This window comes from Aedes albopictus, chromosome 3 (genome assembly GCF_035046485.1).
Source record: "Aedes albopictus strain Foshan chromosome 3, AalbF5, whole genome shotgun sequence".
Lineage (NCBI taxonomy): Eukaryota > Metazoa > Arthropoda > Insecta > Diptera > Culicidae > Aedes > Aedes albopictus.
The window spans coordinates 390,461,933-390,514,876 of NC_085138.1; the positions used below are offsets into that span (position 1 = coordinate 390,461,933).

The window sequence follows — 52,944 nt, forward strand, 5'->3', positions numbered from 1 at the left end:
AAAATTAAGGTGATTCATATGTATATGGTTTTCAATTTCAAGTGGGTTCCCGGAGATGAACCAGCCATCGGCTGAAAGTCTCGATAATAAAGATAATAATAATAATTTCAAGTGGGTTTTACTGCAGTCGAAAGTACAATGCAAAATCGAATCATGTAGTTGTCATCCATCACTAACGATCCATGCATGAATGTGATGATGGCAATATGTTCTGTGCATTCAGTTGTTTCCTCATTTTCAAAGAAACTACTTGGTGGCAGTGTTGCCACATTTAAATCTGTATTTTGCCTTTCAAAAATCTTTATAATCTGTATCACAATTTTTTGTCAAAAATCTGTAAGAAATCTGTAATATTTCGCGAAAAATCTGTTTAAAATTCTGTAATTTTTTGGGTGGTCACCGATGGCACGGAGACTAACCGCATTTTCAATTCTCGCGTTTAGTATCATTCAGGCGTATCTACAATGATCATTTCTCTTCATCGATTTTCTCTTCGGATTATCCCGGGAAATACGACCAATATTCTGATGATCTCTTGGTGTGTTTCGGTGAAGGAGAACTAAGACTAGCATCCAAAACAAAAACAACCGAACATGATTTGCCGGTCAAGTTATTATTCAAGAGAAAATCGATAAAGAGATACTGAGCGCGAGAATTTCACCTTTTCGAGTATAGGCCAAATTATACCATAATAGCAAATACTAGCTCAATTATACTGAATAAATATTTCAAATTCATAAGCCTTCAGTACACGCTTTACCAAGTGTGCAAATATTTCCGCACGCATAACCCAGCAGGCCAACAGCGGTCGCAACATTGACAAAACATCGGAAATGTCAAGCGTTTGCTTTGATGTTGGTTGATGCGTGCGGAAAAGTTTGTGCACTTGGCAAAGCGTGTACTGAAGGCTATATGATTTGGAAGCGAAAAATTACTTAAATTCTACTGGAAATCTTGTGTACATTTTTCCATCCAATTTCGCATTTGAAACGTCAACTTCGCGTGTGTAATGATCAAGGAACTGGTTACGCTATCGATGGCTGTATTTGACGAAACTGTGTTACCTTCGCTTTGAAACCAATGTTCATTCACACAGCGTGCGTCGACTCACACACGAATGAGATGATCGTGATTCGATTTTAGGACGATTGCCGTACTGATTCATCATTCCAAAACACGATTTTGACAATTTGGGCTGGATGATCGGACAAATCAGTCGATTTCGGGATGGAGCTTCCGTTCAATGCACCTAACCGCCGTCTAGCACGTTAGCGCCGTTCTTTCGTCGTCGTCGTTTGCTCTCACATTCTCTCCTACTCTCGTTCTCTTGGTGTGCAGTGTGCTGCGGCGGCCGTCGTCGCGGTCGTCACCTGCTAACCAAATTACACCTGTGGCTCGGGTGAAAAATGCTGGCCCGGATCACTAAATCGGCCATAACTCCGGAACGCCTTGACCGATCCGAACCATTTTCAATAGCAAACAATGCGGTAAAATTCCGGTTCGTTTCGAGCTATAATCCAAAAAATCGGCCAATGGGAAGTGCCTTAAAAGTGAGTGAACTTATTTTGTTCACAGACACACATACATACACACATACAGACATCATCTCAATTCGTCGAACTGGGTTGATTGGTATATGTGACTTGACCCTCCGAGCCTTCTAACGAAAATTTTTTTTTTTGAGTGAACAGATAGCCTTTCAGTTCACTTAGGTGAACGAGAAAGGCAAAAATAGTGGAAACAAAGTTATTTTTTTATTAAAACATAAATTGTAACTAAAAATTAGTCAAAAAAAATGAAAATTTCAAAATGATATATTTTCTCATTTGGCACTTTTTGGCACCCGTTATTTTGCGATTCACAAATGATATGTATATGTATAGATAACATATCCTTTGTGAATCGCAAAATAATATAATAATATTAGATATGTATATTTTGTTGTTATTTTGTCCAGATCGCGGAATGCTACAGAATCTAAAAACTTTTTGAATGCTGAAAAAGGTTAAAAATTGATAAAAAAAACATGATTTTCTAAACTCTTCTGTAAGAGAGCAAAATAAATGAAACCAGGTGCAGTTTTTTGCTTAAATGATACACCCTAATTTGGAGAAATGGTTTCCATACTCAATTATTTTTTCAATCTGTCGATATTTCGATAATTGAAGTACTTCCGATGAATTATGATACAAATAAAAAAACAGTAGAGAAACTCATCAAATCCAGACATTTGTGCATAAAAAAATATGCATCCCAAAGTGTTTTATTGGTTGCCACATGATGAAGCATTACTTCATTCATCTTCAAAAAATATTAGGCTTTGGAAAATCCCAAAAAAAGTTTTGACTTTTGGCCAGGAATTTGGTCCATTTACGCCTATGTGCGCTCCTGCGTGAGCAAACTCGCGCGCTATTCTGAATCATTTTCAAACGCACGTGATTTTTATCCAAAATGTTACTCTCACGATTAAAGCACCGAAATCTCGTTCGCTTGCAAAACGAATTCAAATCCGAATCCAATTTTAATAACATTATCTCTTGTTGCATACACGATTTGGTCTCGTTCGTGGTCTCGTTCTATCATATATATCATATATATCATATATATCATATATATCATATATATCATATATATCATATATATCATATATATCATATATATCATATATATCATATATATCATATATAATCGCCAAAACTTCGTTGTAACTAATGAGGATACCAAGAAATAAAGCAATGAGTAAAATCACGAGTCATTTCATACATGCGGTGAGTTTGACGAGTCAAGAATCGCGCGTGAAACAACTCAACAAGGAGATTGAAGAATTTGAGTTTTTATCAACACTGGCCCCTTGTGAAACCATACCACTGGCTATGACTATTAGAATGGGACCCGCTAGTATGGAAAAAATTAATCTTCGCTCCAGTCGACTTTTTAAATCCCATTTAGGACTTGTTCACAAATGTCATAACGCTGGAGGAGGTGGGTGGGTGTACTTCATGGTGTTACAGCTCGAACAAAAAAATTTTCTTCCCATATAAACAATGTTACGAAGGGGTGGGTGGGTGTCAAAAAGGCCAATTTTTGCGTTATGACATTTGTGAATGAACCCTTAGGTTCCATATGAACTGTACAAAATTTCAGCGCAATCGGTGAAACTATAATTTAGCGCAAGCGGTTGAAAGTTTGCATAGGATTTACTATGGGAAAAGTTACACTTTCAAACAAAAAATCCCAGAGGTCGCCCTTTGTCTCCTTAATTCAAATCGATCAATGCTTCTCGTAGAAAAATCATTTATGAAACTTTCCTTCGAAGACCGCAAAACGATTGGATGCTTGTGAAAAAAGTTATTAATTTATTACCGATTAGTGATCCAACGAATGGCTTTTTGTTTTGTTTTATAAGCAGCACTGCTGCTGCCGTTGTTGCATAGGGTGGCGGGAGGCATCACCACCCCCAGAAACAGTAACAGTCAAGGCAGCAGCTACAGTGCTGCTAATAAAACAAAACAAAAAGCCGTTCGTTGGATCACTAATCGGTAATAAATTAATAACTTTTTTCACAAGCATCCAATCGTTTTGCGGTCTTCGAAGGAAAGTTTCATAAATGATTTTTCTACAAGAAGCGTTGAGTGATTTGAATGAAGGAGACAAGGGGCGACCTCTGGGATTTTTTATCTGCAAGTGTAACTTTTCCCATAGTAAATCCTATGAAAACTTTGAACCACTTGCGCTAAATTATAGTTTCATCGATTACGCTGAAATTTTGCACAGTTCATATGGGACCTAAATAGAATCAAAAAAGTCGACTGGAGCGAGAATTTGATGTTTGTCCCATACTAATGACTATGTGTGATATTTTCTCAATAAGGCAAGACTCTAAGCTTGTGCGAGAAAACTTATTTTCGCCGGGGCCCGTATCGTTAAAGTTACACGTTAACTTCCTGACGGTGACAACATGACTACCAGTGGACGGTCATGAGTTTGATCCCAGCCCCGGCACTTGCAATTTTTTGTCAGTAGTCATTTCCCCCGAGAGTGGCTGTCACCTGACCCTCTTCCTGAGCCTATGCTCTAACGGACTCGGGAAACTTTGATATCGGCTAACGGCAACTCATAATGGACCCCCAAACGGATTGGAGCCACACATCAACATTCTCGTGCTCATCATTCTACCATGAATAAGGTAGAAAAGTGACAGCAGCGCAAAGACAACCAGTTCGATATAGAAGAATTAGAATAGACTTAAGGCACTGTACAAAGTGTAAGTGCAGCTGCCAATTGGAATCGCTCACGCAGTGCCCAAAAGAGCTGTAAATTAGGTTAAGTATTAAAAAAACATGATTTTTTGTTAAACTATGGTAAAGCTAGGATATCTTCAATTTTTGTTTTGTTTTTATTTACGTGTTTTTTAACGTTCTGCTAATTCCACACTTTAGATTTCTTCAATGAAATTTTCAAAGAATCGCCCGTCATTACTGTTTTTCTTAAAACTCTTCCCCCTACTCTGGATTTGCCTTTTTTTTTAAGTAAGGTACAGTGATTTCGGGTGAAATTGATCACTTTTCGCAGTTTTTGGCGAATATTTTTTGTACGCTTATCGATATGGTTATTGAATTTAAAACATTTACGATCATGGTTTTCATTAGTTAACGAGGTTGAAAATTCTACTGCACATCATTTTATTACAAATTGGGTGAAATTGATCAGTCAGTGAAATGTTGTCGTAAGTGCTGAAAATATTTTTCCTCCTGAATTAATTACCCCGAAGTCTTGCAAAACTTTTACAAGTTTACTAAATTAATTATTATTTAAGTTTGAAGTTTAATAAATCTTGAGAAAACGCCTGAAAGTAGGCAGTTCCCATACTAAACATGTTTTAACTTCCGGAAAAGTACAATTTTATGCATAAATCTCAATATTTATACTTTTGATGACGAAATCGGGTTTAGCGAATACTTGGCAGCTAGAAACATTCATTCGAATATTCATTGCATGTGCGATACAGCAGCGGTAACACAGGTTTTAATGTGTCTTTGAAGTTCACCTAACAAGCAGTTTCTAAAAATATTGATTTTTATACAGAAATATGTGGCTAATTGGATGTAAAACATGTAAACTTATCATTCAATTACCCTTGAGCCAGATGATGGACATTTTTTACAAATTGTTTTAAGTTTAAAGCGTTTTTTTTTTTAACAAATAAAAATGACTCTCATATTGATCAATTTCACTCCACTGATCAATTACACCCGAAATCACGGTACCGTAAACCGGGGTCAAATTGATCAGCGGGGTGAAATTGATCTTTCCGGTACTACATTGTAATTCCATACTAGGAACTCTTAAGCGTCGTAATGATCTTGAACTTTTTACGTCATCTGGTTCGTAGATGTCTAGAGATGAGTGCAGACTTTTATTTTTTTTAGAAAAAAGTTATTTTTGCCTTATTTTTTTACGAATTTGCAATGTATTTCTCATTAGGCTAAAATCATTGCTACTAAACAATCGATTTCTAATAGGACTTCCCGTAAATTCTCTGTTTTATCATTTTATTGGAGCCTTGGTGGGGAAGTTATGTAGCTATTTTGAACATGAAATAGTTTAGAAAAGGTAATTTTATGATGAAATAGTCATTTATTGTTGTCACTTATTTCAAGTCATTTATTATTGTCACTTATTTCAAATGAAATGGCCTACCTTTAGGCGTTTAAGGGGAAATTTTAAAATTTAATTTTGCATTTTAATTATTGAATTCACTAGTTATAAGATTTTAAATGCTTTATTCGGTTTTAGAAGAGCAAAATTAAGCGGAGAAGGAAATTTTCCCTTTCAACTGATGTTTAAATGTATACACTGAAGTTTTTTTTTACGACGGTAATGGTCCCGCGTAAAAAAAAACCGCGTAAAAAAAAACCGCGTTATTTCAAGACCCGTCGTAAAAAAAAACCGCGTTATTTCAAGACCCGTCGTAAAAAAAACCGCGTTATTTCAAAAAACGTCGTAAAAAAAGTCAAGTCACGTTAGATGTGGTGCTGACTATTTTACGCGTGTTTTGAAAAAACGCGGATTTTTTTTACGACGGTTTTTGAAATAACGCGGTTTTTTTTTACGACGGGTCTTGAAATAACGCGGTTTTTTTTTAGGACGGACCGCGTAAAAAAAACCGCGTAAAAAAAAACCGCGTAAAAAAAAACCGCGTAAAAAAAAACTTCAGTGTATTATAAACAAATCTAAAGGCTTTTCATCATATTCAACTTAATCTAACACGACGTATATTCTTCTTCCGAATCAGATGACGAAGAGATTGATGACCGTGAATATCTATGATTTAATTGGATATGTTGTCCGGTCGCTACTGTCCAGTCAGTGGGAGTGATAAAGTAGCCTCGAGGGATTCGTCCTGAAACCACCCATCCAAGCTCAGAATTCACTAACGTTGGTAGACCATGTCCTATAGGAATCCGTCCGCGAGGATTGAATAAATCAAAAAACACTTCTGCTCCTAAAACCATATCAACATGCCTGGGTTTCCAGAATCCTGGATCAGCCAACTGGACATCAGCAGGGATCTTCAGATTTCGAACGTCGATCGGCTCTGATGGAAGTTTCATCGAAATTTTTGACATTACAAAGAAATCCAACAGAGCGTAGTAGCTGTTCACTCTTGACTTGATAACTGCGTTAACCCTTTTTTTAACTGTGGTTGTCCCCCCTGCTATTCCTAGAATCTGTTGATGGACCGATTCGTGCTTCAACTTCATGCTTTGCCATAATTTCTCGCTAATGAAACATGCTTGTGAACATGAATCAAGCAGTGCGCGAGCTTGATGATTGTTGCCTTCGTTGTCTACAATATTAACCCTCAAAGGGATACCTTAAAAAAGGTTCGTTTTGGGACACTGGGGTCCATTGGACCCCAACATATATTCTCGCGTATCTCGTGATCCTTACTTTTTAAAAGGTTGATGTTTTCGGCAAAGATGTTAGGTAAGTCAAGGCCTATCTATTGATGAACAATTTAGTTTGGGAAACTTCCGATAGTTAGCGCTAGAGAGCACTTCAAAACGCCCCTAATCAACAGAATGTAACGTACCAAAGCAAGCGGACAAGACGCACATAACAAAAGGATAAATCGCACTTCTGTAAATGGGTGACATACATGTCTACTCAGGGTGACATATATGTCTACTCAGGGTGACATATATGTCTGCGACAGCTCAAAAGGGTTCGTTCAAATATTACGAAACGCTAGGGGTAGCGAGGAAGTCTAGCGCTGTGTTACGTTTTAAACAAAATTTCAAAATTTACCATACAAAAGTTGTTACGTGGAGTAGGAAGGAGTTTCAAAATTGTCAAATTGTGTGCTACGTATTATTTGAATGAACCCAAAGAGACATCACGACAAATATACATAATATTTATGAAGTTAACATCTCATATATCGCATGATCCTGATTACTTATAGAGTTGGTGTCTTCGATTGTTGTTTGATTGGTGAAGGACTTATAGATGATGGACCGTTTGATTTGATATTCCACCACTAGGCGGCGCTAGTGAGCATACAACATTTATATCTCTTATATCTCAGGATCCTGATTACTTAGAAAGATAAATTGTTCGGTAGGATAGAAATCTATTTGGTTCTGAACTCTGCCATAAGGTGGCGCTAATTAGCATTTTTTTACATTTTATATCTGTGGTACATCGGGATACTTACTATTCATAGAGATGGTGTCTACGGCAAAGTTTTTGGTAGGACATGAGACTAAAAAATATAGACACTATCGACAGTAATGTAATTGGAAAGCACAGTTTATATTTTAGAGGCATCCTGAGAGGAATTCTTTGAGGAATTCCGGGAGGAATACTTTGAGGAATCCTGGAAATTCCTAGAGAAACCCGGAATAAATTCCTGTGGAGTAATTTCGGGATAAATTTCTAGAGAAATTCCGTGAGGAATTCCTAGAGCAATCCCAGAAGGAGTTTCTGTAAAAATTCCTGGGTGAATGTCAGGAGAAAATCATAGAGGAAGCCCAGGATGAATCGCTACAGTAATCGCAGAAGGAATTCCTGTAAGAATTTCTGAGGGAATCCCAGGACAAATTCCTAGATGAATCCCAGGAGCAATTCCGAGTGGAATCCTAGGAGGGATTCTGGACGAACTTCTAAAGGAATCCCAAGAGGAATACTTAGATAAATCCCGGGAAGAATTTCTGGAAACAATGCGGATGAGTTCCAAGTGTATTTCTTAGAAGCCCTGGAGGAACGGTGAGAGGAATAATTGAAAGAATCCCTGTATAAATCAGAAATTATTGAATTATTATTATTGACTTTTTATTATGGGGAAATTCAGCCCGAGGCTGGTTCATCCCCGGACAGAAATTATTGAAATTGGAAACTTACATTCATATGAATAATTCCGCCGAAGACATTAACTTCTCGATCTCTCTATTTTCTCTCGATCGAGATATCAACGTAACAAATATGTACATATTACATTTTTGAAATATGGTTTCAAAGTCTTATCTATATGCGATCTGTGCAGCTACATTTGCGCCACCTGATGAAGCAATCTGAAGTAAATTATTCACCAAATAGGAAGCATTGTTAGTGTTTACAGTATGTAAATATATTGTGTCAAGACATATTGAACTAAGACATTCACTTCAAAAGAAATTTCAATTTTGCTGACATTTGTCGCTTGGGGTGTCTAGGATGCTGGGCGGATGTGTATTTATTAGCACCAGCTTGCAGAAAAACTGTTTTTATCGAACAGTTCTTGATGCATTTAAACACTTTTGTCGAAGACACGAATATTCTATACATTGAGAAAATAAAAATGTTTGAGCTAAATATGACTTTAAATCCGTATTTTCAAGACACACAAGCGTCATCTACTGAGCTAATTTCGATTCAATTTATTTATCATAAGATTGCCCTTGGTCTATTGAACAATTTTGTCGAAGAGCATGAGCATGAGCATGAGCATAGATGACCGCACAATTCGTAGTTGCTACTCCGTGATTGACCAGAGCAATCGAAATTGCACAAGGAACCAATGAATAGGGCTTGGGACTAGCTTACTATCTCAATGTACACAGTTCGAGAGCTCTCAACTTTAATAAGGTCAATAACGGCGCCGGCCACGTCCTTACGGTCATCGAGGATGGGAGGGAATGTTAGTAAGACAAACGTAGTTAAAAAGACCGCGAATCGCTGCATCTCCACGTTTGGGGCTGTCCATAAACCACGTGGTAATTTTTTTGGGATTTTTCAAACCCCCCCCCCCCCCGTGGTCATCAGTCCATACAAATTTTTTTTTTCGTCCATACAAAATGGTCATTGGCCGAAACCCCCCCCCCCTCATGACCACGTGGTTTATGGACAGCCCCTTTGTCTCAGGAAGGAATTTTTTGTTAGTAGGGTAAGGTACATTGTCAGTCCGGGAGTCACCTATGGTTGGTGATATGATTTGACAATGGATCAATATACACAAACCGCCGTTAACAACCGACCACTTTTCGACGCAAAAACTAGCCAAAAGGAAAATTATATCGCGCGTCTCCACTCCACTAGGGAGCAGAGACCTTTAGTCTATTCCACACAGAAATACACTGAACGCGACTCACTAGTCGGCGCCCGTATTTTTTCTCGACCGGCGAGCCCGAACTAACATTTTTCACTCTTTTGTGTTAATGCAAAAAAAAATATTTATTATCCACTAAAAGTGTATTGGGAACTAGCGCCGACGGGAAGCGAAAAATTCGGAACCGACTCGAGCCACGACGCGTCCACCGCACACTTCGTCCCGTCGTCGGAGCCCCACCGAGAGAAGAGAAAAAATCGCAAAAATCTAGCAAAGCCAGCGCGCGAAGCTTTGCTGCTGCCGAACTACCGCACACTACTCTGTTGAACAATTTTGTCGAAGACAGCATTATTCTAGGAAGTCACGATCAAAAGATATAATCATTCGTGCAGTGGGGTCCAATGGACCCCAGGGGTACAAAATCGCCCCGTTTAACTTTGAAATCCAAAATAACCCATAGTATGCCATGAAACTATCGATATTTTTGCACAAATAACTCATCGCGGTGTAGTTTGAAGGTACTGTAAAAAGGGGGCCGATATGTCAATCCAAACTTTTTTGCGACCACTTCAAACTAGCTCTGGGGTCCAATGGACCCCAGGTATCCATTAGAGGGTTAACCATAGCAGTTACCAACAACACTCATCTTTCTCTGTGGGGCGAAGCTGTGCGAATACAGAACACCACCGCAGTATGTGATCACCACGACACAAAAAACATTTTGGTTCGGACACACGCAGCGCTGACATGCTCACCAATCTGGACCCATCACTTCTCCTAGACATACTGTTCTGCTCTACAGACATAGATTCCAATACTCGAACGCGACGTCTCAAAAATTCGAGCAGTTCTGCAATGGTGTCTGTGTCCTGTTTTGATGACTCTTCTTCCCAACTGCGACGCGTAGATGTATCCAGTTTTGTTGACAATAGATGCACAAGTAATAGGTGTTTATAGTCTGCATCCTGCGAAACTTGATCCAAAGCCTTCATTACCCCTTCAAAACCATCAGTGAGATCAAGAAGCTCTCTCGCATTCTCTCGCTTCAGTTCGGGAAGCTGGAAAAGTGTTTGTACTTGTTTGCGTATCAACAGCTTCTTGTTGGAATATCGTTTCGTGAGAAGATCCCATGCCACAACGTAGTTATCTTGTGTGAGCGGTAGTGAACTAATCACAAACAAAGCCTCGCCGTCAAGTTGTGAACAAAGATTGTGGAATTTCTCGATGGTGGGCAACTCAGCCGAACTGTGGATGAGGGCGACATACAGATCCCGGAAGGTAGACCAATCCTCTATGTTTCCAGAAAACCTGGGCAAAGTGATTCTTGGCATTTGTAGTTTCGGAACCGTTTGCTGTACTACGATGGACTCATTCAGGCGAACTGACCGTTCTGCGATTTGTGGATCCTGCTCTAGCTTGCTAAACCATATAGTACTTCTTCTCAAACGCAATTTTCTCCATCAGGTAGGTCGCAACATTTTCAGGATCTTCGTCGTTGAGCTGCAAATCCATGTACACAGTCATCAGTTGCTCGCGAAGCTTCTCTAATTTCTCGAGACGGATTTTTATTGCTGAGGTGGTTGTTTGCTCGTTGTATTCACCCATGAAGTTGAACAAAAGTTCAAACGAAGCCAGTTCATTCTCCTTTTCTATTTGTAGTCCTTTAACTTTCCTTGCGGCAGACATTGTAGTGTTGATCGGGAGATTTTCAATCTAAAATATCCGTAATAAACCGTATCCTGCTCGCAGGACCAATGTTCGATAGTCAGAGAGGGTCTTACTGGTTCTTTCTAACTTTGCACTCCTTCCAGTTTATCGCGAATAATTTACACATCCAGTTACTTGGAATACAATCTTTATTCGCGCCCGGTCTGTATCATGGACGATCAAATACTGAATACAGCTAAATATACAAAGAATCTTTATCTCTAACTTTACAATGGGTTTCTCGTATGTAGGAATATTATAAACAAATCTGGCGTGAACAGTAGTTGTCTGCAAAACCATCAGTTAGAAAACCGCTATTGTGTTTCTTTTTGTCTCAAGTAATGTCACATCAAGATGTCGGCTGGTGAGCATCTCACGAATTGAGTAAATCGGTTTTTGGAGATACACCCAGGACTCCATGCAGCTAAGTATTTGCTGCCGAATCAAACATTTTCTGTAGAATCCACAAAAAGGGAATGTCCATAAGCTTTGTGAATTCTTAGGAAGAGAGAGGGATTCTGGCCAAAGCCTGCAGTCCATACAAATTTATAAATTTTGATTTTTTTAAGTAAATCTGGAAATACTGGAAATCTACTAGGGTAAATGTACCAATAGTGGTGCTATAAGTAGCCACTTGTAGTAAAATGAGTGTATAAAATTGATAAAATCACAAAACAAAAAGTCCGAAAACGTTAATCGGTCGTTTTTCACTAATATTTAATAGGAAAAATGTAAAAACCATTGTTTATTTCATATTTTGCTATTCACTACTATTGGTACACGATTCCTATTCTGGAGGTAAAATTTAACATTGATTCCTATAGTGGCGCATCCCATTGAATTCTTATGGGACCCACCACTATAGGTGCAAAGGAGCAAAAAAATAAGGAAAATAATTGTTTAAAATAGGTTTTTCGGCAAATCCTGAACACAAAACTGAATTAATGTTATTAATTAGGTATGATTCATCTATTTAAAATGTCATTTGCAAGCTTTTTGGTCGAAATAGTACCACGACGTCAAGATCATCATAGGAGATTTTATCGCTCAGGTAGGAGGAGGAATTCAGACCGAGGATTGGTAAGTTTAGCGCCTACAAGTAGACGAACGAAAATGGCCTACGACTCATTGATTTCGCCGCCTCCAAATATATGGCCATACGTGGCTCCTTTTTCCAACACAGCCTCCCTTATCGCTACACCTGGAGATCACCACAGCAGACGGAATCTCAAATCGACTACGTTCTGATTGACGAACGGCACTTCTCTGACATAATCGATGTCAGGACCTATCGTGGCGCCAACATCGACTCCGACCACTATCTGGTGATGGTTAAACTGCGCCCAAAAGTCTCCGTCATCAACAATGTACGGTACCGGTGGCCGCCGCGGTATAACTTAGAGCGACTGAAGCAACCGGATGTCGCCTCAGCATACGCGCAGAATCTCGAGGCCGCGTTGCTGAATGACGGCGAGCTCAATGAGGCCCCTCTAGAAGACTGCTGGAGTACAGTGAAAGCAGCCATCAACAACGCAGCCGAGAGCACTATCGGGTACGTGGAACGGAATCGACGGAAACGAATGGTTCGACGAAGAGTGTAGAACTGTTTTGGATGAGAAGGACGCAGCGAGGGCGGTAATGCTGCAGCAAGGGACTCGACAGAACGTGGAACGTTACAAACAGAAGCGGAAACAGCAGACCAGCAGAAGAAGCGGAGTGTGAAGAAATGGAACTGCTGTGCCGTTCCCAAGAAACACGGAAGTTCTATCAGAAGCTCAACGCATCCCACAACGGCTTCGTGCCGCGAGCCGATATATGCAGGGATAAAGACGTAGTCCTCCGTGAATACCAGATCCCAACGCATCACCTGTTCATCAACTTCAAAGCGGCACACGACAGTATCGACTGCGCAGAGTTGGTACAAAGTAGGAGTTGACTACTGATTCGGTTGGCAGAAGAAGGCGTGGAACGCAGAAAGCTCTATGGGTGGACCAGGTGGAGCGTGATTTAGCGAGCATTACGTGTGACCGAGGATGAACAGCGGCAGCCACAAATCGAGTATTGTGGCGTACTACTGTTGATTATGTCTTATCTCAAATGTGATGTTGAACAAATAAATATCTGAATGTATTTCTATAACTTCCATCAACAACGTGGAGCCCATTCTCCGTGCATGAGCGTGACATGTTCGCAAATCATCTGTCGCTAATATGATGGCGGTATTCATGCTCCGAGCTTCGGTTACAGAATGTTTTGCAATATTTTCCGGATCAATTCATCAATTTACAGCTAGCTGAGGAGCGTATCAACATGCACTTCTCGCCTTCTTCACCCTGCTGCTGCAATGGAGCCGTGAACTATAAACTCATAAAATTAATAACAAGTTCCATCGCATATCGCTCTCACATGTCACTGACGGCGACACATTCGATCAAAACTCCACTCGCTGCTGCTGCTTATCGTATACCTACCTATTACTGCTTCACGGCTGCTGGCAAGTATGTGGGTAATGCTCCGAAGCTATCGGCGTTTTCCCATCAACTTCAAACTTCAATCGACGTAATCGTTCAGGACTCATAACCAGGCTCATCCCTTCTTCTGTGTGCGAGAAGGAGGCGATATGGAGATGTAAACCTATTTCTGGTTATGATCTATTCGCATCACATCACATCTCAGGATGGAAAGAATGGTATCAGCCTTTGGCACTGTACGCTGTCAGTGTCAGGAGGATTGAAGGTTGTGAAATTTTATCTCTGAAGTTTTCCAGAATAAGAAAGTTTAAAGGTCTATTCGTAGCTAACAGCGTAGCATTTTGACAACATTATATAATTATTTTCTTGGAAATTTATTTAGCATATTGCAAAATATTTCTGAAAAGATAAATCTCTTTTATACATTGATTCAAAATTTCATTTCTCCCAAACATATCAGGTCACTCGAAAATATAATTCATTATTTCCCTGGGTGGCTTGCTGCTCAGGGTTAAGGCCATGCCCGGCGTACGGGGCCTCTCCATCTGCCAAAATGTTGGCACACAATGAAAGCGAAACAATAAAATCGAATAAGGTAATAAATAAAAATTTCGAAAGAATAAATCTCTGCTCAGATTATCATAAATATTGCGTTTGCTCTGTTCGGTTCCCCTCCCCCTTGGGCGGCGGTTGGTTGGTCTATACTCTCGAAGGAGCAAGCCAGCTGATGTATGTGTGTTTTACTCACCAGTAAGCAGTCGTGGCTTGACCCAAGGTGACAGTGCTGCGCTACTATTTGCGATACCCGAGTGCCTTCTTCTGCATGAGCCAACTCAAAATGAATACGATATTGGTAAATACAGCAACAGTATAGGCAAATCGAGTAAATGGTATATTGCTTCAATTTGAGCTTTAGAAATATACACCTCGTTCTTTTTTTACGTCCATGCTTGACTAAGCGACAAAAAATTCTACCGTCAAGACAATAAGCATACTCAGCATTTTTATATTTTTTAAAACATCTCCGTGATTAGGAGAAGTGGACAAAAATATAGAAATGTCTATTTTGATCATTATTTTGGCTGTAGAATTTTATTTCGCTAAGCCAATAGTGGACGTAAAACAAGGTTTAGGTGTACATATATCTGAGCATCGGACACATTCATTAATCGTAAATCATGCATACGGTTATGGATGGGATCGTTTTTCTTCGGATTCAATCCCGATAAATACTTGCTCAACTGAACAGCTTCTACTAACACTTAAAGCAACGTGCAAAACAATTTTCAATAAATCAGTTTGTCTTTTTGGAAAACTCCAATGCTTTATTTGTTTTCTTTTTCAGACATTATTAACATGCGTAGCAACAAATAAAAAATGTACCTCATAACCCACCGTAATAACAATTAATAATCAACACCATCCAGGTACGACCCACGAGTACCCAGCATTTGAAGGTTAAATTATTAAACGTGTTGGATAATATTTACTCAAAATCCATCCACTTGTAATACTTCCCCCATCACTAACAACTGGCAGTTTGACTCTGTTGATGAAACATTGATTATGACGAGTTGGACAAACTCGGCACACCACGTGTATACTATACTTGTGCATTAAAAATGAGTTCGCTAGGGAAGGCTGGAATTTGAGGGAATAAGGATAACGGCAGCTCAGTAGCTCATATAACCTTTGCTGGTGAATCGACTTATTCAACTTGAATGACAAATAGAAGTGGCGCATGAAGCTGTATCAAGCATTCATGGAAGCGAAACGCGTAAAACGAGGCATTTTGTGGGCTGGTGACGTAGAAAAATGGCAAAGACGATTGGTTGAAGAAGACCTGGAAACCGTAAATATTCGGGGAATTCAAACAAACAACACGTACGACCAACGAAAGGGGGAACTCTGCGATAAGCTATACTGTAGCCATCAAGGTATAACAATGGTATAGCAATTCGACACCAATCAACATTGTCGGACGTGTAATCATCAGACTCTGTCAATTCACCCCTATTGAAAATCTTCATTACAAAAATCTGCGAAACTGCGGCACTGTTTCGACTCAACTGTCCAAAAGGGCAAGGGCCACAATCGAAAACTTTGACGAGGGAAATTTTTACAATACCGCAAACATGAAACAACGAGTTCTGGTCTTTTTTTATTTCAGGCATGTCAAGTTTCAGCTTACTGACGTCCATTATTCACTGCACTTATTAGACTGGTGCACCAAAAGATTATATCTCATAACATAGTTAATGCAAATCAGATTTTGTATGTTTTCAATTACTGTCTAGAATCAATGCATTAGCCAGCTATTCTAGAAATCAATACAAATACATAAAATGCAAAGTATGCTTTTGAACGAGCAATGACAACCATGCCCCGAGTTTAAAAACGGGGCAAAATGGGTCATCTTTTTGGATGAATAACATGTTATCAACGGATATTTCAACCTCGTGTTACATGATGGAGATTAACCTTCACGTACCCGATCCACGACAACTCATGTTCAAAATGCTAGTATTTCGTCAATTTTCATCCGATTTTTTTAAGTCGCCCTCAATCGATCATAAATTGGTGCTAGTTTCTTATACTCAAGTGGCCATGCAATATCCGGAACCATTTCGGAGATATTCCGGATTGTGCTGGGGTCAGGGGGTTGCCAAAATGACTAAAAGTGATTATTTCGTGTGTTATTGTGCTCAAACCATCGGTGTTCAGCATTTTTTTTTTTTGTTGCAGGCAGTGAAACACAACTGAGATAACCAGATTTGAATAAGTTGGCTTATCCGGATACCCGTGACAGGTTCCCCGGGCCTCATTAGGGACACTTCGGGTTTTCAACCTTAACAAGCCGTGCAACATATCAATCTTCATGACTTCGAATGACTGAGTCAGAAACGATAGACTGAAGTATGTATCAACTATTATGGCCACCCCGGAACATATAGCACAGATTCCACGGGGGTATCATCGGGGACATATCTGGTTTGCAACAAAAACATGCCGAGCGTCGCATCAATCTTAATGGTTTCGAAAGAATGGGACAGAAAAAATTGACTTAGCCATTTGGCAAAACATACCCCTCTTACACCCCTGACCACAGTACTATCCGGAATATCTCCGGAATGGTTCCGGATACTACATGGCCACACAGCAAAAATTGATGAAATTTCAACTGCATGTAAAGCTAGAAACATTGAAAAATAAATGGATTGAATCCCTAATTTAATTGAAAATTACATTGAAATAAATGCACATATTTGGAACACAAAAAAACATGTAATAATAAATTATATTTCACGTAATATTTCTATGCAGTGTACTTTTCAATACCCAATTCAATAATACATATAAAGTCATTGATTTTTCAATTGATAAAAATTGAATTTTCAATTGACGTGTAAATATAAAGCAACATCCATTGAAAAAGCAAATATGGCGCACACGCAGAGCTTTGCATCAGTTTTTTCCTCCTCGCTGAACTGATCGCGTCGTCCGCGGATAAAATGTCGTCGAATATTTTGTGTAAGTTCTGTGGTGCCGTTTTTTGTGAGTTGGAAAGGTTTATCTATCATTCGCGAGTGCACAAACTACAAAAATCTTTCGAATGTGCGATTCCGGAATGCGGATTACGGTGCAAATCATTCGAATCGTACAAAAAGCACCTCCGCCAGCGGCATCATTCATTGAACGGCCGCCGAGTTTTCCGCTGTTCCGTTTCAGCTTGTGATGATGTAGTGCCAAGCGTGAAAAAAATGGCCAAGCATATGGCCAAACACTTGAATGACGGACAGCCGGTGTTCTGTCCATTTGGGTGCATGACCAGGAAACCATTCCTTACCGCGAACAGCATGCGTATACACAATATGTATTTTCACCGCAACGAAAATGTCCGGGTGACACTCAGTGGGAATGTATCTGAGGATAGCGCTCCTACGCTGGCAGAACCGCTCGAAATGGAAGAATCGTGTCGATCTAGTGGCCAAACGGCAGTGTCAACTCAGAACGAAAACTTGGAATCCCTAATGAACATATTTGGAAGCTTGTTCCTCAAGCTTTTATCACAAAATCACGTAACGGAATCTGCAATCCAGGAAGTAGTTTTGGCATTGGGGGAAGCCGCCGCGGCACAAAACAGTTACTTGAAAAATTGTTACGCTAGACTAGAATGTGCTATTCAGGACACGGTGGACCATGAGATTACCTTGGAAGAATTAGGCCAACAGTTTTGTAATTTGAATGTTTTTGACGCTATGTTCGGATGCAGTGGAATATTTAGGACTCCGTACATGCGAAAGAAATACTATCGTCAAAACTACAGCTTTGTTCCTCCAATCGAAATTTCCCTCCAAAAAGATAACGAACACAAGGACGGTTTCTATTACTATGTTCCGATACTAGAAACATTGACGTCCATGCTCAATGATCCCAAAATCTACAATGCAGTGTTTCGACACAAACTCAAGATGACCGGTTATCTAACTGATTTTGACGATGGAAATAAGTACAAATCTAGTGCATTCTTTACCGACAAGACAATTAGCATTTTCCTCTATCAAGACGCCGCTGAAGTAGTGGTTAACGCGATTGGTAACGCCACTTCTCGATATAAACTCTTGTGTATGTACATGGTCGTAGGAAACCTCGATCCTTATCTCAGATGTAAAACTGAAAATGTCCAACTTGTTCTTCTTTGCAAAAATAAGGACTTCGCGTATTTCGGAGGAAATTGTATTTTTCGTAGACTCGTGGAAGATATCAAGACCTTGGAAGATGATGGGATAACTGTTCATGGAGGTGGATTTCCAGAAATAATACGGGGATCGATTTTCACTACAATGAATGATAATCTAGGCGCCCACCAAATTGGGGGTCTAGTAGAGAATTTTTCAACGAGCTCTCACTTTTGTCGCACATGCTATATCGATCACAAATCATTTCAAAATGATTGTCTTTATTCAGCGGAACTAAGGACCCCAGAAAACCACGAAAATGATCTCAGGGAAATTGCAAATAACCCAACTAAAATTCCTTTTCGAGGTGTAAAAGCTGGATGTATTTTCGATGAATTGAAACATTTTCGGATGTTCAATTTTGGGGCTGCTCCATGTGTAGCACATGACTTATTTGAAGGATGGATCAATAACGATCTCTTTCTCATATTGAAACGTCTCTCTAAAGAGCAACGATTATCTGCGTTGTACATTCAGGGAAGAATCAATGAAGTTTTCCATAAGTTGAAAATAAATACGAAAATTGTAATCGATTTCACGAGAAAATCGAAAAATATAAAAGCGAAAGCTTGTGACATCTGGCATATTGTCCAAATTCTTCCATTGATACTACTCAACAAACCCGTGAACTACAACGACCCATTAGTTAAAATGCTAATGTTAATGAAAAACATTACGGATATAGTTACATCAACTGTAGTCTCACAAACACAAATCCACCTTTTGCGATCGCTGATAACAGAATACTTGGAATCCAGGAAAACCCATTTCGACACCCCACTTAGGCCGAAACACCACTTAACTAACCACTATCCTAGACTTATAACGGAACTAGGACCTCTCATGTCATTTTGTACATTGCACTGCGAGAGAAAACACTGTTTTTTCAAGCGAGCTCTACGAAGCACTTTAAATTTCAAAAATGTGGTGAAATTCTGTGCTGAGCAACACCAGTTTTACCAGGCATTGTTGGGGCAGCAGAATAGTCGCTTTGACAGAGAGCTCGTACTTACTACATTCGTAGACAACTATGAAGATCTGCCTGTAGAAATTCAGACGGATGTCAACAAGCATGGTCTCCTCAGCTATGAAGCCATATATGCTGAAGAAGCCTCATATTGTGGGTACGAATACAAGTTAGACAACTTCTTGTTCCTCGAACACGACGAATTTGGGGAGCAATTTTATGTGGTCCAAATTCAGCTTTTGATTTTCAACAAAACCAGCGAACAAATAATAATCTTTGGTCAAAAGCGATCCGTTATACATGCTCATGAAAAAGGCCTTATGGAAATCACTTCGGATTTACATGGAACTGTGGCTAAAAACATAACGGAATTTGTTGATCGAGCGCCTTTGAGAGTATTTTGCGAAAAGAATAAGCAATACTTGTTTATCCAACATGCAATCCCGTTAATTTAAACCAGCGTAAAATCCAAAACAATACAACAATAATTAAAAATGGGAGATAAGGTGAAAATCTACAAAGTATGCGATGTATCCCGAATCAATCGTTTGGCCCTGCCAGCTCATCCCACCATTGCCAGTTTATTAGAACAAGGTAAGATTATTATTTGCTTCAATTCTTCTTTAGAACTCATTACACGTGATAAATATTTGGCCAAACAAAACGAACCTCGGATTGATGTCGACCTGCTTAGGCAAATGTTTATACATAAGTAATGGGGTCTTAAGTAATGTATTGGGCGAGAAAATATAATCAAATAATCAAAATCTTCATTCTTATCAAATTTAAAGGTTCAGGAGCATTCTGTAAGAATCTTCAAGCTGTATACACCGAAGCTGATGGATGCAGAATAGTGACCGACCTTGCACTTTCCGCATTCGAAAACCAACTTCTAATGCTGTCAGCAGAAAATGAAACATGGACACCATCCTCGTCACAGTACGCGAATCAGAGTTCCGCCTTAGAAGGTTCAGGTAAGTTAAACCTTAGAAAAAGATAAGATACATCCATGAAATATTTTGAATTTGCTTGTTTTCTGTTCAAGGGTTAATAGTACTCAAACATGTATTTTTTTATCCCCGTCGTAACATATTTTTTACTGTTTTACTCGTTTTCTATCCTATAATAGAAAATAACTAAATATTTCTAATAAATGCACGATTTGTCACTGTTACCCTGTTACCACAGCTGTTACTATTGATTGTAAATGCACAACTGTATCACAATTCGGCAGTTGTCTGCTCCTTTTTCCCCTAGCTCGATTCGAATGCTATCAAAACGGCTCCTTCTGCACGTTAGATCACTCGGCGTTAGGCACGACCTTGACCACTCCGTCCATGGCTGCCTTGAGGCCGCGTTCCTTGTTCATGGCAATCAGCCCGGCCAGCGGAGTATCGAATTTGACGGAATATCCCGGCTTAATAAACAACTTATCGAACACTCTCGGTATGGGAAAGATAACGGTACCGACATTGGCTTCCTCCATGGCACTTTCGACAGGTACAAATTTGAGCTGGATTACTTCGCGGGAGTGAGGCCACTACTTGGGCCACTATCATCATACAAAGCGATGGAACCGCTTTCAATCGCCGTGTTGAACCGGTTCTCGTGCGGTTTTCTAGTGGCATTTACGTTCAAGTAGGTGCCTCCATCGACACGAACTTCAATGCCTGCTCCATTGGATTTTACCTCCATCTAGTGCGCTTTCTCATCCACCTACAGATGGAAGTTTTGGTTCGGAATATAACAGGGTCGGAAGTTCAGCTCCCGATCGAACGGGTTCAACCGAGACAGCGACTTCCGGGTGCTGAAATTTTCATTTAGGACGAAGCCAGTGCCATCTAGGTTTCGTTGGAAACTGTTAACACCTGGAACAAGGTGGTCATATGCTGATCGATGAAGCCGGTGTGAACATCCGCCGCTTGGAAATGCCCATGGCAAGCGAAATCGACCAGGAAGTCCACGTTTGAAGTCCAGCGATTTGACAGTTTCGCAACAGTCCGATCAGCAGCTGGAAGGCACTCGGGCGGTTCTCGACCCACAAGACCAAATCATTTGATTGTAATGCATGGACACTTCATCTCCTTGCCGTACACCGGTTTCCACTTTGGCAGTGATCTGGCGCCGAGAGGCGGACCAGCTCCTGGTAGGAATCCGCTCGCTAGATCTTCGAACGCATGGCCGGTCTTGCGGATTTGCTCCTGCGTCACCGAAAGGGCTTCTCCGGAAGCAACCATAATCTGCCACTCAACCAGATTCATTCCGGTGATCATTTGCGTAATCGGATGTTTCACCTGATGACGTCTATTCATCTCCATGAAGTGGAACAACAAATTCTCCTTGTCTAGTTCTGAATTTTACGGTTCCGGCACCGATGTAATTCACGGCCTTGGTCGCTTAATCCGCAGCCGAACCCGCAGCTCTTCCGACAATTCCGGAGAAGGCGCTTTTTTGATGATCATCTGATGGCGTTTCTGAACTGAGCAATCCTGCTCATAAAGATAAACCGCATTTCAATGGTGATCGGCAAATACCTGCACTTCCACATGCCTTGGCGAACGAACATTCTCCAGCAGCCAGCACCAACATCAGTTCTCGCCGACTGCAGCGCCGTGAAGAAATCCACTTCCATCTCGGCAATCTGCATACCCTTTCCACCGCCACCGCAAACTACCTTGATCATCAGCACTCATGATAATATGCTTCGAAGGACTCTTGATTCCAATATCCCGGAACGCACTAGGTGGCGGGCCAATAAATATAATGCCCTCTTGGCACAGGTCCGTAAACTCCACGTGTTACGTTTGTAAATTGTTGGGAACATTTTGTCTGTTTATTTTGTATGTTTTACTAAGGTTTGTACATTTGTCCCTAAATTTTAATATGCATTTGTAGCGCTCCAAACATTTCAGGAGCGAACCAGCACAAAACACGCAAGCCGTCCCCTAACACGGACATCAAATTGTAGACGGTCTTGTGTTGTTGCCCAAATCGGGATGCCCCCTTAGGATTAGAAATTCCTAGATCAAAACAAGCTATGAATGCCGCAACAGATTCTGCGAACTAAAAGGCGAACTGCCAGAAAAAAAAATACGATTACAGGATTGACTGATGGACCAAGAACAAAAATGAAACCTCGTCATCCTGGGATTGGACTACGTTATCTATTTGGATAACTGGGCACAATTTATGTTATGTGTTGCATGTTTGTGTTTTGTGCATTTGTAATGTTCCATTTTATTTTGCGTATCTAAGTTCCCAGACGTGGGGCCCGATACGGAAAATAAATTGTGCATTTGTAAGGTTCCAATGTATTCGTTATATTTTACTTTTCGTATCCCACTAGCTTCAAAATGTGGGGCTCGATGCGGAAAATAAAATGCGCATTTGTAGGGTTCTTTTAGCAGTTGTCTACATTGTGGTACCCATCGGGAGCACAATGCATTTGTAGTGTTTCGCAAAACATTTTTTTCGTTATATTGGCGCCCAACGTGGGGCATTGGACATTTATAAGGTTTCAATGTACTATCCGTTACATTTGGCGCCCAACTAAAAAACCCACGTTCAGTTTAAAGTTTAGTGTTTCTTTGTTGATCTATCTGGTTTAGTTTAGGTAAACTTAGAGTAGATCAAATATGAGTGTCCGCAACAGTAAAGATAGAGAAAGGCTAAGTACTTGGTTGATGGCAGTTCTTTGGCCGTTGTTTAATGGCGTTAGATCATACCCTTTGCTAGGATTCGCTGGCGTAATTAGTTTTAAGTTAGCCTGGTGGCAATTAGTTTAAAGTTAGCCTGGTGGCAATCAGTTTTAAGTTAGCCTGGTGGCAATTAGTTTAAGGTTAGCCTGGTGACAATTTAACTCGCGGAGTTATCTGGTAAGCGTTTGGCTTACGTAATATGGTTAGTCTGGTGACAATTTCACGCTGAGGTCTGCTCAGCACCAAAAAAAAAAATGATCATCGCTGCCATCAACCGACCACTTGGAAGGATGATAAATAGGAGTTTTTTAGAATTTTTCATGAATCGCGATTTCGATTCTTGAAAATTTCTTCCGCTGTTGCTGGTGTTGTGTTACGTTTGTAATATAGTTAATGCGTTGTAAAGAAGTTTTAAGAATTTTCCATGGATTGCATTCTCCAATTCATGGAAAATTCTTCGATTGTTGCATGGAGTGTGTTACGTTTGTAAATTGTTGGGAACATTTTGTCTGTTTATTTTGTATGTTTTACTAAGGTTTGTACATTTGTCCCTAAATTTTAATATGCATTTGTAGCGCTCCAAACATTTCAGGAGCGAACCAGCACAAAACACGCAAGCCGTCCCCTAACACGGACATCAAATTGTAGACGGTCTTGTGTTGTTGCCCAAATCGGGATGCCCCCTTAGGATTAGAAATTCCTAGATCAAAACAAGCTATGAATGCCGCAACAGATTCTGCGAACTAAAAGGCGAACTGCCAGAAAAAAAAATACGATTACAGGATTGACTGATGGACCAAGAACAAAAATGAAACCTCGTCATCCTGGGATTGGACTACGTTATCTATTTGGATAACTGGGCACAATTTATGTTATGTGTTGCATGTTTGTGTTTTGTGCATTTGTAATGTTCCATTTTATTTTGCGTATCTAAGTTCCCAGACGTGGGGCCCGATACGGAAAATAAATTGTGCATTTGTAAGGTTCCAATGTATTCGTTATATTTTACTTTTCGTATCCCACTAGCTTCAAAATGTGGGGCTCGATGCGGAAAATAAAATGCGCATTTGTAGGGTTCTTTTAGCAGTTGTCTACATTGTGGTACCCATCGGGAGCACAATGCATTTGTAGTGTTTCGCAAAACATTTTTTTCGTTATATTGGCGCCCAACGTGGGGCATTGGACATTTATAAGGTTTCAATGTACTATCCGTTACACACGTTCTTCGACAAAAATTCGTATCTCGGATGAATGGCCTGACGGCCAGGAAAAGCTGCCTTGTGCATGTACCCCTGTGGACAACCAAAAAGCATTTACAAATTATTGCTCCTGTACAAGTCTGTGCACTGGCAATTAAGCTTATTTTACTTACCTTATTTCAAGCCGCTGTTGCTGCAAGCTATCGGAAAATAATCCTCCGTCTACTCATTTCATTTTCTGCGCCCGTGGAACAGATAACGGTAATCAAACAACTTGCGGTATCCGGTATCGGAAATCGTTCAAAAATTGCGCATTACGTAAACAGACCAAGAATGATTATAATCATTAGCCTCTGCACGAATCTGGCCTACTGCTCACTCCCTCCCACAGAAAATTTGAAAAAAGCTCGCACAGTGCTCGCGCGCTGTTTTCAAAATATTCTGTGTGAGTGAGCAGGACAGGGCAAATTCGTACCAGAGGCTCATTCAAAAGATCAAAACAAACTCAAACGTCAAAGCCAGCTGATTGAAAATTCTCCACATCTCGCGTTACATTTGAAAAGGGCCTATCCCCTGAACGTAAACATTGAGAAAAATCGATGCAAATTTTCCATCACACTTCCTATTCGTATTCGTATTCGTATTCGTATTTCACGGTTTCGAAATTTTCAACATGCATTTCGTTTCAATGACACAAGAATAGATGTAGGGGTTGTGTGCTAGTAGTGGACCCTGCGCCTATAGTGGACCCCCTTCAGAAAAACTCAAATATAAATGCCCAAATCAACTGTTTCCAGGCAACATCCACCGGGGGAACATTTCTGGCGTTCAATTTGAATAGGTCGAATGTTTGCTGTGATTCCTATGTTCATACGACCTATTCAAATCGAACGCCAGATTTATTACATTGCTACACAGCAGTTCCTGGCAAACAAATGACCCAGTGGCCGCAACAATCGGTTATTTTAACTATTTAATAAATGTATTATGTTTCCAGTTCAAAACCGAATTAGCGACATTTTTTCATTGACTTCCGCTGCTTTTGCCTTGCGTTAAACACAATGTCGGAAGTGGGGCGCTGTATAGTGGTAATCACGTTCAAATGTGTGCGTGTCTCTTTTGTAGATGTAGTTATGAAACTTGGAGGAAAATATGTGCACTCTCACCGCGGTTGTTAGTTTTATCATTATTTAGCCGTTTTACCATAGACTAATTTCAAGACCTCGATGTACCAAAGAAAACGATCAAATTTTCGGTGACCAGTCCGGTACCCAATAAATATTCATAACCGTGTATTTTTTTCCGTGTAAATTGCCTTTTGTGTAAATTTTATTTAGCGTGTTACGCTGATCTGACAGCTCTGACAGTAAGGGACTAAACATAAATTACGTAAAGTGAGTACCGAGGATTGTTCACAATCTGCGAACTTGACTGCGGAAAAAATTGCGACCATGACGCCGCTGGTTTTACCCAAATCAATTGGGTAATATTTTCATATGCAATCTGAATAGCCTTTTATTCGGCGTGTATTTTTGTGTATGGAAAAATTCACGCTAGTGTTCGTCAGAGAAAATAGGTAGAGAAGCGAAGAGTGAACAGCCGCCAGAACGGCAACACTTTTTCTGTTTTGATTTCATCGCTCGGATGCTGGCAACTGCAGCAAAGCAGATTAATCCACCCATCGAAGGTAGTGCCTATCTCGCATACCGCATTTGAAAACTATTTATACTGTTGTTTTATTAACTAGGCATTATCAAACTGATGTTCCAAAATGGAACAATTTTCATTAATTCAAGGAATCAATGTTATTTATACTGTTATCCATGGTATTTAAAAACTTTGGTAAAAATATGTTTCAAATGATTGCAATACTTATCTTCACTTATGCGGTAATCGTCAAGGTTTGTTGATTTTGCTCGATAGGATACCAGTTTGACGGTTCGATAAGGTATTTTTGGCTTCACACTCTTCGCTTCTCTACCTATTTTCTCTGGTGTTCGTGTGTTGAAATGTCACTTATCTCTATAGAGCACCAGGTGTACAATACAGCGCCCCACTTCCGACATTGTTTTTAACGCATGGCAAAAGCAGCAGAAGTCAAAGAAAAAATGTCGCTAATTCGGTTTTGAACTGGAAACATAATAAACACTCAAAAGGGTCCACTATAGGCACCGTCGGCGGCGTGACAGCTAACATGGAATTCAAATGGGGGGTCCACTATAGGCGCCAAGATATTTGTAAATAATCCTATAATGGACCCCGGTGGTGTCCATAATAGGCAACATCGATGCGTATTTTCAAATGCGCATTTCACTGGAATAATTTATTAATGTTGTACACTCAGAAATAAAAGTATACACGGAATTACTATTATTTATGCATTTTGTATCCGCATCTCTCTCACTCTCTTTCTGTTTTCATGCTATCTGGTGCTTCACCTGGGTTGACGAAACACTTCTCTTCAACCCAGGCTAAACGGCAGATAGCATGAAAACAAAAAGAGAGTGAGAGAGATGCGGATACAAAATGCATAAATAATAGTAATTCCGTGTATACTTTTATTTCTGAGTGTATGTTTGACGGTCTTAACATAAAGAGGGGACGTCAAACTTGTTAAAAAAATCAACTTTGGAACAATCCACTGCCTTAACATCAGGCCCCTGACACGGCCTATAGCAATGCATTGGAATCATGGTAGACAGGATGTCCTGGGCGCTAGTAAATGTGCGTGGGTGGATGCAGATAGGCCCTACAGAAACAAAAACATGTTTGTTTACGCAAAGCAGATAGGCCCTTTTCAAATGTTCTTCTAGAATTGTTTTTTCAACATCATTTAAGTAAATTTGGATACTTTAGTTTTTCAGTGTTGGTGGTTTTAAATAGTGAACTAGGTGCTTCGCACATGTTGCACTAGAATGTGACAGCTTCTGTGTTGTGCAAGAAAGTCTTGTGAGAAACTTTTGTTTTTTTTATTTAGTACCTTTAGTACCGAATATTATTATTTTTAATAGTTGAAGCAGTTATTTTAGAAAAACTTAACTGAAATTATAAAAGGCTTTTGAATCAGGTCAGTAATACACACAATTCACCAATTATATGCAAATTAAAAAATGCTATCAACACCAACAGATGGCGGATTATGTTCTAACAGATGGTCCATGAATCGATGTACCTGTTACTGTGGGTAAAATTCCTAGTCCAAAGTGAAAAGGCGAAGTAGATAACATTAGGAGAAAAATGAACCCTTTGTCATTGGACAGCACAGCAGTACCACCGACAAAGTAGTACGTCGAACATTGAGTAAGTAAGTCCAACACTCCACGTACGCCATAGCTGGTAGATTTTATAGTCAGCATTTCTTATGAATTGTCAGAAATTTGGAAATGTACCTAGGGACAATTTACAAGAGGACTGAAATGGTCTACTTGTTTTCTTATACCGCGTTGAAACTTATGCTACTGTGTTGGGCGCAATTTCCTCAAGTGTCCAAGTCCAGTCAAAGCGATAAACGCGCAGGTGTTCAGACAAACCATACTAAGGGTAACAGCACAGACAAACAGACGTAACATTTGCGAAATTTCCATCGACCACGCATTTAACGATCACTTCAAATTTTTATTGTTTTGGCTTTCACAACCAGAGGCGCGCGCATCGTTTTTCTAAGCGTTTGACGTTTCACACTAGCGCCTTCTGTTGGCGATATTGCACAACACAGTGATTCGTGCAACTTTTACACCAGGTGATGATAGTGCGAACTGGGCGATGGATTCCCATGAAAATCGTTCAAGGTGTTACGTCTGTTTGTCTGTGCTAACAGGTTCGACTACCTGTTCCCGTACTAGCCCCACTCTCTCTCTTCTTGGCGTAACGTCCTCATTGGGACAATGCCTGCTTCTCATCTTAGTGTTCTATGAGCACTTCCACAGTTATTAACTGAGAGCTTCCTCTGCCAATGACCATTTTGCATGCGTATATCGTGTGGCAGGCACGAAGATACTCTATGCCCAAGGAAGTCAAGGAAATTTCCTTTACGAAAAGATCCTGGACCGAACGGGAATCGAACCCGTCGCCCTCAGCATGGTCATGCTGAATACCCGTGCGTTTACCGCCTCGGCTATATGGGCCCTACATTATGACGGATAGCGGTGCGATAACTGCAAAATTGTTGCACTTACCGAACTTGCAGTTAAAAACATTGCAGCCCCATTTAGCCATAAATAAAGATACTGCTCCTTCGACCCCGAGGTTTAGAGAGGCACACGAAATTGATGGTGGCAACATAGTTACCACTTACCACTGGCTTGTAAGACTCAAAGTAGAGATTAGTGGCCTTGCGCCTCCGCTTCGACATCCGCTTCTGCTTTAACTACGATACAAAACCTCTCCACAGCCTTTCCTTCCTTCCTTCTTTTATTGGATGTAGGGTAATCGCTCCGTGGTATTAGCAATTGTAGTGGTAATTGCAGTTTACCAAAAAGTTGTTGTATCTTTTGCATCGTATTCGACCCCCTGCAAAAAAAAAAATTGTCCCTCCACAATATGTTCCCACCAGTTTAAGCATACACTACCCGCCATAAAATGGAATCGCATATTACAACACTCATACTGAATATTGCAGCACCCAAAAAAGTTTGGCGTTTCAACCATGGTTGTTAACGTTAATCAACGATTAACGCCGTTATGTTAGGTCGTTAACGTTAACTGTAACGATCAACAAATTTCACGTTGATTGTTCAGGCGCGTTGATCAATGTGACCGTTAACGCATAGCGTTGATTTAACGTCAACGATCTCGTTAAAAAAAATAAAAAAAAAAACTTTAAATGGAAGCAATTACATTTTTGGCCAAAGTTCGACATGTTATTCAATCTATATTTAGCCAAGTATTGAGGTTTTTTTTTGGCATCAGCTCAGCCCAGTTCATAGAGTTCCTTCAGGGATTCTTCCAGGAGGTCCTCTAGGGATTCTTCCAGGAGTTCCGTCATGGATGCCTCCAGGAGTTCCTTCAGTGATTCATCCAGGAGTTCCTTCAGTGATTCCTCCAGGAGTTCATTCAGGGATTCCTCCAGGACATCCTTCAGGGATTCTTCCAGGAGTACCTTCAGGAATTCTTCCGGGAGTTCCTTCAGGGATTCCTCCAGGAGTTCCTTCAGGGATTCCTCCAGGGATTCCTCCAGGGATTCCTCCAGGAGTTCCTTCAGGGATTCCTCCAGGAGTTCCTTCAGTGATTCTTCCAGAAGCTCCTTCAGGGATTTCTCCAGGAGTTCCTTCAGATATTCTTCCAGGAGTTCTTTCAGGGATTCCTCCAGGAGTTTTTTCAGGGATTCCTCCAAGAGTTCCTTTAGGGATTCCTCCAGGAGTTCCTTCAGGGATTCCTCCAGGAGATCCTTCAGGGATTCCTCCAGGAGTTCCTTCAGGGATTTCTCAAGGAATTTCTTCAGAGTTCCTTCAGGGATTCCTCCAGGAGTTCCTTCAGGGATTCCTCCAAGAGTTCCTTCAGGAATTCCTCCAGGAGTTTCTTAAGGGATTCCTCCAGGAGTTATTTCAGGAATTCCTCCAGCAATTCCTTCAGGGATACCTCCAGGAGTTCCTTCTGGAATTCCTTGAGGAGTTCCTTCAGGGATTTCTCAAGGAATTTCTTCAGAGTTCCTTCAGGGACTCCTCCAGGAGTTCCTTCAGGGATTCCTCCAGGAGTTCCTTCAGATATTCCTCCAGAGTTCCTTCAGGGATTCCTCCAAGAGTTCCTTCAGGGATTCCTCCAAGAGTTTCTTCAGGGATTCCTCCAGGAGTTCCTTCAGGGATTCCTCCAGGAGATCCTTCAGGGATTCCTCCAGGAGTTCCTTCAGGGATTCCTCCAGGGATTCCTCCAGGAGTTCCTTCAGGGATTCCTCCAGGAGAACCTTCAGTGATTCTTCCAGAAGCTCCTTCAGGGATTCCTCCAGGAGTTCCTTCAGGAGTTCCTTCAGAGATTCCTCCAGGAGTTCCTTCAGGGATTCCTCCAGGAGTTCCTTCAGGGATTCCTCCAGGAGTTCGTTCAGGGATTCCTGTAGGAGTTTTTTCAGGGATTCCTCCAAGAGTTCCTTCAGGGATTCCTCCGGTAGTTCCTTCAGGGATGCCTCCAGGAGTTCCTTCAGGGATTCCTCCAGGAGTTCCTTCAGGGATTTCTCAAGGAATTTCTTCAGAGTTCCTTCAGGGATTCCTCCAGTAGTTCCTTCAGGGATTCCTCCAAGAGTTCCTTCAGGAATTCCTCCAGCATTTCCTTCAGGGATTCCTCCAGGAGTTCCTTCTGGAATTCCTCCAGGAGTTCCTTCAGGGATTTCTCAAGGAATTTCTTCAGAGTTCCTTCAGGGATTCCCCCAGGAGTTCCTTCAGGGATTCCTCCAGGAGTTCCTTCAGGGATTGCTCCAGGAGTTCCTTTAGGGATTCCTCCAAGAGTTTCTTCAGGGATTCCTCCGGGAGTTCATTCAGGGATTCCTCCAGGAGTTCCTTCGGCGATTCCTCCAGAAGTTCCTTCAGGGATTCCTCCAGGAGTTCCTTCAGGGATTCCCTGTTTATCTAAAAAAATAAGTTAGCAGCAATTAGCGACGGTTAGGAACGGATAAATACATTTTTTCCGGTTAGAAATGGGTATGCAATTGCCAATAAACTAAACAAGAAATTTTAAAATTTTAAGTTGAAATTAGAGTCGTCCAGAAAAAAATCCTAACAAATTCGATTTTACCTAATTGCTTGGGTCAACGAGCACTGTGACAAAAGGATAAAATGAGATTTGTTCCGGCCTTACCATCGAAAAAAAAACTTCAGTGCACTTACTGCTTACTTTTTATTTATGTGGTATGGCCGAAACCTACTAACCTAGTGTTTTTTTTTGTATTCGTAACAGGATCGGTTGTGGTAGATTCGAAGCAGGATCAATCAACGTTCCAAGTCGTAACTGTACCTCGAATCGTGTCGGTCGTATCCGAAGCTGATGTATTACCACCCTCGAGCACACAAATGAACGCAACTGAAATGATTGCTGTGCAATTTTTGAACAGTGACGAAGAGCTGCTACTGGATGCTGAACTTGACGTACAAGACCCTATTGCCTCCAATGCGGATAGTGCTCAGGAAACTTTCGAAGATGAAATAGTTAGTGTTCCGAATGAAGCACGTGCGGCTGAACAACGAAATGCGGAATTGGGAAATTCCTCGAAAGCAACCAACGATGGCGGTGTTCAACTTTCAAAGATAAGTCCTGACAAACAAGGCGGCTCAGAGGATGTTGAAAATCAATCCCCGAATTCAAGCGAGAAACGTGGCTCCTCCGATAGCGTACAGTTACATAAAAGCTCGAAAAAACACGCATCTACCGAAATGAAGTTCCGTTGTTTCAAGATCAATTGGGATAAGCTTGGCGATAGTCTTCTCAATCGATTGCGTGCGTTGGAGGACTTCAAACGGAACAATCGAGGGGTTCCTGTTCCGGTAACAATACGCATAGCCAAGACCGAAGTGACTACGTTAGCGAACACGGTTGTGGATCAGCTGAGAATGATCGATACGCAAATCAGATCGGATGTAATGGAAGCGGCAGCACGTCAAGTCTTAGACAAGTTCCCAGCTTTGGACTATACCGATGACGATGGGTTTGGAGCCGGCCAAGGATATGTGGATATCAAATACAAGTTGATCAATCGTAATAATTATTTGAATCGCTTTAAATCCCCTCAAGCAACTTTGACGAACACCGTAACGAGTTTAAAAAAGAAGCGGAATGCTAGAGCGGGTACGCTGAAAGAATACTGGCAGAAGTCTGCCAGTGAATGTGATAAAAGTTCGGTTTCGGCTCTGGTACGCGATGACCCAAGTCTGATGACGGAGGAGCTGCTGCTTAAAACCCAGGCCTTCATTCGATGGAAACTGGACGAAAAAATAGACACAAAGCAAATGATTTCACAGCTTCCTGTTCTACGACGACGGTTGTTGGTGAATTTCCACTTCGAGCAGGCAACCGGTGTGAACATCACCGACTTGCGGCGCTATTTTATGATGAAAAGGGAAAAACTCGTGCAATACTCGCTTACCTGCAAATCGGAGCTCCACTTGAGTAAATCAGCATCAGATTACGATATATTGAAATTTCTATGCTCGCTTGTTGGGGAAGACTTCGGAGATTTTATCATTCAAAAGGATGTAAGTAATCTTTACAGTGCTTTAATTGTATGATTATTGAAACTTTTGGTTTATATTTTGTTTTTATAGATTGGTACTCGTATTGACGATATCACCATTGACGGTTCTGGACCGGTGCTGGTAGCTGTTGGTAAGTGTAATTTGAATATAATGTGAAGGTGATACTAAATAATTCTTAATCAGAATATTGTACATACGGTAGACGTTAGCTAACTGCAACATATTTACATTTCACTTACCGAATGAAATTTGATAACTGCAACAACTGACAGAACGTCGTATTGCAGCAAAAGTGCACACGAAAAACATCGCATCGCTATTGATATTTCATTTTGACGAATAGCGGTGCGATAAATGTAAAATTCTTACACTTAGCGTACCTACTTGCAATAAAAAAGCATTGCAGTTAAATCGTTTGCACCGAGCGAACGTCTACTTCTTCTTATTTTTCATTATGGCTCGTCGTTCGCATTGGAACTTGGCCTGCCTCTATTCAACTTGTTTTTTGAGCACTTCCACAGTTATTAATTGATGGGCTTTCTTTGCCTGCCATTGCATGAATTTGTACATTGTGTGGCAATGATACACTATGCCCAAAATTTTCCCGACCGGAACGGGAATCGAACCCGCCGTCTCCGGATTGGCGATCTATAGCCTTAACCACTAGAGTTACTGGAGATCCCCGAGCGAACGTTTACTGTATTCAATTAATGCCACACTAGAAAACTAACGAAAAAAAGGAAAATCTCACTCGTAATGATCATATGCATAAGTGACCCGATTTTGTCAGCCCCTTTCCGCAATACATTTTTTGCTCTCCTTAAAAATCTGAACAGTTTTCCATACTTTTAATCCCCCTATGATTTGCGTATCAGCAGTAGTTCGGTGATGAACGTGAATGAATTGACCAAAGTTTGACGCTAAAATAATGAGAGCAGAAGGATCGTCGCTAAATGGGGCTAACTCGGGCCCTTATCCTTAATGTGGTTTTGTTCGGCATTTCTGTAAATGCTGTAAATCCTTGCCACTGTGTCGATAATCAGTGCGTTCCGTTTTATCTTTTTGATGTACTCGTCATTTCAACACAAATAAATGATAATACGTAATAATCACATTTTTTCTTCTTTTTTAGATGTCGGAAACGATAAAACGATATTCTACGTATACGCAAATCGGACACGTTTGTCCGAGGGAGCTCATGATGTGATTGCCGCAGTAGAGGACCTATTCGCCATCCAATTTGTACACAATTTCATGTACACAAAATCGGTTTCAAAATTCATGGAACTGCTCCAGGAATACTTCCTTAAGATCATAACTTTTGTGGCGTCGAAGTCGGGTGCACGTCGAGTAGGACAAAGGCAACAAAAAGTCAGAAAAGTCATTTCTGCGTTGTCTAACTTTAACGTTAGCAGTTAAAACAGCATTTGTTTTGTTTGGTCAGGTCTGTCGGGCTGTTTATAATATGAATTAACTATACATAAATGCCCAAAGATAAATTTGTGTTAATCGTAAGCTCGATAAATTTCATAGCCAATAAAAAAGAACATTTTTTCATGTCAATACCTTTTTTGAAATAATACATTGAAGTCACATATGCCCTAAACTAAATTCGCATCTCAATCGATTCAGATTATTCAATTTGATCTTCTCATATTCAAAGTTGCATTGCCTTCTGAACTAATGAACACTGTTAAAATCCATTAATGTTTACAATCATTCCGAAAATCTCGTATATTGTCCATAGGATTAACTATTTTTTAGTATCTGAATGGTCTGTCATTTGCTTTGAATTAATTACAAAAAAATCATTGATATACGGTGTTCTTCCGCATTGAAATGATTAATATTTTGATTGTAATACTCTTTTTTGCATATAGGGTCTTGTACCACTTGGGCAGGTGTGCCTATTTTGGGCACTTGTCGCTATAACTAAGTCGATTTCAAACGGATTGATTTGAATTTTTGTATAGAGTAAGGGACGTACAATATCTAACTCTATACGAAAATTATAATCAATCGGTTTGAAATTGACTAAGTTATAGCGGCAAGTGCCCAAAATAGGTACACCTGCCCAAATCGTACAAGACCCTATATTCTCATATTTTGGTAAATCGAATTCGGTTTCTAGAGCGTCCATGTTAACGGTAGGAGAAAAAAAAGATGTTCTCCAATGTAATTTATTTTTATACAATCTGTTCAATCAAAAATAAAGAATTCGAACTGATTATAGGGTGATTTTGTCTAATGAATGATTGACTAAAAAGCTTAAATATTATACACATTTCTATTGTTGTTTTAAAAGAGAGTTTACATTTGAGATCTTGACTTGATTGGATGCTTTTAAACTGGAGTTCAAATAATCAAATAACCAAAATTGAGTAGCAAGCATATTAAACAAGAGCCGAATGAGACCAAGGTTACAAGTATACAGGGTCCAATATATGACAAGGGAAGAACTCAAGAAACAACACACTAAGATTCTGATTTTCCAGCTCAGTAATTATTTCACTGAGTTCTGTATTTTTTTAAACTTTTTACTGAGTTCTCAACAGCAGATTTACCTCGGTATACTCGGTAATTAATATTTACCGTTCATCAGTAACGATGTTTACCGTTCATCTGTAATTTTTGATAGTTCATTTGCAGAGTTCGTTAACTTATTTACAGAGTATTCAATAAAAGTGATAACCGTGCGTACCGAGTAAAATCTGCTTTTGAGAACTCAGTAAAAAGATGGGGAAAATACCGAGCTGATTTTAGTGTGAACATCTGTTTGACTCTAATGAAAATTTGATCGAGTCAAACAAGGTGTTTGAGCATCGGTTTCTTTTTGGACAAATTTTGGACCCTGTACTAAGATCTTAGGTTCTGCAAAAATATGGTTAAATTCCTGTTCTAAGTGCAGATTGGTCTGACTGAGGGTATAATCGTCAGGTTTGTTCTGGTCAAGGTGTTACAGTGGGGGGGGATGGGGGGTGCTGTATGGGGTGTCTAGATGAGTTTCTGGTTGTAGGCCAAATTGTCTGAAACTTGGTCGTACAATTCAGCTTAGTTTATGGAAGATTTGGTACAACACCGAAAATACGTTAGGGTAAATGCTCCCTTAGTGGAGGTAGTGCCAATAGTGGTGGATTTGGTCAATAACCTATCTTAAACAATTATTTTCTTTTTTTTCTCCTTTGCACCTATAGTGGTGGGTCCCATAAGAATTCAATGGGATGCGCCACTATAGGAACAAATGTTAAATTTTAGCACCATAATAGCAACCGTGTACCTAAAGTTGGTGCAAATGATTTGTTATAAAAAAAAAATGAAATAAACGATGGTTTTTACATTCTTCCTAGTAAATTTAAATGAAAACTACCAATTAACGTTTCAGATGTTTTATTTTGTGGTTTTATCAATTTTATACAATTATTTTACTACGAGTGGCTACTAACAGCACCACTATTGGTACGTTTACCCTACATCTTTTATATATATAAAAAACATTTTTCGGTACGTGGCGTGTTGGTATAATTCAATATTTCATCTTTGTACAACATTTTGTTCGCTATGATGCATACAAATAAGCTAAATTCAGGGGGCTCATGTAGATTTTTTTGTGTTTTCGTCTGTTTTGGGGATGTTTCGGTTTGAGAAAACTTGTGTCGCCCCCCACCCCCCCTCTGCAAAATGTGATAATTGAACATCGAACTCGTCCTACTGTGAAGCGGTAGCTAGAAATAGGTTAATTGTAAAAATAAACAACGATGTAAATTTACTAGCCACTATCTTAAATGACAAGTTGAAAATTAAACGTAATTGAATTTTACATGACTTTCAATTTTCAAGTCATGTAAAATTAAACACTGGTTGATTGTTACATTTATTTTCATGCTCCAAATATGTGCATGAAAATAAATTGAAATTTACATTTTATTTCTAACTGTGCACTTCATTGTAATAAACTAGCACCAATTTATGATCGATTGAGGACGACTTCAAAAAAATCGGATGACAATAGGACAGATCGGTGAAGTACTAGATTTGTAGTAATGAGCTGGATTTTAGTATGGCGAGAAAGCCAATTCTCCGTTTCTGCAATGAAATGGTGCAAAAGGCGTGGGTATTATGATTCCTTGCCTAATTTGATGCTGTTTGAGCAAAACTTTGGGTAACTGTGTTGTTGTTTTCTCCATTTCTTGCAACATAAACAACATAGTTATCCAAAGTTTTGCTCAAACAGCATTAATTTAGGCAAGGAATCATAATACCCACACTTTTTCCACCATTTAATTGCAGAAACGGAGAATTGACCTTCTCACCATACAAAAATTCAGCTCATTACTACAAATCTAGTACTACACCGAACGTGCCCCATTGACGAAATGCCAGCATTTTGAAAATGAGTTGTCGGGGGTCGGGTACGTGAAGGTTAATAAACTAGAGAAATAACTGAAACATACTAGAGGAATTACAAGAAGAGTTTCCGAAGGAATTTCGAGAGAAATCGTCTAAGAAGAAATTCCAGGAGGAATCTCCGAAGAATTTTCAAGAGGAATCCCCAAAAAAAAATGTCAGAAAAAATCAATGTCAGATTTTTAATGGGAACCTCCGTAGGATTTCTAGGAGGAATACCTGAAAGAAATCCGGAAGGAATTCTTGTAGGAACTCCATGAGGAATTCCTGGAGATATACCAGATTGTAGTCTTGAAGAAATTTTTTAAGGAACTTCTGGAAAAATCCAATGCAATTCCTTGAGATATCGCTGAATCCTCCTGGAAATAAATCCGTCTAATGTCAATCCCTGGAAGAATCCCTAAAGGAATTTCTTGAGGAATCCCTTGAGGAAGTCCTAGAGGAATCTTAGAAGGAACTCCTGAACTAACTCCTGAATGAACTTATTAGAATTGGGTTTTGCCAGGGCTTAAGAAAAGATGCACTCTTACCTGCATCTCATCCCAGGGGTTGTCTAGCCTACAGAGACTAAGGGTACGACGGCCCAGGCCGCCGGATTCAGGACGCCAGACTCACACCACTTTCACCGATTGCACAATCTCGGTTCCCTTACGGGCTACGGGATTCACAATGCCCTTTCCGCGTACACTTTTGGGATCGGGTTTTAGACACTCCTCGTTTTGGACCCCCAAATCACTCGCGGACTCCCAACGAGCCAGGACCATGTGCTGCCCACGCGGTCGAACCGAAATCACTCCCTCACAGCTAGTTTCGCGATAGTTACGCCACTGGATCCACACCAGGCCCACGGAAACACTTTCTTGGGTGGGAATTCGCGGGACTCTGTCCTTCCACGGCTAGTCGGACTCGGGGTATCTGCCTTTCGCGCACACGCGGCCAACTTCGTTCAAAGCTCTTCTCGGGTTAGAAATTCATCACCGGCACGTCTATCTTCGCCAAGCATCAATCACCAAGAGCCCTATTTCCCACTCTCCTCTTTTTTGCTCCCATTTTTCGAGCATCATTCGTGTCGCGAGTGGGGTTTAGTACAACGAGGAGAGTCGACGATTTTCCGACGGCGTGTGGATGGGCAATTTTTTAAAAGAAATTTAAACTAGCTCCTACTCTAGTACTAATTATTTGTATTTTTATTAATGATATATTTTTAAATGTAACAAACTTCTGTAGGAATCCCTGAAGAAACTTCTGAGGGATCCCTGAATTCTCCTCGAGGTATCCTAGGAGATATCCGAAGGAACTTCCGAAGGAATGTCCTAGAGAATTCTGTGAAGAAACATATGCACGAATCTCTGAAACTCCTGGAGGTATTGCTCAAAGAACTCTTGGGCTAATTTCTGTACTCCTGTAGAAATTCATAAAGAAACCTCTGGAGAAATTCTTGAGGGACCCCCTAGAATCCCTGAATCCTCCTGAAAGAATCTCTGAAGGAACTTCTTGAGGAATACCTGAGCGAACTCTTGTTGGAATAGCTGAGGGAACTTCTGAAGGAATCTCTGACGAAACATCTAGAGACGTCCGTGAATCCTCCAGGAACTACTGAAGAGATATCTGAAGAAACTCAGGAGAGAACAGAATCTCTGGAAAATTTCCTTCTCTTGGAATCTACTCGATCGGGAGAAGAAATTCCAGGAGTTTTTGAAAGAATTCCTGGAGGATTCCTCGAAGGAAAAACTACTAAAGTCCAGGGATAATCCTTAAAGGAATCCATTAAGGAATTTCTGAAAAAAAAACTCTTGGAGAGATCTTTCAAGATATTCCAGAAGGGATTCCAGTGTAGTATTAGAATATTGTTACAATACACATTAAAAAAAAAAACCCAGATTAATCCACCTAGTGGTGATAGTGCCTTTCTCGTCGAATATGTACTCATAATCTTTCCGTCGACGCAATCAATCTTGCCTTAGAGTCAGTGATCAGCCCCAAATCTCTGTGCTTTGGTAACGGACGAGAAGGAGGAAATGCTCATAACGGCGATCTGGGACTGTACCACCCACGAATTTCTGAATCATGAGAATACTTTATTTAGAAATTCCAGGTCATCATCGAATTGGGGCACTAATTCTGACGTTATGTTCAACGTATGGGCAGAGCCGAAAGTATCAGACCTTTTAGTTGACTGCTTGACCACCTTCACTGGAGGCTGATCCATACCAAGATGACAATTACTAACCAGGATTTAACTTTTTCACAGATCACTTTGACAAAGTTTAATCTGCACACTTTATGCTATATTTTATTATCATTGGTTACAAGATCCATGTAAAATTTGTAATGTAGTAATTTGAATTGCCAATGCTATATCACATTCAAATATAAACAACATTACAGTGCTCGCCCTCCATTTGCATCAAAATTTTGCACAGTAATTTTAGACGCAAATAAAGATTTAAAAGAATGTTCGGGGCTGATGCGCTTAAATTTTAATTTTTCCATACAACGTTGACCCATCCTACTGTAAATTTACGTCTCAGGAATCAAAAATTGTGTGATTAAACGAGATTGCTTTAGTTTTTTTGTAGGTTTTCGGTTCTCTTACACATCACGGTGTCAAAATTTCGATTATTATCGAACATTCATGTACCTCGGATTTTTCTTCGAAAATGATCAGTATTTGGGCTATATATTCATAATCGGAAAGCTAGAAAATATTTTATCGGCGAAAATTTTTCCATACATTTTGTATGGGACGTTTTTTGGGCTAAAATAGTAATTATTGATTTTTAGTATGGAAAATAGCCAAAAACTCATCTAACTCTAATTTTCCCCGATAGAATATTTTCAATTTTTGCATTTATACATTATAGCCGAAATTCTAACATTCTATAAAGAAAAACCCGAGGTACATGAAAGTTCGATAATAATCAAAATTTTGACACCGTGCACATATCCATCGCTTGCATTGATTTAGTTCACTTTCGTAATTCCGCTGAAGCACCCAACGCTGCTTCTGCAACACCACCGGTAGCCTCTTATGTAGTCTCAATCTATTTTGTATTGCTTACGAGACCCCCGGAAATGATTCCGGAACATTACCGGTATATTTAAATGTGGTCTGAGTTTGAAAACTGTTAATCAGGTTACCCGGAATTAAAAATACTACCTGTGGTAACTTCTATGGACTGTGCCTATTTTCTTATTATCCATGCATCAGGTTACTGACAAAAAAGCGATTTGATGTACCGTAAGCATGGGTTTGATTCACTTTTATATATGTCCATTTCCAGTGGGACACTCTTAACCGGTTCCGGAAAATTTACATGGTTCATTTTTACATTTGACCAATTCCGGCGGGGACCTGAAACCTGGTTGTGGAACACTAGTGGTGGTCTCTTACGTAATCTCAGATAATTTTCTTAATAACCGTTCATCAGCTTATCGAAAAGACCGCGATTTGATGAAGCGCATGCATGGAGTTTGGTTCCCTTTTACATTTGACCACATCCGGAGGGACACAGTTCTCCCAAGCATGATCTGAGATATTTCTTCTTTGTAACCGTTCATCAGGATACTTTAAATGCCATTTGATGCGTCGCGAATTTTTGTTTTTTTTTTTTTGCATTCGGCCACTTTCAGCGAGACACCTCGAACCGATTCCGGAACACCATCAGTAGTTTCTAATGTGGGCTTTGCTTATTTTTTTGCTGGTCGTACAAGTTATCGAAAAGGCTACGATTTGATGTGTCGCATGTATGAATCAGGCCACTTCCGGAGGGACATCAGGAACTGGTTTCGGGATGCTAACGGTTCAGATATGATCCAAAATCGGTTCCGTAACACTACCGGTTCAGATATAGTGCACGACTATTTTCCTATTTACCGTTCATCAGGTTATAGAAAAAGCTGCGATTTGATGTGTCGCATGCATGTGTTTGGTTCACTTTTATATTTGGCCACTTCCGGCAGGATACCTGGAACCGGTTCCGGAACACTACCAGATCAGATATGGTCAGAAACTATTTTCCTGTTTATCACTCATCAGGTTACAGAAAAAGCGGCGATTATATGTGTCGCATACATGGGTTTGTTTCACTTTTATATTTGGCCGCTTCCGGCGGGACACCCGGAACCGGTTCCGGTACACTACCGGTTCAGATATAGTCTGCGAGTATTTTCCTGCTTACCGTTCATCAGATAATCGAAAATGCCGTGGTTTGATGAGTCGCATGCATGGGTTTGTTGCAATTTCATATCTGGCCCCTTCCTGGGGTACCGATCCGGAACACCTAAATGGCCATAACTCCGGAACGGCTGGACCGATTCAAACCATTTTCAATAGGAAACAATGGGACAATATTCCGCGTCGATTGAAACATAAAGCGTTGAAATCGGATGCTATTTACTATCCAAAAGTGAGGTGACATTTTTGTACACATACACACATACACACGCACACACACACATACATACATACACACACACATACACCCACACAGACATCATCTCAACTCGTCGAGCTGAGTCGATTGGTATATAAGACTTGGTCCTCCGGGGGTTCTATCAAGATTTCATTTTTGGAGTGAACATATAGCCTTTCGGTACACCTTGGTGTACGAGAAAGGCAAAAAAATGGCAGACATTTAATTGGTGTATGTCCGCATATGCATCATCCCATTCAGCAATATTTGCAAACATTACGTCAGTTTGGCATTTTGAACCCAATGATAAAATTTCTTAAAAGAACAACAACTTTCTCGAAATTCTAAACGAAATTTCTGATCTATTTTGTAACATGTTCGCATAATATGTGGATAATATTCACGAAATTTAACAGGATTTGCTGAAAAAACCCATCTTGTGATATTTTGTGAAAACTCTGAAAAAGTTCTGGCAAAATTTCTGCAGGTGTTTCTGAAAAATGATTCTTGTGGATTTAATCCCTTTCGCAGCGACATTCATGTGTAATAAACTCATATAAAAATCTATGAAATTCTCGAAAAGAGCCATACAGACTAAACGACTCATAACAGAACAGCGAGCACTAAGTCGACAGAGACCAGTACTCCACAAACATTTTGGTCGTATATGTATCGAATAAACTGCTTTTTTTTGTGACGAGTGATCGCGCTGCTGTATTTTGTACAACATATTGAAATAATCTCGCTTTTTGTTCTCAGCATTAGCGTGGTGCTAACGGTGGTGGCCAACCGCGAGTGTTACGGAAGGTTAACCTAACTTCAACTAAAAGTGGAGCGGACCTAGTGTGATGATTAGAACACGTGACTATCACGCTTAGGACCTGGGATCGAATCCAACTCCCGACAAACTCACAAAAATGTGAGTTCTTCCTTAGGAAGGGAAGTAAAGCTTGGGTCTCGAGATGAACTAGCCTAGGGCTAAAAACTTCAACTAAAGTAACTGTTGTCTGGCTACTTCTGTTTTTCAATTTATGCCTATGAACCATTCGGACATCCTGGTGAAACTTGTAATTTTTTTAGAGTCCCGTATGAATTTATTTGAACACTTCCTTGATGCATTCTGTGAGGAATAAATGAGATTGTTTTTTAAATATTTCTTGATGTGTTACTTGAGCCAAACAGCCTAAATTTATCACTATTAGACAAATAGGTCGTACCCTTAAAGATTATAAAATGATTCTCTCAAAGCAATTTTCCACCAAATTCTCTAAAGCAAAAGTACCTCCAGCGGACCCTTGTGCTCTCAAGGACAACACTTTCGCGGTGTAAGTAAATGGTCAGACATTCAATTCTCAGCCCTGCCACCAACAACTTTGAGACAAGCCAAAATTATTCATTCATTGGTCTCTACTCTAAGCAACTGCAACAATATGAACAAAAATATCGCGTGCTCATCGTTATACCGTCGTCAAAAGTAGAAAAGAAAGCAGTATCGAAGCTATAAGTGTTAGAAAAAATATCATCCAACAGCTCACGTTCTAGTCCTAGTGCACAAATGACTAACTACAAATGTGCGAGAAAGTGAATTTTAAAAACATACTTTGAACATCGAAGCCACAACTTATAAGTCGTGGATATTCACCATGGCCATTGGCCATGCTGAGGGTGACGGCTTCAATTCCCGGTCGGTCCAGAAACATTTTGTAAAAGAATTTACCTTAACTTTCTTAGGCATAGAATATCTTCTTGCCTGGCGCACGATATACACATTAATATCTGTAGAAGTGATAATAGAACACTAAGCTGAGAAACAGGCTTTGTCCTAGTTGGGACGTTATACCAAAGAAGAAAGATCTACTCGGTTTTGTACACTCTGCACATAATAAACAGTTGGACATAATATAAAATGATATATGGACCCATACATAACGTATTTAGGATATGTGTGGCAAACATATATGGGCTGGTTCCTTTGTTCGAATACCGGAATAGCATAAAATTGTTATTATTTCATATTGATATAATACAAGTTGCCTATAAGAAGAATTATCGATATTTCACAGCAAAATATGAAAGTTAATCAGCACGTAAATTGAAGATCAACTGAAATTTGCGGCAGAAAAATGTAAATCACCAACATTTAACGTCAACCGAGCAGCCCGCTGCTGGTCAGACGGCTTGTTTACAGATTTTAAAGCATATTCGCTTTAAATTTACATGCATCTGCTATAAATCATGCCAGCCACTCTCCGTCATCAGCTAAACGAACGGCTGCTCGCAGCTGTGGCGGTTTCCTCATTGTCTCTCTCAGTACTCTCTGCAGCATCCGGAGCATGTCGGGAATGTGTGCATTATGGTAGAAGCAGTTTAAATTTGACTGTCCGCTTTTCAACAAGCTGAGATAGCCGAGAGAGCTCAGGCGTGCTACTCACACCCCAAGGATCTGAGTTCAATTCTCGCTTGGTGCTCGAATTTTCTTTATATTTTCTAACAGATATCTGTAATGTAATTTTAAGATCGCACAAAAACTTCCATCATATATGACGGGGTCCTTTTGTTACATTCGATCCGTCATAAATTTACAGATTTTTTTCGAACTGTGTTGCTATATTTTTATTAGATTTAAAAATGTTGCCAAAAACGGAATCCTTTGTTGCCAAATTCGGGGGGTGCCAAAAACGGAACATGCCAAAAATGGAGCATGCCAAAAACGGAATCCCACTGTATTGGATGCAAGTAAACTTTCTCAATGTGTTCAGGCAAAGTTTGAGTACTGACAGTTTTGACCAGGGACTACCACGTATGGTCCTTCTCTGTTCGAAAATTTAACCTCAGATGGCAATACTGATCAATCTACATTAAACAATACATTGGTTGGGGGTGTTGTTACAAGGCACTGGAAATCATGATTATCAAGTTAAGGTTTAGATAGATAAGTGGTGATCCAAAACAAATAGAAAAGCGTAGTTTTCAGCAAAATTGTACAGAAGGACAAGAGCAGCGTTGATTCATCGATTAGCTGGTGATTTTGTCGCTGGGTGTCGCTAGCCGCATATTAGTTGGTAATTTGGCCGCTAGGTGGTGGTATTTATCAAGTAATGCGGCAGACTTCACTATCTCTGGGTTTAAAGTAAATAGAAAAGTGTAGTCTTCGGCAAAGTTGCTCAAAAGCATAAAAAACATTATGTTGATTCACCAATTAGTTGGTGATTTTGCCGCTAGGTATCACTGTGTATACAGTTCTAGATGCCTTTATCTAAAAATACAAAGCGGATAGAAAAGTGTAGTCTTCGGCAAAGTTGTTCAAAAGCATGAGAACATTCTGCTGATTCGTATAAATTAATGATTCCACTACTAGGTGGCACTAGTTATCAAATAAAGTTCTATATTTCTCTTGCTCCGAATCAAAAGCAGATAGAAGAGTGTCGTCTTCGGCAACACTGTTCCAATGGATAAGAACAATCAGTTAAAAGTTGCGCTGCTAGGTGGTTCATCAAGTGAAGTTTTAGACTTCTCTATCTCCGAATCGAAAGCAAAGTTTGTTCAAAAGAATAAATAGGGTAAGTGTAATAAATATGAAGGTAAAATTTCTTTTATTGTTTTCTTTCGTTTCAATTTCAGTATAGAAATAAAGAAAAAAAAAACTCAATCGTACAATGGCACTCAAAACAAGAACTGACTGATGTTTAAAAAGCAGATTATACCGAATCATCGCTCTCTGCAAGTCAGCCCGAAATTGCACGACTCGTTCAACATCAACGTCTTTAATCATGTAATTTAATGTAATTATTCACAAATTAAAAAATCCGTGATGAAAAAATCAATCGTGTACTGATCATCGGCGCGACAAATGGAAATCAGTGGCGTGACAAACAGCAACGTATCCCAGGTAGAAGTGAAGTACTGACGATCAAAACGTGACATTGGTTTGATTGATATAAGATATAAGATAATATGAGATATAAAATCTGAAAATAACATATTAAAAATACACTGTTGAAAATGCTTTGATATCCATGAGTACAACAGAACATGTGTTCGATGAACAAATTGAGAATTGAATTATGAAAAGAAATCCACGTACTCCGGTGAGACTCGAACTCACGACTCCTAATTCGCTAGACGGGCGCTTCTATTCCTCCAACATGGCTTGGTCAGCCAAAGCAAAATCAAGAAATTGACATATATAAAAAATGTTACATCTGAACAATATCAATATTTGTTATGTCAAGATCAAACAAATCTGGAGCAACATTTGAAAAGGGCCCAAGAAGTCTTGTGTCTTTTTTCTAAAATGCTCCGTAGGGCATAACAGCAGCCCGCCCACGCAAATGAACACCGTTATCCGAAAGATCGATGTTTGCTCTATCTGATAACGGTCTTAGATTTTGTGGATAAATTGATGGCGACTCAGCAGCGACGTGCGAAGTCATTGTTTTCCAATGCTTGTTAGCTTGGTTAGTTCTTACAAGATCAAAATATGAAATGATGATGATGTTCCATATTCGATAATTATTTTAGATCTGTTATCTTTTAAACCAATCAATACCACTTTTTGATCTCCATATCAAATTATGCTATACCTAATTGAGTTCTTTTCCTCTATCTGGGATAGCTCATTCGACAAGCAACTCAGAATCTTCGGCGTACACTCTATACTTTTATAACAAACTCCCGGTAAGCAAACTTACTAATGATAAAACTATTGTTGCTATTGTGGAGCCTCGTAGCCGTGCGGTTAGGGTCACCAAGCTTCTAATCGCACCATGCTATGGGGTGAGGGTTCGATTCCCGCTCCAGGCGATAAAACTTTTCGTGAGGATAGTTTCTTCTCCGTATCCACCGGTGCATGCTCCGTGTGTCCCTTGTCTAGTGTTAAGTTTCATTCAGTCTGTGCAGCCTCTGGCTGAAGACGGTGTCCGCGTCTTTTTTTAAAAGAAAAAATTATCCATAATTTACATAAGCACTCACGCACGCGTCCCTATTCTCTTTTTAGTCTTTGCAAACTTAAAATCCATTTATGTAGGTACAGCAGACGTTCGCTCGGTGCAAACGCTTTAACTGCAATGCTTTTTAACTGCAAGTCCGCTAAGTGCAACAATTTTGCAGTTATCGCACCGCTATCCATCAAAACGAAATGTCAACTGCGATGCGAAGTTTTTCGCATGCACTTTTGTTGCAATGCGATGTTTTTCGTATGCATATTGATTGCATTCTGCAGCAACTGACAGTTATGTGACATGTGTCAGTTGTTGCAGTTATCGAATTTCATTCGATAAGTAAAACGTAAACATGTTGCACTTATCGAACGTCTACTGTAATCAATTCTCTCATAACCTCAACGAAAGTTGCAGTGCTTTCAGGAAAAGACTTTATACGAAAACTATAAACCTAATCATAATAACGCAATTAGGTTAAATTTTTGGCATAATCCAATACACTTCGTATCATAATACCACCAAGAATGATTCGTATTCCGTCATCACATGGAAAAAGTAAATATTAATGTAATTATTTTGAACCGGTCTATAATCGAAACAAATTTCCAGTTGCAATTCGGTCTACATAGGGCCGCGGCTCGTTCGTTAATAAACGCCAGCTGATCCATCAGAAATCCGACTTCCACGGTCGAGGAAAAATGGGCGCTAGCCACATTTAGCTTGGCTTCTCTGTTGAAATCATTGTTGTGTTGGTAGAAATAAAAAATCAACAAAAAAAAAACTGTAAAGGCGCAATCGGGCGCCAAGCTTCAATTTCGATGAAGGGATTACACAAAGAGCGCCACCAACACCATCGATCGACGTCGGTTGTAGGGTTTGGTTTCGCGTTGACTGTGCAGGAGTTACGCGGATATTTTTTTTTTAACAGGTCAAAACCAGAAACAGAGATGCATGATGATGAACCTGGACATGTTAGGAGAATATCTGTAAGTAAAAAGAAAATCGTGTTAAGTACTGTTCCTTTGAGTTGCACTAAGAATTTGCATTCTTTGAGAGATACGTATTTCGATCTCAACTGTGAGGTCGTCTTCAGTGTCTTGTACTTGACTCGAGATGCAGTTTTTCAAATATCTAGCAAAAGCTAGAATATCAACATAGACCAGTACGGTCGGTAGCATTCTTCATTTAAAAAAATATATTGAGTCGATTTAACAAAAAATATAATATTAAATGTATCGTCGTTCTTGCCATTGCTAAATCAACGCAGAAATCCTTAAAATGTTATGCATTTACAAGACATCGCTCATCGAATAGATCTGTTTTATGTCCATTATCCTCACCGGAATAACTCGATGAATTTATAAATACATACCATGTCTGACCAAAGGGCTGCCCACGAAAATATTACGCCGAGTACTGAGACATGTCTAAAAATAACAAAATATTATAATATTTTTTAAAGATCAAATCTTATCAAATACCCACTACAAAAGCTCTTAAGTTCATGACCATGCTGATAGTTAATTACAGGTACAACAAAATTTAATCATGTCAGAACGATATATATACAGAAAAAAATATTCATGTAAAATTCAGCGAAAAATCATGCACATAAAGGGAATGCTAGAGCTAGTGGATATTTACATGAGATATCATGTAAAATAACGTTACGTTCGTGTAAATTTCCGCTAATAGTCGCGTAACCGGTTGAAGTCCATGATGGTTTACGCGATGATTAGCGGAAATTTACACGACGGCTGTGTAATTTTACATTATGTCTCATGTAAAAGTGTACTAACTTTAGCATTCCCTTTATGTGCATGATTTCTCGCTGAATTTTGATTGCATATTTTTTTTCTGTGAGCTTAAATAGAATATTGCCATGATTCATTTAAAAAGTTCAACCACTGTAGTGTATTTTCAAGGCAATTGGTATAAAGCCGTGTACTGAATTTCCTTCTTAAGAAATGGTCAACATTTTAAATCAAGTAATATGTACATTATACTGACGAGATAATTTCGTAGACAATATTCAACCAAGCAAAAGCAAAATATATTATTGAATTATCTCCACCCGGTATACTACCAAGTCACATAGTTTACTTCACTTACTACCCCAGCCAGGCATATGCCCCGTCGTTATCTTCTGTATCAAGAGCTAACACAAAACGAATCCATACACACGTCCCAAAGACATCACCATCCACAGTCGTCACAGAGACACCATAGACATCCGCATCCCATTGAAGTGGCCGAGTTCCGTATGGCCATCTATCTCTGAAGTGTGTGTACACCTTTGTTGAAAGGATAATGAAAATTAATTAAAATTTATGAATAGCTCGCGTGCATAGTGGCACCTACCTGCAGCAGCAGCAGCAGCAGCACACTTCCACCCCGAGAGCCGATCCACGAACGCTGCCGGAATTCATATCAGCTGTGTACGTGAGGATTACTGGCCCACAGACATTCTCCAGCCTCACCACCGTATGTGTGGACAAGAATCGGAATAGCTTTAAAGCTTAAGTTTCGTCTCCCCCTCATCGACATCGTCAGCAACCGCACAGGTGGCATTCGAGACGAGCAAATCGATTTGCCACACCATACCTTACACTACGGTTGGCCGTTATCATGGAACACGTTTACAAGATTATTGTGTGGTATGGAACATGGATGTAGTGCCAAAGGATGACACGTGATGTAATATGGGCAGTGGATATGATTGGAATGCATCGTAAGGTAGGTAAAGCATACCTTCACCGATCTTCTGTTGGAAGTTCTCAATTCATACTGAAATTGCTCCTGGAATGGCACGACAGCAGCTCAGCTGTTGTTGCTGCGACAGCTGTGAACACTTGTGATACCCACAGTTTAACCGTATTGCAAAGATTTGATTTCTATGCGGATACAGAATATACGCATGTACGCCCAGAACTGTTTATTTCAACTTTTCCTATTTCACATCAATAATTATGATAAGTAAAAAAAGAAAATCGTGTTAAGTACTGTTCCTTTGAATTCCACTAAGAATTTGCATCCTTTGACAGATACGTATTTCGACCTCAACTGTAAGGTCGTCTTCAGTGTCTTGTACTTGACTTGAGTCGAGTCTAGTACAATACACTGAAGACGACCTTACAGTTGAGGTCGAAATACGTATCTGTCAATGGATGCAAATTCTTAGTGGAATTCAAAGGAACAGTACTTAACACGATTTTCTTTTTACTTACAGATATTCCCCTAAAAAGCCCAGGTTAATCATCATCAACAATTATGATAACATAATCTCTATTTACACGAGCGAACTCGTTCAAAAGAAAAAAGAAAATGATGTGGTCACTGCCACTCTCCACCACGATCAACATCACTCCTCGTTCGGCCAACTGGGGAATCCCACAACATCGTACCGCCTCCCCCCCCCCTTATTGAGCGGTGTTTCTTCAGGGGTGAACGACCTGCTAGCAAGACCCCCTCCCCTCCAATGCGACGCAGACTAATGTTTCATCCTCGCTATACGCCATCTGCTCACACAAAAGTCGCGCAATAAAAGAAAAGGTATGTAAAAATTCTTTGCTGTATATTGTTTTCCTCCGAAAGCTCTCCCTCCGTTAAACGCCCTGGGACCTGGGAGCAAAAGAGGCCTTGTGTGCTCACCCCGGAAGCGGCCGTGGCTCAGACCAGCTGCTTGGGGTTTAGGCCACCTCCTTCAGGGGCAGCAGGAGATCCCAGGGTCAAAAGTAATTTCACTGTCATCCTGCTTTACTGTCAATACCTTTCCAAGCAACACACATGTCACAGAAAAGTCACGAAAAATACGGAGGAGAAGCACTGGTGAGAGCACTACACTGGGTTATTTGGGAGGAGGAAGTATTACCGGAGGAGTGGATGGAAGGTATCGTGTGTCCCATCAACAAAAAGGGTGACAAGTTGGATTGCGGGGACTATTGCGCAATTACACTACTGAGTGCTGCCTACAAGATATTTTATGCCGCCGTCTATTACCGATTGCAAGAGAGATCGTGGGGCAGTATCAGACTGGATTCATAGGCGAACGCGCTACAACGGACCAGATGTTGGCCTTCCGCCAGGTGTTGCAGAAATGCCGCGAATACAACGTGCCCCCACATCAGATCTTCTTCTCCTTCTCCTTCTCCTTCTTCTTCTTCTTCTTCTTCTTTCTTGTTTCTTTTTCTTCTTTCTTCTTTCTTCTTTCTTCTTTCTACTTTCTTCTTTCTTCTTTCTTCTTTCTTCTTTCTTCTTTCTTCTTTCTTCTTTCTTCTTTCTTCTTTCTTCTTTCTTCTTTCTTATTTCTTATTTCTTCTTTCTTCTTTCTTCTTTCTTCTTTCTTCTTCCTTCTTTCTTCTTTCTTCTTTCTTCTTTCTTTTTTATTCTTTCTTCTTTCTTCTTTCTTCTTTCTTCTTTCTTCTTTCTTCTTTCTTCTTTCTTCTTTCTTCTTTCTTCTTTCTTCTTTCTTCTTTCTTCTTTCTTCTTTCTTCTTTCTTCTTTCTTCTTTCTTCTTTCTTCTTTCTTCTTTCTTCTTTCTTCTTTCTTCTTTCTTCTTCCTTCTTTCTTCTTTCTTCTTTCTTCTTTCTTCTTTCTTCTTTCTTCTTTCTTCTTTCTTCTTTCTTCTTCTTCTTCTTCTTTATGCTCGACGTTCGCATTGGAACTTGGCCTGCCTCTCTTCAACGTAGTGTTCTTTTGAGCACTTCCATAATTATTAATTGAAGGGCGTTCTTTGCCTGCCATTGCATGAATTTGTACATTGTGTGGCAAGTACAATGATATGCTATGCCCAGGGAGTCGAGAAAATTTCTCTCAACTTCATTGGAAGCACCCGCATACACGCCGATCTACTGAAGGACCGCGAGTTCGGCATCGTAGTGCTGCAGGAAGTGTTTTGGATAGCATCCATGGTTTGAACGTTTAGAGGTTATCATACCATCCACCAGAGCTGCGGCAACACACGCAAGCTGGGAACAGCGACATGCAGAGGCACATGATCGGTTAGTGGCCGATCGACGAAAGAATGTGCAGGTTGAGGATCAAGGGCCGATTCTTCAACATCAGCCTAATAAACGTGCACAGCCCACACTCCGGAAGTACTGATGATGACAAGGACGCATTTTACGCGCAGCTCGAACGCGAGTACGATCGCTGCCCAAGCCACGACGTCAAGATCATCATAGGTGATTTGAACGCTCAGGTCAGGAGGAGGAATTCAGACCGACGATTAGTAAGTTCAGCGCCCACCAGCAGACGAACGAAAACGGCCTACGACTCATTGATTTCGCCGCCTCCAAAAATATGGCCATACGTAGCAGCTTTTTCCAACACAGCCTCCCTTATCGTAACACCTGGAGATCACCACAGCAGACGGAATCTCAAATCGACCACGTTCTGATTGATGGACGGCACTTCTCCGACATTATCGACGTCAGGACCAATCGTGGCGCTAATATCGACTCTGATGGCTACCTGGTGATGGTTAAACTGCACCCAAAACTCTCCGTTATTAACAATGTACAGTACCGGCGGCCGCCCCGGTACGATCTAGAGCGACTGAAGCAACCGGATGTCGCCACCGCATACGCGCAGAATCTCGAGGCCGCGTTGCCGGACGAGGGTGTGCTCGATATGGCCCCTCTGGAGGACTGCTGGAGTACAGTCAAAGCAGCCATCAACAACGCAGCTGAGAGCACTATCGGGAACGTAGAACGGAGTCGAGGAAACGATTGGTTCGACGAGGAGTGCAGATCGGTTCTGGAGGAGAAGGACGCAGCGCGGGCGGTAATGTTGCTGCATGGAACCCGACAGAATGTGGAGCGATACAGATAGAAGCGGAAGCAGCAGACCCGACTCTTACGGGAGAAAAAGCGCCGCCTGGAAGAAGCGGAGTGCGAGAAAATGGAACTGCTGTGCCGTTCACAAGAAACACGTAAGTTCTACCAGAAGCTCAACGCATCCCGCAAAGGCTACGTGCCGTAAGCCGAAATCTGCAAAGATAAGGATGGGAGCCTCCTGACGGACAAATGTGAGGTGATCGAAAGGTGGAAGCAGCACTTCGATCAGCACCTGAATGGCGAAGAGAATGTAGGCACGGGGGATCAAGACAGCGGAGGAAATGAATATGTTGGTGCAACAGAGTACGGGACCGAACCAACTCCCACGCTGAGGGAAGTTAAGGATGCCCTCCACCAGCTCAGAAACAACAAAGCAGCTGGTAAGGACGGTATCACAGCAGAACTCATCCAGATGGGCCCGGAAAAGTTGGCCACCTGTCTGCACCAGTTAGTAGTCAAGATCTGGGAAACCGAACAGCTACCGGAGGAGTGGAAGGAAGGGATAATCTATCCCATCCCCAAGAAAGGCGAGAACTTTCGAGCGATCACCATTTTAAATGCCGCCTACAAAATGTTATCCCAGATCGTCTTCCGTCGTCTTTCACTTAAAGTAAATGAGTTCGTGGAAAATTCCCAAGCCGGTTTCATCGACGGCGGGTCGACAACGGACCAGATCTTCACCGTACGGTAAACCTCCAGAAATGCCGTGAATACCAGGTCCCAACGCATCACCTGTTCATTGACTGCAAAGCGGCATACGACAGTATCGACCGCGCAGAGCTTTGGAGAATCATGGACGAAAAC

General features: G+C 40.4%; 1 protein-coding gene and 1 pseudogene across 1 annotated transcript; one reads left to right on the forward strand and one right to left on the reverse strand.

The window, feature by feature from the left end:
• Positions 1-20,726: 20,726 nt before the first annotated feature.
• Positions 20,727-28,721, reverse strand: LOC115269828 (methylcrotonoyl-CoA carboxylase subunit alpha, mitochondrial-like; annotated as a pseudogene).
• A 2,604-nt stretch (positions 28,722-31,325) lies between these two features.
• On the forward strand, positions 31,326-34,107 carry LOC109423727 (uncharacterized). Its single transcript, XM_019698717.3, has 3 exons — positions 31,326-32,544; positions 32,614-32,674; positions 33,677-34,107. The coding sequence occupies exons 1-3, from the start codon at positions 31,366-31,368 to the stop codon at positions 33,961-33,963; spliced, it is 1,527 nt and encodes a 508-aa protein (XP_019554262.3). The 5' UTR covers positions 31,326-31,365; the 3' UTR covers positions 33,964-34,107.
• The last annotated feature ends 18,837 nt before the right edge of the window (positions 34,108-52,944 follow it).

Coding starts and splice junctions, on each gene's coding strand:
- LOC109423727 (XM_019698717.3), top strand. CDS start 31,366: ATGAACGCAACTGAAATGATTGCTGTGCAATTTTTGAACAGTGACGAA. Junction 32,545..32,613: donor ATTTTATCATTCAAAAGGAT/GTAAGTAATCTT, acceptor TTGTTTTTATAG/ATTGGTACTCGTATTGACGA. Junction 32,675..33,676: donor ACCGGTGCTGGTAGCTGTTG/GTAAGTGTAATT, acceptor CTTCTTTTTTAG/ATGTCGGAAACGATAAAACG.